Source organism: Hydra vulgaris, chromosome 02 (genome assembly GCF_038396675.1).
Source record: "Hydra vulgaris chromosome 02, alternate assembly HydraT2T_AEP".
NCBI classification, from domain to species: domain Eukaryota; kingdom Metazoa; phylum Cnidaria; class Hydrozoa; order Anthoathecata; family Hydridae; genus Hydra; species Hydra vulgaris.
This window is the reverse complement of record NC_088921.1, coordinates 22,207,907-22,279,995: the sequence shown is the minus strand read 5'-3', so window position 1 is coordinate 22,279,995 and position 72,089 is coordinate 22,207,907. Positions and strand designations below refer to the sequence as shown.

The 72,089-nt window shown below is 27.6% G+C and overlaps 4 protein-coding genes across 4 annotated transcripts in view; 1 reads left to right on the top strand and 3 right to left on the bottom strand.

Moving 5' to 3' along the window:
• The window catches only part of LOC100215564 (uncharacterized), a 16,244-nt gene extending 3,067 nt beyond the window's left edge, over positions 1-13,177 (bottom strand). The window contains exons 1-5 of the mRNA XM_065790305.1: positions 12,165-13,177; positions 7,590-7,740; positions 7,482-7,507; positions 7,182-7,254; positions 5,711-6,036 (exon numbers count right to left, since the gene is read on the bottom strand). Of these exons, the coding sequence (XP_065646377.1) occupies positions 5,711-6,036; positions 7,182-7,254; positions 7,482-7,507; positions 7,590-7,740; positions 12,165-12,427 (839 nt within the window). The 5' untranslated portion in view covers positions 12,428-13,177. The remainder of the gene's footprint in view (positions 1-5,710; positions 6,037-7,181; positions 7,255-7,481; positions 7,508-7,589; positions 7,741-12,164) is intronic.
• A 7,670-nt stretch (positions 13,178-20,847) lies between these two features.
• On the bottom strand, positions 20,848-21,853 carry LOC100210132 (B9 domain-containing protein 1). Its single transcript, XM_065790304.1, has one exon. It carries the CDS (start codon positions 21,763-21,765, stop codon positions 21,124-21,126), a length of 642 nt encoding a protein of 213 aa, XP_065646376.1. The 5' UTR covers positions 21,766-21,853; the 3' UTR covers positions 20,848-21,123.
• A 336-nt stretch (positions 21,854-22,189) lies between these two features.
• Positions 22,190-49,631, bottom strand: LOC100213650 (uncharacterized). The gene is made up of 12 exons (XM_065790303.1): positions 49,531-49,631; positions 42,875-42,916; positions 37,565-37,731; positions 37,072-37,206; positions 31,273-31,398; positions 30,963-31,046; positions 29,984-30,040; positions 26,869-27,033; positions 26,655-26,732; positions 23,207-23,315; positions 22,417-22,472; positions 22,190-22,318 (listed from the first exon to the last, which is right to left on the bottom strand). The coding sequence occupies exons 1-12, from the start codon at positions 49,553-49,555 to the stop codon at positions 22,292-22,294; spliced, it is 1,071 nt and encodes a 356-aa protein (XP_065646375.1). The 5' UTR covers positions 49,556-49,631; the 3' UTR covers positions 22,190-22,291.
• A 5,116-nt stretch (positions 49,632-54,747) lies between these two features.
• LOC136075930 (zinc finger MYM-type protein 5-like) lies at positions 54,748-55,920 on the top strand. The gene has a single exon (XM_065789379.1). The coding sequence runs from the start codon at positions 54,748-54,750 to the stop codon at positions 55,918-55,920; it is 1,173 nt and encodes a 390-aa protein (XP_065645451.1).
• Positions 55,921-72,089: the final 16,169 nt, after the last annotated feature.

Here is a 72,089-nt window from a genome sequence, read left to right as displayed (position 1 = left end):
AAATGCGTCAACTCTACAAACCGTCATTTGTAGAGTCGACGCATTTCATTTTGTCAGACAGCAGACAACACGGCTCTAATTACCCAACGTAGCATCACTAATCGCTCTAACATGTCCAACGTGGAATTCCATCAAGTAGAGCAGTCTATGATGACTTCCAATGTTTTTTCATCATCATTAGATCTCAGTGGTGCTTGTTTGTTACGCAATTTCTGCATTGCTAACGTACTTCGCTTGAAGTGTACCGCCAATCGCCTTGCAGCCCGAATCATATTCACAATTGCTTGAAGGTTCAGACCAGCTCCAATGGCTAACTGTAGCGTGTGAGCAAAACAGTGCTGATCCGGCCATTCATCAAGAAAGTCTTTTGCTCGGTCTATATTTGAGCCGTTTTCATGGGCTGTAGCAGCGATTTTCTGAATAGGAATTCGCCACTCGTAAGCAACATCCTGCAAACGAATACTGATGTTTTCTCCAGTGTGCCGTATTCGCAAAATTGCAAATTCCAGCTCCCATTGCGTGTTAACCCAATGCGCAGATACACACATATATGCAATGTTTTGATTACTAGTCCACATGTCCGTTGTAAAGCTACAAACTGTACCTAATTTCAGTTTCAGTGACTTGACTGTCTCGTTGTATCTTTTCTTTATCAGTTTTGTGGTAGCCGAACGAGTTTTAACAACATAGTCTGGATATGTATATTTCAACAAGCTAAGGAATCCTTCGCCTTCAACTGATCCAAAACTAGTTCTTTTTCTTTCGTCATTTTAGGCCGCTGTAAAGAAAGACAAAATGTTTGGTGTGCCCAAACTGCCAATGCCATCAATATCTATATGATGTGTTCCAGTAAGATGGTGCCGGATAGTGCTTGTGTTGCCACCTTACGCTGTCAAAATCGCCTCACATTGCTTGCACTTCAGCTGTTCTTATCGATTCGGTCTGCATAAGACCACACTTTTGATACTTTACCCATTTCTTTTTCCTATGCTTTTTAAAGTAAAGCATAAAGAAGAAAGAACAACAACTAGCTTTTACAAAACTTTAATTGGTTACAAATTGGTAAAATTTTATTATAACATTTTACTTATTTACAATAAACTTACTACGCGCACTTAAAAAAAAACTTTTTTTTACAAAATTTTTTTTTTCCGAAAAACTGTATACCTTTTTAATAAGAAACTGCAAACATTTTTTATATATAATTTGCTTAACTGAAACTTGGGTTTCTTTGAAAGATCTTCGAGATAATTCTATTCTCCATCGTCTTGGTTTCCATAAAATTATGTTAGAGAGATACTAATAAACCTAGAGACATACTAATAAACAAGTCGGAGGAGTTCTGATTTACGTAAAAGAAAACATTGTACATAATGTTAAGAATAAAAGGAGGTTTTCCCACCTTCCATTCTTAACTTTATGTACTTAACTTAATATAAAATTTCATATTGTTAAATTGTTTGATTTCAAATAATGATTGAAAAATTAAAAAAAAAATCAGAATTACCGTTTGTAACCGTTTTTAAACCGTAACCGTTATCCGTTACAAATTCTCGATTCTAATTTTTTTTTAAGTTTTCAATCATAACCAACGAGCGGGTAACCGGTTGCCCGGGTACCCGTTGACAGTCTTAGTTAAGACAAAGCTCTTAATTGGTTACTTAGTCACGAAAAAATTTTTATTTTACAATAAAAATAAAATAAAACAACCTAAATAGCAATATGTCAAAGATAAACATACATTTACTGCTTTATCAAGTTTATTTAATATTTAATTAAAAGTAAAAGAATGTAACCTTGTTACCAAATGTAGCTGATTGAGACGTAACCTAACTATTAAATGTGAAAGGGGAGGGACACCATGCTGCAACTGTGTATTTAAAATGGGTTTAACGTAGAATGTTAAGAGATTGTTTTTTTTTCATTTAAAGGTATCTTTTGAGGTTAAGATTTTTTTAAAAATACTTACCATCTAGCCTGCTTTGCAACAGCTATGGTAAATTTTTCTTTGGGTTATAAGTTTTTTTAATGTGCTGTAGTTATTTTTTGTGTTAATCTTTTTTATATTTTATTGCAGAAAAAACTACAGTTTTTATATTAAATATAAAAAATATAAATTTCTATAAGTTCTTTAAAATCTATTTTTACAAATAGATTTTAAAGAACTTATTGAAGTTTTAAAGAAAACTTTTTTTTGGATTAATATAAATTTCCCTTCATGAGCACTAAGTTTATTATCTATTTTCAAAGAAATTTTTTTAAAACAATATTGGGAACCCGTTGAATAGTAAATGGACTTGAGCATATACTAAATAATGGACAATTAAACTTAAATTATGCTTGAATTAATCACAAAAGATAACCACTGCACATTAAAAACCCTGAGCTATGATTTTTTATCTAAAGGGGGGTTAAAGTATAATATATATACATATATAAATATATATATATTATACTTTAACTGTATATGTGTATATGTATATGTATATGTATATGTATATATATATATATATATACATATATATATATATATATATATATATATATATATATATATATATATATATATATATATATATATATATATCAAATATTAAATGTAATTAAATATAATAAATGTAAATAAACAATGTTTATTGTGTCAATATATAACATATGTATATATATATATATATATGTATATATATATATATATATATATATATATATATATATATATATATATATATATATATATATATATATATTTATATATTTATTTATTTATATATTTATTTATTTATTTATGTATGTATGTATGTATGTATGTATGTATGTATGTATGTATGTATGTATGTATATATATATATATTTATATATATATAAATAAGCTTTTGAAAAAGTTTGGCATGCTGGTCTTCTCCATAAACTTCATATGGTATATATTAGAAAGTTTTTGAGATTATTAAATTGTTTCTTTCTAACCGCTTTTTTAAAACCATCCTAAAAGGCCAACACTTTTCTTGATTTCCAGTAACTTTTGGGGAACCTCAAGGTTCTTTCCCTGGTCCTGTTTTGTTTCTTGTCTACATTAATGATCTTCCCGACAAACTTACATCTAAAGTAGCTTATTTTGCTGATAACTCATCTTTGTACTCCTATCTTGACGAAAAGTCTTCTTTTTTCGATCGCTTAAAACAGTCAGCCAATCTTGAATCTGATCTCACTTCTATAACAGATTGGGGCTTGCAGTGGCTTGTAAATTTAAACTCCAACAAAACTCATTTATTTACTGCAAACAACTACCACAATAATTTCAACATTCCTATATTAATGAAAGGTAACCCCTTCACTGAGTCCTCTCCTTTACAACTTTACATCTCTAATTACATCAATTAAAACTCATTCTTGCTTGACTAGTCATTTAGTTAAGTCTCATTTATTTCCTGTATCGGTCTCTGCATGCTCTAAACAAATAACCAAGAACCAAAAAAAAGTGTCACATCTTAAGGAAGAATAGAAAAAGGCTTACTATTTTTATTAACAAAAAAAATAATTTTTTGTATTTGTAAATTCAATTATTTTTACTAAAGAAGTCTGGTGCTAGTAATAAATTTCATTATAATAATATAAATATTATCTTTGCAAAAACCCTATTTTAAAGCTTGATAACATAAAATGCGATTTAAATGTGAAAGTTACACAAGCTAACAGAATCAAGCAAACACAGTTATATACTAAGTTTGAGCTAATTCATTATTAATTATTAACAGGTAGAAAATAATTATTGAAAATCAAATTAACAGCAATAAACTAAAAATTATACTATAAATATTTTTAAATCATGTCATTATCGCTGAGTAAGGAATTTCAAATACTTCTTATCAAAATAGAAACAAATAAAATAGATTTTGAAATCAACAAAACATTAGCTCCATTACCATATTTTGACATTTAAAAAAGCACTCCTTCAATATTGGAAAAACAGAAAAATTTGCAAGAAAATGATCAATGCAGACTAATTTTGAAATAGAAAACTGGTATTGTCAACAGTACCTTTAATTGTAAACTTTATGTCAAGTTTTAGCCGACAAAACTAAAAACCGAATAAAGTGAATAAAAAAAGTAGAATAACTGTAATAAAAAACCAGATTAAAAGAAAAAAAACAGATTATCTGAATGCAACAGTAAACCACAACCCGCCAAAGATTGTTGGACTTATAAATGTGTAAAAAACTTGATGACTTTAAGAAAAACTTATTAAAACTTGGTGTCCTGCAATTTTCATTAGACTGCTGTCCAATCAATAAACAACTCTGATTTATTTTAATTATAACTTTATATTAGCTTTTAGAAATACACTTTATAAAGCTTAAAGCTGTCAGTTTATGCAACTATTTATTTGCAAAATTTTTTGACATAAATACTATGATATTATGAGCCATAATAAATACTTTTATTGGTTCTTACTTGCAATTGAAATTTTCAAGCATTTTAAACTCCAATTGGTTAGGTAAAATTGTTATTTTGTTACATTTGGGATGAACACCTGACAGGATGTCATGCTCCCTTTTATTCAGTATACTACATAACTATACACTAAAAGCATGCAAGAATCTTGCTCAAGAGTCAAGAATAAGCACCACTAATCTTTCCATTTGAAAAAGACCAATTATGCAAATCAGATAAGATATAGTCTATAATTTTTAACTTACTTGAAGTAGTTAAAACCAAGACAAGAAAACAAGTCTTGTTAGACTTTACATTGAAAATGAAAACAAGATTAAGGTACCATATTTTTTTATAGAAAAAAAAAAGACATAAAAATAATAAAATCAAAGACAAAAAACGAGCCAGCAAGACATGCCAAGACTAAATTACAACAAATAAGAACAAGACATTTCAAGACAAAGACCAAGCAAGCAATACATACCAAGATAAAAATATGATCACTAGACATTGTAAATAGCATATGCATATTTTTCTGAGATAAAGAAAAGATTTTTGAACTTTAAAAAAATTTTTTTTTTTAAACCTATAAATTTGTAAACTTTTATAGATAACCCTTTTTCAGCACTAAAATGTTTTTGTATAATATTACTTTATCTCTCAAATAGGATTTACATCTCAAGTAGTAAAAAAAAGTAAAAAGTTTTCTTTTACATTTCTTTTTAAACTATACAGCCATTATATAAAATCTTCCTTCAAAAAACATTTTTTTTTACTATTAGTGAAAAAAAAAATTTTTTTTATTGAACAAATTAATAACAAAAAAATTATAACTCTTTAAAATTAATAACATTTTTAAGAATTACTTTCAAGATGGTTTTTGTAACAGATACATTATTTAAAACAAGGACATTTCTAAAAACGCAAAGAAAATTGAGAAGCATTTTTTTTTTAATTATGTATAATTATTATTATTTTTAACCTTTATTTTAGATGTCTCAAAAAGTCTTTACAGTCTTATCACAGAGCACCACAGAAAAGCATTTGAAAGGAAGTTGATGCCTCCTTCCTTGCAGATGTTATAAAACTTACCCAGAGGTGGCGTTGAATCACGGATCTCTAGCTTCTAAGAAAAGCGTGCTAATCACTGCACTACAGCTGCTCAATTATTAGCAAACTCATAATAACAGCAAATGTAACCTTTCCTTCTTTAAATTAACATATTTTGTTTGAAATGTAATAAACTTTTTTGTTAGCAAAATCAACTTTTAAAAATTCTTACCTTGACATTTGACTAGTACAACAATTATCACTTAAATCAGAGATTAAAGGTAATAGATTAGAAGCATGTGTTTCAGAATCTTGTGACTGGGCCATTGTAATACTATTTTTTAATTCCATACTGTTTTGTTTACAATCATCTTTGAATACATTTTCATGTAATTTCTCATTTTCTTTTAAATGCAAATTAAATTCTGGCAGCAAATCGTCAGTAGCTGGCTCTAACTCTGACACTAAAGGTGAAGTTATTTGTAACAAAGGTGATGTTATTGGTAACAAAGGTGATGTTATTTGTGACAAAGGTGACTTTATTTTTAATGGTCTTTTCTGAAATAAAATTAAAAAACTATTAAATGATTGAAATGATTGAACTCTCATAGATTTATCACAAAAAAAGAAAAAAAATGTGTAAAATGAACTTGTAAGTTTATACAGATTGAGTAAGATATATGCATGATATTTATGCAATTGCATACACTAAATATTTAATCAGTTTAAGCAGAAGGATACACAGTCAGTAAAGTGGTAGAACAGGCTACCAAAGCACCACAACAAACCTGAATTACAACTAGATGTCTGAAATTAAAAAAACATGGAATCTATACTATGTAAATAAACAATCTATACTAAGCAAAAAAAAAAAAAAATCATGCAAAATTCATGTAATGTGTATAATCATGTGTGTATGGCCTCTAGCTTCATCATAAATCAAGTTAAAAATAAATATGTATACAGAGACTGACATATTCTCTCAAAAACAGTTTACAAACAATTAAAAAAAAAAAAGAAACTGTAAATAAATTAAACTTTAAGTTAACATAATTGGAAAGACTGCTGTGAGTTTATTTAAATATGAGTCTATGTAAATCAAATCACTTATGAAACTGTTATTCAATGTAAGTGAAAATACTACTTCAACACATTTCTAGTTCACTAGTTTAACATACAAGTGCAAGTCTAGAAAACAATGAAATAATGAGTATGGTATGGAAATAATGAAATAATGAGTATGGTACTCTTATCAAAAAAACTGTCATGGTATATTCCTCTAATCAAAAAAACTGTCATGGTATATTCCTCTAATAAAAAAAAAGTCAAATATCTGAGTTATTTAATCTAATTACAAAAGTTTGCACACAGTGATGAACAAGATCACATATCCATGGATATGTAAGTGAACATGGTCACATGTCCATCCATGAAACTTGCTTATATATGTTTTATTCTTAGTATTTTTCTACTTTTTTTAATATCCGCTATTGATTTACATTTTTTAATGTTAGTCTAGTTAAATCAAATTTAGATTAAAAAAAAAGATTTAAAAAAAAATAAAAAATCAAGTGTAAGAAGGGTATGAATAAATTTTTAAGCATTAGTTTCATAGGTTCCAGCTGAAGGTAGAAGTAGCTGAAAGCCTTCAAATGTAGCCCATACTATATTATTATATTTAAAAAATATTTTCAAAAACTTACTGTTTTGTGTTTCAGTGGGTTGCATTCATCAGGCAAAATCTTCCCATCAATGACCACTGTTGCTAAACCTGAGCTAAAATTGTTTTTAACAAATTCATTACCAGCTAGACCTTTTTTTATCAGTTTTATTTTTATTATCAGTAATCTCTATACATTAATTACTAATAACTAAATCTTTTTTTAATAGGACTTAATTAGAAAAATTTAATTATTAGATGCATATAAAAAAAACTAAAAAATAAAAATTAACTTAGTAACAAAATAAAAATAAATACATACTTTTCGGCTAAATTAATTTACCTGTTGCTAGTACTGTCTATCTTTTCCTTGTAAAAACATAAGTATAAGCAAACATAGTGCACTTATATTGAAAAATAAATTTTAAAAAAAATAAACATAAATAGTTACTTTTTTTCTACCAGGCACCCATTTATAAACTTTGTCATTTAATTCACAAGGATTCTGGTCTAAAGATAAATGCAACTCCTTGAAGTGATAACACAAATGCTTAGTTATATTGTCATCGCCACTATCACCAGAGAGCTTGTTATGATCTTCACTTATAATCAAAAACATAAGGTTAAACATATAATAAACCAAAAACTTAATGAATAAACAGTCATTAAGTTTTTAAGTCAAAGACGAATTTACCATTTTTGCTGTTAAAATAAATTTTTCCTCAGGTAGTTAGTTTTTGTTTCCATTTCTTAATTATTTGAAATAAATTGTATTTATTCTGAATTACTTAAAATATATTTTTTAAACTATATAAAAATTCTAAAAAAGAAAAGGTTTGATTTCTATAAACAAAAATTTAATTAATATGTTTATGAAGGAGACCATAGAAAAATGATGAGATATCTATGTTATATGATCTAATTAGTCTGAACACTGATAAATTTAAACTTGATCCACACCACACAATTCAAACCTCAGAGACACCACATATAGCAATGAGTTGATTTTTGACTATTTCTTTTATTAGAACTCAGTATATTTTTTAAATTGGCTACATGGGATCGCATACTTGGCTACAGTATGCGATCCATGTAGCTAATTTGGGATCGTAAACTACTTTTTTGGTGTGTTTTGTTCTTTCTTTTTGGTATGCCTATGTTTTTCAGGCCTTGTTTAAAATCAACAGACGTAAAATCTTTCCTGTGGTGAATTCCTTCTCGGTCTACCCTACAGTTTTCATATAAATTTTGATTTGAAACAAAGTTGCATTACAAAGTTAAAAACCAATCTGCATTGAATTTTTATTCCTTCATCTTAGTTTTGATACTATTTATGTTTTTTTGAGATCCAGTTAGTGATAAAACTTGAATCAAGCAAGTATTGTTAATATTTTAGGACTTATACCTTTAGACCTTTACTTCATTACTTAATGCTGTGAAAAAGTTTTAAATTATATCTATCAAAGGGGGTAAGTGCATGCGCAGAAAAACACAACACCATACATACTGCGAATAACACACTATCATAATACAACCAACTGAAAAACTATTTAACATTGTAAAATCAATAAAGTTTAAGAAAGTCCAAAACTGCTTAAGAAAAGATTTAAAAAACCATAAAAACAATTTCTAAATTCAAAAACGCTGCCACTTATTAAGTACTGAAATAATGTGTCAGCAAAACATACCTAGATAAAATCAACAAATAAAAAATAAAAATTTAACTTTAAGAAAACCCTGCTAAAACTACCAAATAGTTTACAACAAAAAAAAGCATTAGTGTGTCTTCATCAAATTTTACCCATATATCACAAACAATAACACAAACTTTACCCATATATCACAAGCGATATCATAAACACTCTAATATTTGCAGAACAATATAGAGCAATCAGCATTAAAAAAATTAGGGTCATTATTCAATGAAAAAAATTGGTTACTCTTTAACCCCAAAATCTGGAAAAGTCAGCTAACAATTGTTTACAATGGGCTTTGATGAACACTTTGATGGAACTAATACGTGCAAGCTGATAGATTTATACATTCTGGACCTTTTATCTAGAATCATAAAGTAAAAATGATTTAAATTATTTCAAGATGACTGATTAATATTAATGAGAAACAAAACTCATAGTTTAGATAAAATTGAAAAAAAAAATTGTTGAAACATTTAAAAACACTGAATTCCAAACAGAAAGCTAAATAAACCTAAACAGTGTTAACATTTTCTACATAACTTCTAACCTTCAAAAAACTCTTACCAACCTTATATAAAATCAAATGACTAATTACTCTTCATTCACACTGAATCAAACCACCCACCTCAAGTATGTAAACAGATCCCTCTTTCTAATAATGACAAGCTATATTTGGTTATACATATTGGAAAATAATCCTAAAAATGAATACTTAGTGCTTAATAATTACAAAGATAAAACATATGCCACTAAACTAAAAAATCAATTTGAAAAACATACGCCACTAAACTTAAAAAAAATCTTGGTATATATGTAACAAACGATCAAAAGCAACACCAAAAGACCTTATAAAACACCTTTTTAAATATTTAGATAAAAATAATACAAAACTACTGTTTACATAATTGTTTAAACCTCATCTTTATTATAAACCGCATTATGGAATCCAAATTTACAAAAACACATTAATATGATTGAACAAGTGCAACAAAGAGCATCCACAATTTATAAAAAAAAACAGATTAAATAAAAGCAATCTCTCAACATTGAAAAAAAAAACATTAAGAGGTAATATAGTTCAGCTATATAAGTTTATAAATTATATAGATTTAATTAAATGTTACAAACCTCCTATATTTATAGAAAATTCTGTTACAAGAGACCACAATAAAGGCACATGTAGACAACAAGGCAAAAAACAAAACAAATGGTTGAAATTATTTATTATAAACTGAATAGTGGACAAAAAGGGCATCCATAAAGTACAAACAAAGAAAAACCACTGATTTAGGACTGCCCTCCTCCCCCTTATACACAAATGGGGTTTTCAAAGACTCCACCTCTGCGTACCTATGCATAATTTATTAAAAATCAAATTTTTCCTAAATACATAAATTTTTCAAAACATTAAAAATAAAAAAACTTTTAGTTATTTCTACCTATCTGTGTTACATAAAGTAATATTCATTTATTAACTTGTGAAATGTTTAAAAAAAAAAAAAAAAAGTTTTAGGAGATAGAGAACAAGAGGTAGTCAAACGGCAAATGTATTGCGTATGTAACACCCCCTCGCCTTATATCCCAAATGGAACCAATTACCACAAAATGTTGTGGATGTAAAAAATTGAAAATATTTAAAACCCTCTATAAAAAATATGTTCAAAACTTTTAAATACAAGTCTGACATCTACTGTTGTTAAACTCTATACATGTGTATAACAGCTTGTTATACACATGTATAGAGTTTAACAAGCTTTATTTATATTTATTGGATCTATAAGCAAATAAATCAGCAAATATATATATATATATATATATATATATATATATATATACATACATACATACATACATACATACATACATACATACATACATACATACATACATATATATATATATATACATACACATACATATATACATTGTACACTTTGTTTGATATTAAACAAGCCGCCATGGAACAGTGCTAGTGAATTTTTTGTGAAACGTGGTGCCCATTTACTTAATGTTGTTATTCACAACCAACAATACTCCTCTCTGTTACTGCTGCAGAATAGTGAGAATCTGGTCATAAAAGCTTTTGTTAACTTAGACAGGTTTCTTGCAGTCTCCACTGATGTTTAAATGGAGAGCTGAGTTAAATTTATAACACTTTAATTTCTTATCTTCATTTTTTCTTTTTTATAATTTTTTCTTGGGTTTTGTTTATATTCAAGTGCGTTAGTCTTCGTTTTATTTTAATCCACTTTATTTTACCCATAGTATACTTATAATATTAGGTCTTGAGCCTGTTGATAAACTTGATTGATTGAATGTACTTGCTTGTCTAAAATTTATTTCATAATAATAAAATAACAATAAAATATATTACTTGGATTAATTTTATAAACTTATTTGATAACATATGCCCTCCAAAACAACAATTGAACAAAAACACATCTGTGCACATCAAATTTTTTATGGTAAAAATACCAACATGTTATAATATGTTTATTGGCTTTAATAAATAACAAGTTGAGAGGTTTGTGTCCATGAAATACTCTTCAGCCTTGACTGAAGAGATTTTATAAGAAAAACCAACAAAAATCTCAAAAATTGCTATTTTACTGTGAAATAAAATTTTATGATGGAGCTGTTTTTAACCTTGAATCAATAAATACTGAGCAAAACCTTGGTGTAATCTGTAAACCTATTGGTAAATCTGTTTAAAATCCTTAAACAGATTTACCAATAGGTTTACAAATCCAAAAAAAAAACAGACATGAAGAGACTAGAAAAGAACAACCAAGCGTGTGTAAGTCATTAGATTACAGAGCCTTAATTTCATTTAACTCAAGAACAATGATAGGGAAAAAGTGATTTGCAACAATATTTTAAAGCAATTAAGTAATGAAATTAACTGGTATCATACTAATGCCCTATCACATTCTCTACCATCAATGTAAACAATGTTTAAGACTCTTAAACAAGGTTGTTTAGGGATTTTTCTTACAAAAAGCCAAGCAAGATACAACTTCCTAACAAACAGGATTGTACCTTTATGGAATAAGTTACAATTACAAGTGACTAATACAAAAAGTGTAAACAATTTCAAAAATTGATTTTACAAGTTCACTGTTGTTAAATAGGGACCAGTTGAAGTCTGACTGTCTTCATCTGATATTTAATTTTTTTTAAGTATTTTAAAATTCTTAATTTTAAAGTATTTTAAAATTGCATAGGCAAGGTACTTTGCACAACTATTAAAAAACAAAAATGTAATATGTGCTACTAAAGCTCACTAAACTAATACTGATTACAATCATTTTTGAATAATAAATACTTACCACATAATTTGACTTTTATCTATTGTATTTTTTTCTGATTCAGTTGTGCAGCCATTTTTGTTGTAATAGTCCAATAAATTCAAAAAAGTATAATTACATGCTGCAGGTCTGTCTCTATCAACTTTTATCTTCTTTGAAAACTCAGAAACATTTTCTTTCTCTTTTAATTCCAAACAAAAATTAAGCATTGATGGATTGTGGTTTTCATACTGCAAAGCTCTCCAACATCCTGGATGTTGACATAGTTGACTGCATATACTCATCTAACTAGAATAATTAGATGAGCATATGCTTTTTTGTATTTATTTTTTAAATATATGATTTCTATGAGATAGATATTTGAATATTAATAAAAATCAGACATAACATAAATTGCATTTGACAGAAATTGAAAATTGTTCAGGCTTTTAAATAAAGCAGGTTGAATAAATTAATGGAAAAAGGAGGGGTGGGGGATTAAATGATTTTACATAATATATTTATTTTTTTACCTGTTTATATCAACATACTCTAATAATGTCAACATGAAGAAAATAATAGAATGTGGTCTTATGGAGTGTGCAAAAAAAAAGGTGACAGTATACTCTTTTGTTTCTACTCTTTGTAATGCAATGAATTTATAAGAAAATGCAAATGAATGCAAATAAAAAAAATAAATAATTGAAGTGAACAGTGGAGGAAAGATATAATGGGTATGTTTTTTGATTTTGGGTATTTAATTGGATTACCTGGTAGAGCAGAGGAGGCACCATTGGCAAGAGTAAGATTCGTCTTACTATTGCCTTTATGCCTTTTCTTACAGCAAGAGGTGCACTTTTTAAGATTTAAAAAAGTTATAAACTGTTTGCATCTAGATTTTGTATACCAGTAAAATATAAGCAATGAATGTTAAGGATGTCCAAATCTGGAAAGAACAGATGTGATGGTTAGATAAGTGTGTAGTGAAATTCTAAAAAATTAAAAAAGAAACAATCTTAACATATTATTTTGTTAAAAATAAATTAAACGTAGAAAAGTAGAGTACACCTATAAAACTGAAGATTAAATAATTTTATAATAAATAATCCTCAAACGATGCTTATTTAAAAAAATTACTTAAAAATGCGATATTGCGGAATTGTTAAGACGTTGTTATGGAAATAAAAAAGAAGACAAAACCCGTTGCTGCCATATTATTGTGTTTTTCACTGTGTGTGTGTGTGTGTGTGTGTGTGTGTGTGTGTGTGTGTGTGTGTGTGTTGTGTGTATGTGTTAAAGAAAAATCGTTTCTTTTAAGCAAACAGTATTGATTTTTTTATATAATAATAAAAAACTGCATAAAACATAAAAAAAAAAAAAAAATCAAAGTTTCTAATATTTCAATTTCGGACCTAAGTTTCGTATTGCGAAACCTAAAGAAGTCAAAAGGCGCTGGGATTGAGACAATGGTAGGTAAAACTCAAACTTTTAGTATTTACTTACATTTAGTGTTTTTAAAATTATTAAGTTAGCTTAAAGCACCAAGGAAATACAGCATATACAACTAATCGGTTAAATTTTACCCCCAAAAAAAACCCCTTTAAGAACCTATACCTTTGCTTTAAAAAAAATATCAAAAAAATATACTGCTTCAATGAGTTCATCTAATTATTTTACTTTTACAACACTAAATCAAATTCTGGCAAATATTCATTAAAATGTCAGCATTTTAGAGTTTTATGCAAATGTAGAGTAAATAAGGCATTAATAATAATTTATATTGTATACTCATTTTAGTAAACTATAATAAGTTTAGTAAATAAAGTAGTAAAGGAGGAGCAATTTTTCTTTTTTTTTTATATTTTGCATTATATCAACAAAAATTTGACTTTTTTAATTATCAGACTACAGCTAGAAGTGCAGACTGAAATGCCTTAGTTGATTTCTTAAATAAATGCTTCATGTAAAAAAATTGTTGCTTTTTTTTTTTTTTTTTTTCTTTTAGTTCTTTATTACAATATTTATTACAATTTAAATAAATAAAACTTTGTTACAATAATAAAAGTTAACAAGTCATGATATCGTTAAGAAAATAAATATTAAAAATAAATATAAAGAACGCGGATTACTCAAAGAAGACCATCAGGTCTTGTCACAGAGAAACCGCTAATTGCTTGTGGATAAAAAAACAAACAAAAAAATAAATAAAAAAAAGTATACATTAAATATATACATATACTAATATAGATAAGGGATTTTCAAAAAATTTTAAAATTTAAAAGTAGATTAGTATATTATCAGTTGAAAAATTGAGTTTTTTAAGACTTCGTTTAAAAGAATCAAAATTACATTCTTGAGAAAAATCTTTAGAAGTATTTAAAACTATACTGTTCCATAAAAATGGTCCTCGAAATGAAATAAAAAATTTTCCAAAATTAGTTTGAGAAAATGGTTGTCGAATTAAATTATCGTTCCTTAAAATATATTTATTTCTATTTCTTTGTAAATACAAGTTACGAAAAGAAACGGGTGATAGGTGGGTCTTGCATTTTTTATAAAAAAAAAATATTAAAAACATTTAACTCATATATATTGAGTGCTTTCATATCATATAAAAGAGGCTTGGCGTGAGCAAAACGGTCCTTGAAATTTATAAGGCGTGCTGCATGTTTCTGTTGCCGATAGAGAGGTTTAAGTTTACTTTTATAAGTGCTACCCCAAGCAATGTTTGCATAATTAATATGGCAATGAATTAACGAATGATATAACTGAATTAAGGTATGTTTATCTAGAAAGTTTCTTATTTTGTATAAAATGCCTATACTCTTTGAAATTTTATTGCACAAGTTAGCAATGTGGCTTTTCCAATTAAGATTTTCATCGATATATACACCTAAAATCTTGTCACTAGAACTCTTTTAATAATTATGTTATCGATAAAAAAGGGTAAGTTGCTAGGCAGCTGGTGCTTATTACCATAAGGATGAAAAAGAATCCATTTAGTTTTATCAATATTTAATGATAGTTTGTTTAATCTAAACCATTCGGAAATTTTGGCTAGTTCAATGTTCATGTTGCTAAAAAGTGTAAAAATGTTTTTATGAGAAAGAAATAAGTTAGAATCATCAACAAACACAAATGTCATTAGGTTAGAAGCTTTTGGTAGATCATTAATATAAATTAGAAATAGGAGGGGTCCTAATATGGATCCTTGAGGAACTCCACATGAAATATTTAACAAATTAGATGATACGTTATCATCTGCATAAACAAATTGTTTCCGATTATTTAGGTAACTTTTTGGCCAAATTAATATATTTCCAGTAATTCCGTACCACTCCAACTTTTTAAAAAGAATTTTGTGATCAATAGTATCAAAAGCTTTTGCCAAGTCAATGAAAACACCTAAAGTAAATTGAGAATTTTTAAATGAGTCAGATATATTTCTTGTAAATTGTAAAATGGCATGTTCAGTGGAATCGTTTTTTTGGAATCCATATTGATTGCTGTATAATAAATTGTTTATAGTAAGATGATTATAAATTTTATTGTACAAAATTCTTTCTAAAACTTCAGAGAATACAGAAAGTAGTGAAATTGGACGATAGTTACTTATATACTCAACGTCACCACCTTTTAATATTGGTATGACTTTTGCTAATTTGGAAAAATTCCCTGTTTAATTGATAGCGAAAAAATTTTAAAGAGTATATCTTTTAAAACATCAAATGAACTTATAATAATGTTGCCGTTAATACCATCAGGGCCTACTGCTTTGTTAGATTTTAACATTTTAAATGCAATTTCAAATTCTTCAAAAGATAATTCAAAAGAGTTCAAGTAAGAGTTTAGAGGGAAACATAGATCAATCGTAAAGCTTATCATAGATAAATCGTTAAGCTTTTGAACACAATCAATATCTAAAATACTGTTTATAAATATTATTATTAGACATTATTAAACGTTTAATAAATTAATAAAACGTTAAAAAATGATATTTAAAAAGATAAGCGATTTTAGACAAAATTTATAATAAAAACAACAATAAAATTGACATAGAACTTTATACAACTTTAGCGTTTTGTTAAGTTTGTCAGAAACTTGTTCTTTCTCAAAAGTGAAAAATCATTATTTTAAACACAAAATACACAATAACTTTCTAAAAACGGTATATAAACGTATTATATATCGATCTGAACGACTTTTTTTTTTAAAAAAAAATTGGTAAAAAAGTCGATTTTCAATATTTTTTGGTCTTTTGAAGTTTCAATCGCGTTTTTCTCATAATCATATTTTGGTGACATAAAACAAAATAATACTGGAAGGAAGATATGTATATGAAAAATCTAAACGATAACTATAATTGGAAATAATATTCGTATATAAAATTAGAAAATGCTTTGAAACCAGTTGCTAGTATCAAATATAAGTTTAAAGCATTAGCAAAATTTCTTTCAAAGAGTAACAATTGGAAAACATGTTATACGTGCGCGCGAAATTATTAAATAAAATTTTTTAAAAAGATTCAAAATAGCTCTAAACTTAAAAAAAAAAAATGCTGATTAAAAAAAAAAGTTATAAAAACCAAGTTACTTCTAAATCCTTAGAAAACTTACTGAAATCCTTAAATAACTTTTTATTTTATTTTTCTTTATTTTTAATTTATTTTAGATCCATAGTATATATTTTCGTGATTACATAATAAAGATTCGTTAAGATTGAATATACATATAAATATAAAAAATCATCAACATAAACAAACTTCTGTAATACGAACTGTAAAAAGAACGCGGGAAACTTGCAGAAGACCAAAAGGTCTTATCATCAAGAACAGCTTTACATTGTCATACATATATGTATAATGTTTATAATTTAATTTATATACAGTCTTGGCCATAAGTTTGGAACCGATGAATTTCTTTCTCATAGGAACGTTTCTATGACGCGTACGGCATTTAACTGCTGCGGCGTCGTGTTTATGCAGCATCAGTTGCATAGTTAAATGCCTTCGCGACTTCTTAATCGTTGCAAAACGTGAATCGTGTAACTTTACACCGCAGCAGAGCATCGTGAACAATATGACCCTCATTAAGCTGCATTATACACTGTTCAATGCCTAAACTATCGTTCCCTTGAACTAATGTTTACCTGAACTAATATTCGGTTGAACTAATGTTGAAATATACTTACTTATATTAACAAACTATACATTATATTTTAATCAACTAATTAGCTGATTTACATATATATTAACTGCATATCAGTGCGAAAGGTAAGGCTTAACTTCTTATAAGTATAAAATTAATTAATTTATCCTTTTATTGTTATATAAGAAGTAAAAATATGCAAATAAATCGCTTTATTTGTATAAATGTTTGCAAATTATCATTCAATAATATGTACTATTCATAAAAATAGATCTATTAATTTATAATTATTTATATTATTAGCAGTAAGTATTCTACATTAACATGTACAGTGCGTAAAATGACTAGAAGTATTGAATTGTCGAAGGAGAAAAGGGCACAGATGATGATCCTACACCAGCAGAATTATTCTCACAGTAAAATAGCTGGTATACTGCACATATCTAAGTCTGCTGTCACCAAAGGCATTGCAAGAGCAAAGCAGTTGGGCACTCTGGAATCCAGAAAGAGGTCTGGACGACCTCGCATAACTTCTGCCACAACGGATCGGGTGATACATCGGCTTGCTGCTGCAAATCCAACATGGTCATCTCTCCAGATAGCAGTAAATTCATCACTTCCTGCCAGTACAAGAACAATCAGAAGACGCCTTTTGAAGGAATTCAAGCTGCCATCATGTCGTCCAGCAAAGAAAGCCATGTTAAGTAAAAAGAATATCCGTGACCGCTTGACATTCTGTCGCAAGTACAAAGACTGGACTGCACAAGACTGGAAAAAAACTATGTTTTCAGATGAGTCAACTTTTTCTCAGTTTGCCTCATATATCAGACATGTCAGGAGACCTGCAAAACAAAGATACAACATCAGGTATGTTGTTCCCACTGTGAAGCAGGCGCCTACCGTTATGGTGTGGGCAAGTTTCTCGGCATCAGGTCGAGGTGGCATATGGTTCATGCCAAAGAATACAACCATCAATGCTCAAGTTTACCTTGGGATATTAAAGGAAAAGTTGAACACTCACATGAACATTCTGAAATGTAAGGTATTTCAGCATGATGGTGCACCCTGCCACAGAGCAGCAGTTGTAACCAACTGGCTAAGACAGAAACATATCGAAGTCTTGGGTCCTTGGCCTGGCTCAAGTCCTGACCTAAACCCAATAGAAAACATGTGGACAATGATTAAGCAGAAGGTTGCTGCCACAAATCCAACGTCAGAGAAGTCTCTGATTGATGCCATCAAGCGTGTATGGACAACTGCCATAACCCCAGAATACTGCGCGAAATTGTCCGATTCAATGCCAGCGAGAATAGCAGCAGTACTGGGTGCCAAAGGACATTATTCAAAATACTGATACCATTTTTTACATGACAGAATATTTACTTGTATATAATATTTAAAATAAAAATGATTTCAAAAGTTTTTGTTGATATTTTGGGTATAAAAAGTGTAATTATATCAAAAAACCTAATCGGTTCCAAACTTATGGCCAAGACTGTATATATATATATATATATATATATATATATATATATATATATATATATATATATATATATATATATATATATATACATACACGTATAGAAAAATAAAAATATTTATAAAATTTTTACGTTAAATTGTTACATTATAATTGTATTAAAATGTAAGATAACAATTATACAAACATCGTTATTTTTTCTTAATATTACCACGTTTATTGCTAACGCAATGTTTGAAATATATATTAAAGTATATTAAAAAATAAGAGTTTATATAAGAAGTTAGCAGTGAAAAAATCAGTAAGTAAATTTTTATACTTTAAAATACTCTTTTTAATAGTATAATAAACCAAAATTTTTTTATAATTAACCAAAATATATAATAATTATTATATATTTTGAATATAAATGTATTCAAAAAAAAAAAAAAAAAAAAAAAAAAAAAATATATAAATATATATATATATAAAATCAAAACAAACTAATTCATAAAAAGTAGATTCACAACAATTATAGTAGTACGAAAAAGTTTTGCAAAATAATTTGCGATTTTGATAAAAACAACTAAAAAAATTTAAAAAGTAAATAAAGATCTAATTGGAAAAATAATTATATAACAAACACTTAAACTTTTAATTAACTGTTTATATAATTTGTTAACAAAAAGAAAATTACTCCTTAGCAGTTAAAAAACAAAACGATTGTTAGTATTTAATTTCAAATGTTTTTTTTTCTAAAGCAAAATCAATCAATTATACTTACATTGATTTAATAAAGTAGGTTTAATTATAAAAATGATACTCACAATGTAATTTTGTTTACGTAAGGCGTTATACTCTTGTCACAATGTAATTTTTTTACGGTATTCTCGCATTAGTTTCTTTAGGAATCGTCCATAAAGTTCGAACGCTCGGAGGGGAAGAGGGGGTCTGCAGATGGCGTATATGAGATGGGAGGGTAGTGGGTTGATTATATATGAAAGGAGACTCTAAATTTAAAAAAATCTCAGAAAATGTTAAAATAAATAGGTTAAATGCGTAGGTTTATTAGGGAGGTGGAGGGTACTCAAAAAAGCGTACTGCAAAATGTGAGGGAAAGATTAAGGGTACGTACTTTATGGACGACCCTTTACTCTTAATACTTGTTTTATTCAAGAAATATTTATTAAACTTAGAAAAGATATCTATTAAACATCCTAGCCATCTTAGCAATTCTTAATTATTGTTGAAAAAATTTTAACCAACCTTAACGATTTTTACATACAAACGATATTAAATAATATATTTTATATAATATAAAATGAAAATCAAATATAATCTGTTGTATATTTGATTGAAAATCAAATATACAACAGATTATATTTGATTTTCATTTTAACTGACTAGTCTGTACTTTTAACGTTTTTTAAAATATTTTGCGCCATAGACGCAACGATATGTATATACTTTGACAGATATAAACATAAACGCAGCAAAGTGTACATACAATGACTGTTGAAGCTATGAACACAGCAGAGTGTGCGTACATCGACTAAAGGTTTCGGTTTAAGCGGGCACTTATTTAGTTTAAAAAAAACTTTATTTCAAGTTACATACAGAAAAAGTCGTAGTTATTTATATCGGTTAAAAGTCAGTCAGTCGATCGAGATATAAGTACGTTGAAAAGTTAGTAGTTTAAAGTTATAATTAGATACAAACATGACAATGCAAAAGTTGCCGATTAAAAATCAATATCGATATAGAAAGTTAAAAATTACGATTTTAGAATTAAGTTCGGTTAAAAGCAATTGTTTTGTAACTGTAAATATTACTTACTTCTTTTTCCACTGATCGGTTTTCTTATATATTTGTGCATTGTATACATATTTAAACGGTAAAATAAATTTAATATACAATATAAAAAAAAAGAAGAAAAGAATGCTTAACATGCTTTTTTTTTTTTAATATTTCACGAGTATGCCTAAAACCATTATTTAATTATCGCAATTACATAATGTAATTGGGAAAATACCATTTATAATATTATCATATCAATGTTCTAATAATTTTTTATTATATCACCAATAAGCAACTATGGTAACTATAAAAAATTACCTTGTTACCAGGCTTTTAAAAGCCATTCATCTATTTCTCAAAGATAAATAATTATTTTATACAACATTTTAAACATTAAAAACTTTAACATGACAACTATATAATATGCGAAATGTATATTTATATATATTTACATCATATTCACAATAATCTTCAGGAGAAATATATTATAGACGAAATCTTCAATAATAATACTATATTATTAAACGATTAAATATTCAGTGAACAAATTTGAGTATTTCGACATGCAAAAATGTCCAATTTTAAACCCAAACGTCTACTTTTCGTCGGGATCAGGATCATGATTATACTTAGATGCTCCGGGTGGAACGTAAGGTTCGATCATTGTAGCAGGTTCGCAATCATAACCTAGTTTTTTCATGTCTTTAGTTACCACATTAAACCTAACAGTTATCTTACCATGAGAACGGACACGCGTCACTTCTCTACCTTCACTTTGAGCAACAACTTTAGGGTCAATAAATTCCGGTCTTCTGCCAAATATCCAGGACGTAAACTTTTGAAGCAGGGAAGAGGACTCTGGTACAAATAATCTAATATTTCTAATATGACAACCAGGCGATGTCGGAACATGCACTGAACCATAACCACGAACAATATCAGTACCAAAAAAGTCTGGTCCATAACAACTTATTACTAACTGAGGCCAACCATAAGGATTAGTACTCTTAAACGTCGCATCAAGGGGAAAATTAAAAACAAACAATTGTCTTCCGTCGTTACTTTTTGTGGTTAATTGAGACAGTCCCTCCTCTGAGCCAGACGCAATAACCCAATCTTGACCGTAGACAAAGCTGGATTTACAATATAGTTCACTAGCTCCAGAAAAAGAAGCAGACTCAATTTGACCAGATACCATTACCAAGAACACGGAATTATGTAAACTATTCTTAGCCATGGTTTTTTCAACATTGTTAATATCGAAATTGGTAAAAATATTTTTTTCTTAAAATCAAATAGCGCTAATAAATTATGCATAAACTAAGAAACTCTAAATAATTATAAAAAAATCAAGTCGAAAATTCAAGTTCAGCATTTAAGCACTAAGTAAATCAAAAACTTAATAATGATTTGAAGTTATTGCTGGCACTAAAGTTAAGGGCAAAAAAAAAATCATTAAATGTAATAAATTATATAAATATAAATGCAAAAAATAAATGAGTTATTATTCAACCCCAAAATTCATATAATCCTATTAAAGTTTTATCATTTTAACTAAATACTATATATATATATATATATATATATATATATATATATATATATATATATATATATATATATATATATATATATTTATATATATTCGAACACAAATAAAATGAAGAAAATTTTTTTTTTTTAATTTAAATTTTTAAAAACATGAGGCATTTTTAATCCTCAAGAATTGTTCGGTTGTCGTTTCCAATCCTCTTGCAATGATTTCATTTTTTTTTCATTTTGCTTTTTTTCTAAATAGAAATATTTTGTTAAGCTGAAGCCAAAATAAATAAAAAAATCCAAGAAAAATTGATAATTCTTGATCTATATATAAAAATGTAAGGAATACCTCTTGAATCTTTTTAATATTCTTTTTAAGCGCATTAACATCAACACTAGTTGATTCTAAATTAAATACGAAACCGGTAAAACATACATCAATAGAAAGGGGATACAAACAAATTAAGGCTTAACTTTTTAAGGGAATCTATTGGGTTGGCTAAAAAGTAATGAGAAATTTTTATAAAAATCCTGGAAAGGACTCAATCAATTCAAAAATAAGACCAGAAATAACATCAAAAACAGTGTAGATTTGGTAGGAAAATAAAAAACAAAAAACAAAGAGAAGCGTAATTGAGTGAAGAAGTAGAACACAAAAGAATAGTCAAAGATGTTATGCAAGAATATGTCCAGACCTAGCGAATATTGGAGACCTAGCGAATAGTGGAGTCTTTGAAAATCAAAAGATTGCAGTCATCAACACTAAATTTTAAGTAAAAACAACCTAACTTAAATTAGCTTCACAAGGAGAAAGGAGGTCTGGTAAACTTTGCAAGGGATAAAACACAACAAACTAAAAGTTAATTTAAAGACCATGAATGATTGTTGAAGATAATGAAATAATTTGTTGGCATTTTTTTTCTCTTTATGTTTTATACTTTTAGGTGCTAATGGTCATGTTTTAATAAAAACCAATAAAAAGAGTAAAGAATGCAACATGCTTAAATCTAAACAAACAATAGATGAAAAAGAATCAACAAATTGTTTACTTATCCCTAAAGTTTTCGCCAAAGAGATTTCCTACAAGACAGCAGCCAGATAACAAAATAAATTCATAAAAATTTAAAAACTAAAGTTACTTTTTGAGGATTCTGTATCATTTTTATCATTTGGCTTAATTTCGGAAGGAGGTATAAACGATTGCTGGCGTTTAATTTTACGCTGAACACCTGCTTCTTCTTGCTTTTTCTAAAATGAAAAGTTGCAAAATACTCATAAAAAAAAACAAACACAAAAAAGCTATGATGGAAACTAAAACAATACAACTTACTTTATACAGATTCGTATAAATCAATATAAATAAAAATATACATTAATTTTATTATTATCAATATTTATTAAGCCAATTTTTAGCAACTGGATGCTCTGTCGCTTTCCTGGTTTTCAGATAAGGAGTATTTTCAATATTTATTTTTATTATTTTTACAACTAATAAAAAAATTACTATTTAAAGGTTATAAGCTTCTACTACCCTTACCCTAATTCAATAAAATTATTTCTTTTCCTAAGTAGCCATTCCAGAGGATTTTTTTTTGTCAATATATTTATATATAATTAACATAGTTGTATGGAGCTTAAAAAAACTTGAAAAATGAGGGGTCTTTTAACTTTAGAAGTTAATGGATTTCATTTTTTGAGCTGGAAAAACGGATAATTTTATGACAAAATGCCTAGTCCATAAGTATGGAAAATTTGCATAATGAAAAAAAAAAGCATCAAAAAATCTAGCACAAAAATTAAAACAAACAATAATAATATAAAGGCATATAATGCTTTAAAACTTTTTTTAATGCAGATAATAAATTAATACCATCAACCAAAAAACAAATACTAAAAAAATTTCTTAACTTTATCTAACCTTCAATAAAAGTATTTAATGTCAAAAACAAAACAGTATCCAACCTACTTGTAACAACCTACAAAATCATTTAATTTTTGCTCCTCACACAAAGACAACAATGCAATGCAACTCACTGCTGAACTTTCAGCAAACTTGTCTAATAATTTATTAAAAATTTTTTTGATTAAATTGTTTCATATTTACTTTACCCAACACCCAATTCGAGTATTTCATGCTGACCTTACTCAAAAACTCAATTAAAGTATTTTATTAGATTGCAATAAATATATTATATACATAATTTTTCAACTCAAACAAGTTGATTTAAAAACATAATCCTTATCAATTATTTCATGCTTCTTTCTCTAAACCCATAATATTGACCACTTCAATGTTGAAGAAAAAGGCTAAAATTTGCTAAACTGTATACTCAAGAATAATACAATCTAGTTCTTTGATGCGTATTTACTAATACTATTTTAATTTGTATTTACTAATACTACTTCTACGTTTACTGAGCAGTTATCATAGAAACATTTTTAATTAGATTTTGGTGAAAAAAGGTGAAATAACTTGAACTCCAAGCTGCTATCACAACTTAAGTAATTATTATTCAAATTAAGCAAACAAGTTGTGATATATTTGTGATACATTTACAGTACATAAAGGCAACTTTGTATGCTAAAATTTAACAACTTTTGGGACACTTTATAAAGTTTCTTTATTTTGATTCAAAATTGTTTTTATATTTTTATTGCATTTTTTTTTCGTTTTAATTGGTATTTAAACTTAGTTTACAAGACTAAAAGCAAAGTATTCTCTAGTGGAGTAAACAATTTAATTTATAAACTTGTGATTTAGTTTCATTAATATGCATCATCAATGTTTAGATTGTAGAGATAGAGGTGCTGTGTAAAAAAACAAAAACAAAAAAAAACTACCTCCTTGTTGTTGAATCTTTCATAATATAAGCTGTTGGTTAGTGATCAGAACAAACCTTTCCAATTTTATGCAAGTGGTATTCTATTGTACCATGTTCGCTTGCAAGGAAAACTTATGTAGCAGTTAGTTCATCCTCCATTGTTTTTAACTAACATTAAATGCTGTGAACCCAGTTCCATTAGTCTGCTGGATTTGCCATAGAACCCTGGCCTATCCGATTGTATTCTGTATGGCTTTGGTTGCTGAGTGGTCCAACTAAAACTCAAAAACCAAGCAGTACATGATCTTTCAACAAAAAAATATTTTTTCAGGATTTTATGAACTGTGATCTTTTCTAGTTTAATGTGAAATTTCTAGTTTAATTGCAAATTACAAGGTGCATTGAATTATAAGTAAACTTTCATAAAACTCTCCACAACCAAAATTTCAGCAACTGTCATATAACCTAAAGAAATCCTGGTAATGAACTTTCTCAGTTTACAAACCTGCTTTCATTATAAGATGTCAATTATGAAATAATGATGTATATGCACCAATATGTAAAAAAGATTTTTGATACTATTGAATATCCTGTTGAAAAATATTACTAACCAGCAAGTTTTTTGTATTCAATCTCAAACATGATTTTAGTGTCAATGGAAACAGGCCAACATCTTTATTTCACTTATAATTCTTGCAGAAGCATCTTTATTGATTCGACTTTCCTGCTTTAAATTTTTGGAATTATTATGGATTTTAAAAATATTGTGGATGTTTAGACACTAAAGTATTAAAATGAAAGACTAAATAAAAAATTTATTAGAACTCGATTTTTTTATTTTAAAGTGAAGTCAAATCCAAACTTTTTGTTCTTTTGGTTACATAAAAAACAAAAATAACTTAAATATAACTATTTTGATAGGCAAATTTATTAACACTTTTGTGTTTGTCTGTATAAATATACATCTTATACTCTCTTTATACAAACATATGACACAACACCTTTAGTAAATAATAAATTGATAGAATCAAAAAGAAGCCATAATAATTATACCACATATAATTATAATGTCTTATACAACAGTGAAATAATTGTCCTACTACTACAGTTATCTATACTTGCTACTACTACTACTACTACTACTACTACTACTACTACTACTACTACTACTACTACTACTACTACTACTACTACTACTACTACTACTACTACTACTACTACTTAAGTTATCTATACTTGCTAATTTTTTTTATAAATTGAGTCTTTTCAAATATCATTGACTAAGATATCTTATTAGATATTATCAAAAGTATACCAAAAATGTCTGGTAATATTTTAATAGTAAGAACCACAATCAATACAAAACTAATGTTAAATTGATCACCAATGATTTATGCCAAAAGTATACTGATAGTATTTACTATAAAAGTATACTATAGTAAGTTCATCACATTAGTAAATTCATTACATTACATCACATCACATTACATTACATTACATCACATTAGTAAATTCATCACATTAGTAATGTATGCATAGTATGTAATTTATTCATTAAAAGTCACATTAAGTCACACAGTGACCATTATTAGTAACTGCTTTAAGGTGAATTTACTGTTTTATTTAATTTATTTTAATAAAAAATTAAGCAAATTAATTGACTTTTAAACAAGTGACTAAAATAATAATGACTATAAAAATAAATTTTTAACTCTTTAAGAATAACAATTTTGTTTTTATTTGTAAATAATTATAAAAAAAAAACCTTTTTGTTTTCTCTTTCTTTTAAAACTTTTTCATCTTTGTTTAGAAAGTATTCACCACTTGCTAATTGAATATCAATCTACAATAGTTCACAAACAGTTAGCTACAATATTGCAAAAATACAGTTAGCTACAATAAAAGAGAATTTTTTGACCACTTAATAAGAAAAAAAAGAAACAAAAACCCAGCTCAAACTGTAATAAAAAAAACAAAACCTTGCTCTCTTGTTGAGGTGGTGGAAACGGTGTATATGGTTTCTTTTCTTTAATTTTTGGTTTTTTTCTTTGAACATTTTTATTTTTAAACTTTGGTAAAAATCGACTCCAATTTTCATTTTTTAACGTGGGATCTTTAGCAAGCTCTCGTTTGATCATCATTATCTATTAAAAAAATCATTTATACTTTTTATAAGTTCAAAAAATGTAAGGGTTAAAATTTACAATACAAATAAATTTATAAATAAAAATCAAAATTTATGTATTATATATATATACATATATATATATATATATATATATATATATATATATATATATATATATATATATATATATATATATATATATATATATATATATAACATCAGACTAATATTCTAAAAAAAAAGTTCTTCAAAAGCATAACATGTTGGGTCCAAAAGAAGCAAAGTTTTATAATAATTAAAAATTAAGCATCCAAAACATCCAGCATAAAACATCCAAAAACAATAATTATTGTATAAATAGATTACTAGTTTAATTTTTATGGCTTAAAAATTATCATTTTTTAAGAAAAAATACAAAAGTACAAACTTTCATATTTTTAAAAAAAAAAAATCTAAAGTTTTTTTTAATTATTTTTGAAACTTTTATAAAATTTCACTTCTTTTGAGATCCAACACTTCTTTTGAGATACAACAACCCATTAATAAATTTTTAATTCATAAATTTTTTAAATTTAGTAATAATATATTACACAGAAAACCATTAGGGGGTACCATCAGACATTTTCAAAAAATGTTGTTTTATGAACCACCCTAATAATATATATATAAGTGTATATATATGTGTGTATATAAACAGTTCTGTGAATAAGTTTTAGACCACTTGTATAATTAGACGTATTTACAATTATTTCCTGATTTTTTTTAAAGCGTAATTGAGTTTAATAATATATAAGAAAAGTTAATAATATATAACAAAATTAATGAGTAAACATGAGGGATTTGTTTGCTTATTTATTAAAACGATGTGTCATAACAATTACATCCAAAACAGGATATTCGAAGAATGCTGTTACAGAAATCAGAGAAACTGGCTCCCTTGAAGATAGAAAGAAAAGTGGTAGACCTCCTAAGCTAACAAAAGATGACAATAAATATGTAAAAACCCTATCTTTAAGAAATACAAAAAAAGCATCAACCAAGCTGGCAAAAGACATTAACACAGCAACTGGGAAAAATGTCAGCTCTTCTTTTATTCGACGGCACCTACTTAAATTGGTATTAAAGGGGTGTGTTTCAATTCGAAAACCATTATTATGGTGTTGCAATAAAGAAAAACAACTTAAATATGCAAAATAACACAAAGATTGGGTTCAGGAAATTGTTTAATTGAGTTCTGTACATCGATGAGTCCAAATTCGAAATTTTTGGAACGAAAGGCTACCAATATGTTTGAAGAACCGGGGAATGTTATGTGGATATCCTAAGGCACCACGCTGCATCATCCAGAATGAGACTAATAGGTCATAATTTTATTCTGCAGCAGGTCAATGACCCAAAACATTGTTCCCGAGTGGCAAAAATTTTTTTAAATGAAATGGAAGAGGAAGGAGTACTGGAATTGATGACCTGGCCTCCCCAGAGTCCAGTTTTGAATATAATTGAGCATATTTGGGATTACCTGGACAGAAAGAAGGTCGAACATGCTCCCTAAAATGCTGAAGAATGTTTTGAAGTACTTCAAAGAGAATGGCACAACATATCCCAGGATTTTATAACTAATTTGTACGAATCTAATACCCAGCGAATATCGGCTGGGATTGAGACAAAAGGAGAACATAGTAAATATTAAGAGTTTTTTATGAAGTTTGACATTAAAAAGGTTGTAATTGTTCCATATTTTGTTTGAAATGCATGTGTTTTAATAGGTTTATAATTTAGAACTACAAACTTAAATATTAGAGAAGAATTCTCTGGGATTTGTTGAAAAAATGTAAGTGGTCTAAAACTTATTCACAGTACTGTATATATAACATATAAACATATATACACACACACACACACACACACATATATATATATATATTATATATATATATATATATATATATATATATATATATATATATATATATATATATATATATATATATATATGGTTTGAGTGCTCTTCCATCAGTATCATTACCGTGGATACCTTCACTATCATCAAAGTTAAGGAAAATATTTAGAAAAGTTGGATATAGAGTAGTTTTTTAATCAAATCCTAACTTAAGAACATTACTAACATGTAAAAACAAATTTAGATTGCCCCAAAATAGCCAACCTGAAACATATTTAGTTGAATGCAATTGCTCAAAAAAATATGTAGGAGAAACAAAGTTACAAATTAACAAGAACTCAACAACAGCAAAAAAGTTTAAACAATGGCAAACATTATCAATCAGCAATTTCCACACATAGCAAGTTTTGCTCTAAAAAAATAAATTGGGAGAAAACTAAAACCCTTAAAGTTGAAATAAAAAAATTTGACCGTAAAGAATGCGAAGCACTCGAAATACAGAGGCATTAATGTTTCCCATCAAATGGCGGAATAAATCTTGATAATGGGCAATTTGTCAAAACTAAATTTTGAACTCCATTTTTTTATATTCTTACGTAAAGAAAAAAGAAGCCATTCAAATTTATTAAACTGTTTTTTAATGTTCAAAAAATTTTGCATTATTTTACAAGCTGATGATGCTGGTGTCCATAACCCAGTGAAAATTTCTCAAAATAAATTATTATTTGTATTAAGAGAACTCGTATTGTTTGATGTTTTTTTATTAATATATATATATATATATATATATATATATATATATATATATATATATATATATATATATATATATATATATATATATATATATATATATATATATATATATATATATATATATATATATATATATATATATATATATATATAATCAAAATTGAATACTAAACTTTAGGTATATACCTAAAGTTTAGTATTCAATTTTGATTTTAATACCGATTATTATTTACTATTGATTATTATTTTATTAAATTTTTTATTACCATAATAAAAAATTTACAGAGGTAATAAAAATCTATAAATGTACTTTTATATTGTATATTGGATGGATATTTTTCATAGTCTCTTCAACCACATTTCTAACCTAAAAAAAATACAGTAAATATACAACGCATTAAGATTATATTAAAAAATATATATATAATAAAAAGAGAGGGAGTTATTGGTCTGCGAGGTAAATGAATATAACTTAACTATGTTGTTAGTAAGAATTTCCAAGAATTTAAATAAATTATGTTTTATTTTTTAAATATTTAATTATTCTAAATAAAAACCCATATAATTATCTGGGTTTCTACTGGTTTGAATAAATTGTGTAAAATGTATCAGATATTATGCAGTGATTTTGAACAAAAATTGTAATTGTACTTATGTGGAGATCAATATAATCACATAAAAGAAAACTTAACGTTAATGTTGATGTTAAAATACTCTCATAAAAAACATAAAATTAAATCAAGGACAGGCAAGCCTCTCTTGGGAAGTTGCCACTCACAGAGTAGCTTGCAGAAATTAGGGACTAAAAGAATATAAGATGCAAACTAAATGTAGTAATATGTAAGGCAGCTAATTGGTGTTTAGTGTAGCAGGATTTCTGAAGAACTTGAAATATAAAAAAAAAAAAATATTAAAAATCAAATCAAAATTGTATAGCACATACAGGGTGTTATAAAACATGCTATAAAGGTGACTAAAATGTCAACAAAAAAAAAGTAGATCAAGACTAAGCATTAATGTACTAACCTTAAAAAATGGTGAGCTATAGAATGCTATAGCAGGACAAAGCGTTTCTGATAGAGTATGCCAAGAGAGATCATGTTAATCTCAGAAAAAATTCAGAAAAAAAAAGAAGTTAGGATATTAAAAGAGAGTAGCAAATGATGAAAGCAAGTCAAGAGACAAAAACAGAGAACAAGCACAGGTGCAAGTGAGACAAATTTAAAATGAAATACTGTTTAATCTCCATCCCCTACCCACTTTTAAAAATAAGCATTGAATAAACTTACTTGCTTAAGGCCTTTAAATGACCCTATAGCAGACACCGTACCACCTTGTACCAATATGTAGCATTCTGTCAATAGTTCAAGAGCCTAAAGAACATAAAAATAAATAAATAAAATTCTTAAAGCAACTGAAAATTGTATTAGTAAACTTTTAGCTGTCACTATGTGTTTGATATTGTAAAGATAACTACTTTTAGTTTAGAAAGTTGTAAAAGCTCAAAACTACAGCAGTTTATTATTGGAATCTTCTATAATAAACTTCTTCACAATTATATCAAATCTGAAATTAAAATAAATTTTTTACAAAATTTACTTTTAAAGTTGCACCATTAGGACCAATAAGCCTTTGTCTCCTTTTAATAAAACGTTCTTTATTTCTAACCAGATTGCGTATTTTAATTATGTCACATGCTACATCATCTTCAAGGACTCGACAGGACTAAAAAAAAAAAAAAAAAGATAACTGAAAATAAATATAAACAATGATATAAAACAGCATCATTTAAACATTTATACCAATATATTAAATAATTGCATCATAATATGCTTTAAAGTTAAAACATTGTGAAATTGTCTAATTACAATAAAGTAAATCTTCTAAACTATATAAAAAACTTTATTATCATAATATGACAAACAAAAGGTACTTATTTAAGAGGCATTAGGTCATAAGAAACTGGTTCAACTCCTTTAAAATGTCATATTTTGGAATGTACAAATTAATATCTAACTAGGTTTGACTAACTATAAGTTAAACCTTTGCATAAGTATTGTTGGCACACCTGTTACATTTAATAAGTAAATGGTAAATGCAGAAAAGCTGAATTTTAGCATTTATATGCATGAATCTTTAAAAAGGTTATATGCAAATTTAAATAGAGTATGTATGTATGTATGTATGTATGTATGTATGTATGTATGTATGTATGTATGTATGTATGTATGTATGTATGTATGTCTGTATGTACGTATGTATGTATGTATGTATGTATGTATGTATGTATGTATGTATGTATATATGTATGTATGTATATACACGTAAATGACTAATATATTTTATACTTGAAAAACTATGTCATCTATCATTGTCATCAACAATGAATTACTAATCTATAAATAATTTAGGCAGCAGCTATAACTTAATATTTTATCCAATCCCTACTCTAAAAAACACTCTTAAATAAATTGGTATTATGTTTAATATCAGTTAGAGACCAAAACTATTGGCATTTTACCTTTTCGTAAATAAATTATATTTTATAGGCATTGGAATGTATCATACATATATTGATGGCTAAACTCCAGCACCACGTATCTCAAAATTTGACTGTTTTGAGTTAAGTAGTGAATAAGAAACTATGGCCAATTCTACTCCTGATTCTAACAACACTTGTCAAATAATACCGGAAAAAGTGTATAAATTAGGTGCTTCCATACACCAAATGGAAACATTTACAAGACTTGAAGTATGTTATCCCAGAGGATTACCATCACTTTTATGACTCTCTTCCTTACAATTTTATGAAGACAACAGCAGGTGTTGGAGGACACTTAAAAGTTACTCATTAGAACACCAAAGAAGATATACGGGGTTATGTAACTGTTTAGTGTTATTATTTTTTAAAAGACTGCCTTTTAACAGTTTTATATGCCTTTTATTTAATAAATTGTGTCCTTTTTCATTTTAGACAATGCAGTTTTATTATTGACTTACCCTCTTAAACAACACTTATCTCAGACTAAACTTTAGGTCAATTCCACGTATCTTAGAAAATTGCCCACACTTCAAAGTAAAAACTTATTTTATTCAAATCAACATTTTAAATAAACAAACCAAAGAATTTAATAATTTGGCGTTTTTTTATTTTTGTGGTTGTTTGAAAAATATCATGTTTTTTGGCTCTCCTGAAAAGTTGTGATTTTTTAGATACGCGGTGTTGGAGTTAAGCCATCGATATATACAATACATGGTATAGATTGTCTCTTGTCTTCAAACCAAATTTTTTTTTACTTTTTAACTAACTGTACTGAATATTAGTGAATTTTTAGAAAGATGCAACTCTTTTCACACATAACAGAATAAAAAAGTTGATATGGCTGTGTTTCCATTGAATGGAATCCATTCCGTTCTTTCATCCCTTTAAGCCTTGAAATCATTTAACTTTGATTAAAAAAATAAATAAATGTTTTAACTGTTTAACTCTATTGAAGTTTTTGTTTATAATTTTTCTTGTTTTTTCTTTTTGATACCTTTCATTCAAGGTAATGGGAGTTAAACTTAAGAATCCACTTGAGTATTTTCACAAAAATGTTCAAATGTTATTAAGTATAAAAATAATGCTAAAGGTTAAATGTTAGTACCTATATTATTGTTGTACTTTAATATTGAGGAATGGAAACAGTATTACTATAAATCATCTTGCATTATATTTTTCTTATAAAAACCATACACCCAATTCATTGCTAAATTGAATCTGCATAAATTGCCTCTCTTTACTGTGCTCACCATTTTCTTGCTCCTAACTCCATACTCTACCTGGTTTAAACTTTGAGATTTCATGGGAGTTAAAAAAGTAAAAAATTTGATTTGTTTAGTTTTTTAATACTTTGGAAATCATTCTGATTTTTATGTTTTCCAGACTCATACAAACTACAGTATTTAGTTCTACTGCCAACTGTGTTCTTGTAACTGTGTTTTTAGGTCTACTGCTAACTGTGTTCTTAAACTCTCTTCATTGCGTTTTGTTAACTCCAAACTTAGTAGTAGCTGGCAACCTAGTTGGAAGCAAGTTTCTCCATTTAAAAAAAAAGTACAGTAATGTACTTGTAACTGTGTATAATGTCAGTTTGAAATCCTGTATACCCCTCATTAAACATGTAATGCTGTTCTGTAGATAACTTTTCTTAACAGCAACTGTTAGTTTCTCAAAACAGTTATCAACTGCATTAAAACTACATGCATATGCACGATTAGCAGAAAGAGGTTGTCAAATAGAACATGTCATTTATAAAATAAATGCCAGACTTGCTATCAATAATGTTACATAAATTAATATTATAGTATTGGTTCTAGAATTACTGTTAGTGTAATCTTGAGCAATACTCACAACATTGTAATGATCTTAAAGCTTTAATTGTCAAGTTTCTAGACTTTATGCAAAGTCAAGATTTCTTTTTCTCTCTTGTTAAAATTTTTGGTTACCCAACTTTCTTTTTACCCAAGTTTATAATGCACTCCCTAGAGAAGATTCAGCAGTTTTGTTCTATACTTTACAAAAACATAAAGTTAAAAAAAGTAAAATTTTACTTATGACTTGTTTATGTCATATTTCTTTTTCATGGCTTTGATAATCCTATATATCAATATGAACAAAACATAGAATTTTTATGCTAAACTTGGTTTTTTATGTACTTGTGAGACATGATCATAAAATCTACAGAAAAAAAAAAAAATTATCAAGTTATATATAAAAAAAAGTTTACTTATTTACAACTTCCTAAAAACAAATAATTCTAACAAATGATTCTCATAACTTTTTTAAAAACATCTTTGTTTTTTAGATTTCAAGAAAATAATCAAAAATTTTTATTCTATCTTTTAAAAAAAATTATTTTAAAAACTGTTAAACTTTTTTTGTTAAACATTTTTTAACTTATTTTGTGAACAAAGTTTTTTTTTTTAATAAAAAAAAAAATCTAAAACAGATTTATAAGCAGAATTATATAATTATATAGACATTTATACTGACACTTTTTATTTTAAACGTGTGTTATATTAGTAATATTAAAAACACTGATATATGCAATATGGCTAAATTGTATTAAATTAACACAAACTTTTTATAATGCAATAACATTTTTATATAAATGTTTAAAATGGTTGCAGATATTAAAAAAGAGTATAAGAGTCATTTGTTTTCACAGATTAGAATAGGTCTGCCCTATTTTAAAAATAGGTTGTGTATTAGTAATACTTGGGAAAATTTCTGGGGCAAACCAAACTCAAGTGTTTCCTTGAGCATTTTGATTTGTGAAAGGTGGTGTTGACAAATTGATTTGTGTACATTGGCATCACAAATTGGTTTTAAAAATAAAATCTCTAAAAATTAAATTGCCAAGATCTAAGATCTGGCAATTTAATATTATTTATATTATTATTTAGACCAAGGAGTCATTAAAAACACAAAATAAGTACAAGTTTAACACAATCAGACAAAAAATTTTCACTAATAGAGTTGAAAAATGACTGAAATGTACTAACACAAGAAATCATTGAGCCAACAAACATAAATCAGTTTAAAAACCACATTAATAAATACTTTAAATTTTAACCTCAAATCTCAGATCTTCTATATTCTTTTTAATCTTAGTCAAATTTTTTCTTTAAATAACACACAAATTATTTTTTATGTGTGATTAAAAATATATTTTTTTCTTCTTTGAAAAAAAATTTTCAAAGAAAAAAAAATATATCAATGAAAATACATGCTTCATGGAAGAAAAAAAATATATCAATGAAAATGCATCCTTAAGGCACTCAAGATGTTTTTTCCAGTATTCAGTTTATTAAATATTGAAAAAAAAACCTTATGAGCATTCTTAAACTGTCTACAGTTTTTATTATTAGAGTTTTTAAACTGTCTTTATGCTGGTTTATATTCTGAAATTCATGCAACATAATTCACTGTATGAAATGTTAAATTTTTATACAATTTTTTAATTTCCTTTATTTTCTGCTGGTGTTCCATCCTGTAAATCAGGCAAGGTTGAAACATTTGCTGTTTTAGTGTTCAAAATATAACAAAACAACGCATAATTATTTTCTACACTATAACAAATCCAGTTTCTTCACATTTCTCTGTTTGATAGAATGTTATTTGTTAAATGACAAGGGAATGCATGAATATTGGTATCTTTCAGAATATGAGGTGGAATTTGCCCCCATGATAGTCTTATCTGTTATAAAAACATTGTGTTACGTAGCAAAAGATTCAGGTTGCTGCTGGTCTTCACTGTTTACATTTTGTTGGTCTTCACATTTTGCTGATCTTTATTGTTTACATTTTGTTCATTTCCTCTTGATATTTCAGTAAATTCAGTTTGTTGATAGTTCAGTGAATTCAGACTGTTTAACTTGTCTTAAACTTATTAAAGTTATTTTGCCAAAAGATGCTGCTTTTATTTTACATAAAACTTTTATGTAAATTAAAAACGTATTTTATATTATTTTGAAATTAAACAATAAAACCTTAACTTTTATAACAAAAAAAATTTATATTTTAACATATTTCAATGAATTACCTAACAGAAATATAAGACAATATGTAAGAATAAGGAAACAAAGGTTTTGCGAAAAAATTTTTTTTTTCAAAAATCTAATCACAATGGTGCAAAAGCCAACTGAAAGTCAAGGTTTAATTTATGCATTGACACTTAAGTAATAGTTTTAAATAATTAATAACTGTAACTAATGGTAAAAAAAAAACAAATTATGTAAACAAAATGTAAAAATATCTTTTTGTTATAACAGTCAGAATAGTAATTTATATGTGATACAATGATACAAACACCATGTTTAAACATTAACCTTATAAATTATATAATGATGTTATTCATTGCATAAGATTTAGTCACATAGTGATACCTATCAACATCATAATGGTAATGATCAACATTATAATGGTAATAATAAATACCAACATTATAGTGGTAATGATTAATACCAACATTATAATGGTAATGATCAATAACAACATTTAAAAATTTGAATACAAACTTATTGTGTTGACTCAAAATCATTGTATTTATTTTTATATAATTCTATTCAGGGGGTTTACGGCCAGATAAAAAAGTAAATAAAAAGTTATGCTTTTACAAGATTTTTGAAGTTTCTTATTATGTTTATGCTGAAATATTTTATGAAGAGAATTTCAAAAGATAAAAAACAATGTTTTTTGTGTATGTATTATTTGACAAAGTTTTTATAACTTTAAAAGCTTTTTTTGTATTTTTATAAACTTTTTTATTTTTAAAAATATTTATAAAAATTATTTTTATGTAAAGTAAATAATATTAAATAATTATTTACACCTATTATATTAAAAAAGTTAACCTGTTCATATGAAACACCTCTGGACATCAATTTGATCATATCACGAGCTTTTAATATAATATATGGATCAAATGTCTTGCGAGTAGTGGCAACTGTCATACTTCCTTCAACAACATCCAATGCGCATCTAATATGCTAAAAATATATTTTATGATCTTAAAAAAATGCAAATAATATATATATATATATATATATATATATATATATATATATATATATATATATATATATATATATATATATATATGTATATATATATATATAAATATATATATATATATATATATATATATATATATATATATATATATATATATATGTATATATATATATATATATATATAAATATATATATATATATATATATATATATATATATATATATATATATATATATATATATATATATATATATATATATATAATGACAAATTTAGGAGATAGCAACATTTGTACTTTAAATAAAAAAATTTATAACAAAAAAAAATTATACATGATTGCCTAACTTTTCTTTGACAAGTGGCCACACTTCACGCAAATATGTTTCTCTATACTTAGGAAACAATGTAGCAAATGATGACTCTTCAATGAGACCATGTGGATTATCTGCCTCTGTAAAAGGTTCAATTTTCCAATGATCAATTCCTTCATGATCCCATGCTAAATTGTAAGTAAAATCTCATTGTAAAGATTGTACAATATTATAAAAGATTTAAGATTGTATAATACAAAACAAGAGTAATAAAATATAAGAAAACCATTTGAAAAAATAAATATTTACAATGATAGAAAGTTCTGAAAATCAAAATCTAATAAACCATTGTCATTTTTGTTAAGTCTTAACAACTCTAGAAATGTGTGCTTAATTTGGTTATTAAAAATTTTAATTTAATTCTTTTATTTGTCAATAAAAGAACTTTGTATAACAAATATAAAACTTTTTATGAGCAGTCTTCACCAATTTTTAAATTTCATGATCGCTCTTGCAGACATTATCTTAAGTGGGCATAATCAATAACTTATTACAATTTACTAAGCTCAATAACTTATTACAATTTTATGAGTCCAAAATAACACACTGGGCAATTTTCTTTATTGCAAACCCAGAGATGTTACAGATGGGTATTAAATGGCATATAAGTGACAGATTGCAATAAAAAACGATGGTCATCTTGAAGTGCAGAACTGACGTGTTACGATTTATGAAAATGCATTAATTGTTGCAACAAAAAATTAAACTATTTCGAAGACTGTAATAATACTAACTGATTCTAATACAGATAATTAATCACTGCCAATTTTTTTTATAGTTCAGTGTAATATAATAAAAATAAGTTAAAAAAAAGTAAAATAATACACTTTAAATTGCTTTCATATATATATATATATTTATATATATATATATATATATATATATATATATATATATATATATATATACACATACATATGCTAGAAAATTCATGGGCGCCTGTGGTGCCCATTTTTAGCAACCTTTTAAACTTGTAAATGATAATTATTTTGGGAAGTGAAGTGAAGCCAATGAAGGCAATAAATCTTATATATATTATGCATAACTAATGAGTGTTTATATGTGAAATATAATTAAAATTAAAAATTTAAATGACATAAAACAAATGTTAAAAACAAAAAATTTTAAATTAAAAAATTTAATTAAAGAATTAATAAACTCTTTATAAACTATATTACTCTTGAGTCCCTAATAAAAAGGGAGGAGGGGGAAGAGGGGGGGGGGGAGAGAAGAGGAGGAGGGGGTGGGGTGGGGGGAAGGGCAGGAAGAGAAGTGACATTTATTTATTTTTAGAAAATTTTCCCACCCACCCCAAGCTTATTAAGACCCCCTGCCCCTGTTTATTAATTTTTAAATGTTGTCAGCAAAAACTTTATTTCTCAAAACAAACAAAAAAAATCAGCAAATATCAGCCTTAAAAATTTTAAAATATTTCTTTCAGTCATCAATAAAAACAAAAACATTCAGTGTGAACAAGCTTTAAGAATTGTCAACCTGGTAAATCTTGATTCAGCATATTAAATCATATTGAAATCATGCTAAAACAGCTGTTTGAAAATGCACATTTGACCGCAAGCCACGCTAGAACTAAATAGTTTTAAGCATATTTTGTAAAAAATATTAGTTTGGATTTATAACCTAAACTTTTTTATAAAAAATTCTTATATTGTTTCATAAAAAAATTCTCACTCCCCTTTTATACCCCCCCCCCTGTATTAAGGACTCAAGAGTATGAGCATAAATAATAACGCTTTTTTTTAAAAACAAGACATGTTAAGAGAGATGTTCTTGTAAAAAAGATGAATAATGTTTAATTAAGCAACTGCTTAAGATGGTGAAAAATGTGGAGTAGAATAAGGCTTGACTTAAAATTGAAGAGTAGGATTAAATACTTCTAAACGTTTAGTCCAGAAGGAATAAAAGCTTCTGAGATGCGCTTTATGTATACATATTATGGATATAAACATATGATTGCTATTTATTTAGATGCTGGCATACAATATCCTTTCATTTTTATATCAACTTTAGTATTTATATGGTGTAGTATTTGCTGAATGAGAAGATGATCAAATGATAATGATGATGATAATGATGATTATGATGATCATAATGATGTTTATTTATGCATATATATACAAAATATAACATGAATTTTGAATTAAAAAAGTATATTTTAGGATGTATAAATGTTTATGCAGCCCACAAAGTATAATACAAAAGTATATTTTAGGATGTATAAACGTTATGCAGGTCACAAACCTAGCCCAGCCCAGGTGATTTTTATTAAACCTGATCCCGGCTCAGGTCAAATATTAACTCCAGTCACTTACTATAAGGGGCTACTACTTTACTATGAATTTTAACAAATCAAATATTTAATCTTTCTATTCTTTTTTTAAATAATTAAACATCTAAATTTTAATCAAATAAATCAAAATTTTATTGTAATAGAAAACTTTAGAAAAATTGAACGTTTCAGAAGTTTTTTGAGCAGAAACTGTTGAAGAAGAAGGAACTACATATGTTGTAAAATTTTTCTGTAATATATGTGCACTTCATCAAGACACTGTCTTGGCCAATATTAAAGTAAATACCAGTTAGAACAGCCACATTTTGTTATATAAATGAAACAAGTTTCATTAAAAAAGACAGCATTTCTCAACATATTTTTTTTTTTTTAAAAACATCTTTGCTTCCAACAAGGCTGCAGGCAGCCACTAATTAAAGTTGAGAGTTACTGAAAGAGAAAAGATGAAGATTGTAAAGCAAGATAACGATTGACGGACGACTTAAAGGATTGCAAATTATATGAATCAGGAAAGCAAGATGAAGGAAGCGAATTCCAAAGAACTGATGTTCGAGGAAAAAAACTAGCGTTTTTGGAGCACTGAGGAACAGTCACAGAAAAAGGATGAGACTTAATTGAATGACGAGTAACGTGAGAACGAATTTTAGTAGATGGCACAAGAGACGCTAGTTCTTTAGAGCAGTGCCCATTATAGTATTTGTAGAAAAGAAAGAGAAGCAACATTACGACGATGTGATAATAATTGGAGGTTGGCTGCAAGAGCAGGTCCAACTATGTTTACAATGCGTTTTTGCACCTTGTCTAAAAGTTTAATACAGTTGACAAAAATTTAGTACAGCTTATAGAAATACCATCCTATTTGTAAATGAAGATTAAAACAAAAACAAAGAAGAAAAATAAACAACAAAGACCAACAGTTTAATAGTCAGGATTTTTAACCATTTTATATTTTAAACTCTAACTATTAAGATATTAGTGAAAAGTTTAAGTTCATTGTTTTTAAATAAAAAATGTAAATTATCAAATTTAAATACAAGGTATCAATTTACTACGGAAATGAAGCCTATATAGAATAAGTTTGTGTCTAATTTCCATTGAATTTCTGAAAATCTGTTCATTTTATTTTATAAAATATTTAAACAAAATGTCTACTAAATTGTATCTGGGTCAAATCATTATATTTCAACCAATCGCTTGTGGGGCACCATCTCTGATTTTCCGTATGTAATCTGGACCCCCTCCCCCACTCGCTAAGGTGAGGAGGAGGGGGGGAGGGGTTTGGGGTGGCATCAATCCCCTCACCTTAGTGAGTGGGGGGGGGGGGGAGAAGGGGTCCAGACCATATACAGACCACTGATTACCTATAATAAAATAGAATTTAAAGAAATAATGGTTTTATCTTGAAACTAATTTAGATATTTAGATATCAAGTATCTAAATATCAAAATTAATTTAGAGACCTTTATTTGAACCATTATGAAAGTCTCTAAAAAGTTACTGCCCCCTTTATTTGTGCCCCTATCTACTATAAAGACCAGATCAAGAAGAGGACAACCAACCATACCTTTCATTTTATTAAGAAATGACTCATAATTAGTTGCACCCTTCACATAGGCCAGTTGGCAGATTAGAGGGGCACTGGTTTCTAGTAATGCATTCAACTGTTGATGATTGAAAAATAGGGTTATTTAAAAATGCTGGCATTTTTAATGTCGATTCGACAAGTTTATAATGTTTGCATTTTCAGATAGTTGGGTCTAATGATCTTATATGCTGTTAATCTTAGATCAAAACAAAGTGTTAGAAAAATTTTCGAGCATCTCAAAATGGCTGAAAAATGGACTTTTTAGGCAAGTGGAGATTTTGCTTTTAGATATATTTAAGTTCTAAACTGGAACAAGCTGCCTATATTTTGCCCATTTATTGCAGACAGTAGTAGCGAATCAGAAAACCTATCTGTAAAGACTTTTGGATGAATAGAATAATGCTACAGTTAGTTTCATTTCGGCATATTTTAGCAATTTTAGGATTTTTTCCAAAGTTGAGATAATATATAATTTTTTCTGATATTTCTTGAAAACTGCAGTAGAAAAACTTAGGAACTTTTCAAATTCTGAATCAGTCTACCTTAAAATGCAAATTTGGAAAAAATTAAGTAGTTCTGAGAGGGAGGTCATAAAAGCTATTATTTGATGACAATTTTATATCACAATCTTTATAATACTATTTTGAGCAGGCCTTAGCGGGAAGCAAAAACTTTAGCTCTCGTCCACATTCCCATTAAATGATACACTCTCTCATTTAAATGGTTTATGAGAGCAATTTCCTGCTCTTGCTAAAATATAATTTTTTTGTACAAAAAAAAATAAAAATAACAATTTCAATAAAAAAAGACATGGTTGTTGCAAAAAAATAAAAAAGAGCAAATATTGAAATGTGAATGTTTTTGGTTAGATAGGACTAACTGATAAATGTTAAATAATTACACTCTAAATTATATTGATAAAAGTTAATTTACTAATAAAACTATTAAAACTCTAAATTATTGTATATAAGACTTTTTTGTTAAATTTATTGAATTATATTTTTTATATATTAATTACTTTTATAAATTGATCACTTTTATTGTGGAGTTATTAATTGTCATCATCCTATTACAATAAGAAAATATAAAATACTTTTTATAAGTATTAAATACTTTTATAGCTCTTTGTCAAATTATTATATCAAATGTAATTTTGTTAGTAAATAAATGGATTGTGCAAAAACCAAAACTAAAACCAAAAAAAAGAAGCTCTTGTAAGAAGCTGTTTAGAGAAGCAGCCTGCATGGATTGCCAAGTTTGTTTTAGGAGAGCTTTTCTCCGCTCTTGCACTCATTTACTCCCGCCAAGGCCTGCATTTTAAGTATAAAATAAATACAAAAAATTATAAACAACCATAAAAAATTTTTATAGTTCTTACGTTTATCTTTTCTATATTTGTCTTTCTTTCTTGGCTGCATATCTAAAAAAAAAATATAAAAAAATAAAAATAAATAAATAAACACATATATAACTATTTTGAAGGCTCAAGATTGCATAAAACTTTATTGATGAGATTTTATTGAAATAGGGATAGCCTCACCTATCTCTATTAAAATTGACTGAGGGTTAGGGCAGACAAAAAAGATAAAAGCAGAAGTTTAAAATTCTAAATAATTATAATATAAATACATATAACAAAGTGCACATTAAAAAAAATAAAGAACAAAAAAATTAATAGGATACTTCAACTTAAAAAAAGTTGTTATATATATATATATATATATATATATATATATACACACACACAGTATTCGAAATTAACCTTGGCACTCGGCATATGCTGAGGTCAAGTTGGTCAACACCTATTATTTACTTGGTGTTTGTCGCACAAATTAGAAACTACTTTGAAAGAAGGGTTTAGTGGTATGAAACTTGAAAAAAAATGCACACAATCAGTTAGTGTCAGAATATATACTGTTTAAAAAAGCCACTTTTAAGTGGAGACTGTTTAAACGCTACGCAGACTTTATTGAATACAAATCATTTACATACAAACACCCAGATGCAACAAGATAGATTAGTCAACAGTCAACTATTGACACTCTTTTACGGAACTTCCTGTTTTATTGTTGTTTGCTAACGAACAAGTAGAAAATGCAACTATAAAGAAAGATCAATTAAGAATTGAAGGCATTCGAAGGGATGCATCAGATATGAAATTACTAGTTTATCAAGCCTTACGACGGGATTGACGATCTTGATTTATACCGTTCCGTTATCTCTTATATTTGAGAAAACCTCTTTGCTAGCACCGGAAGCAGTTACAGCTATTGAGACATGTCTAAGATGTGTTCAAAAAACATGTGATAATTGAAGATAATGGCGTTTTAGCATTCAAACAATGAGATCTTTTTCCTACACTAAATAACGAAATCCTTTCTTAAATCTTTAAAATTTCCAAACGAAAAAAATGCTTCAAAACAAAAATTTTAAAAATAAAGATGTTAGTAATAAACTGACAACTTTTCACGAATATGCAATGTGCGAAAGTAGTTTGGAATTGTGTTTAAATGGAGTCCTAACCACCTTTTCTCAAATATGTAAAAATATAAATTTATGCTTGAAACAGCGTCTCAATGAATTTCTTTATAATAAAGTGTATTCGGCAAGCATGATACTTCTTGATAACCAATCTTATAGTTGCAGAACTTAAGTGGCTGTTAGATTAAAACAACTTCAAAGAAGATTGACTAGGTATATGAATTTTGTTCAGGCTCTGATCTTTTTTATTTATTGCTTTTTTTTTTAATTGCATGATTAGCCAAATATTTTTACTATTTTTTTATTTAACCTCGGAAATTGAAACTGCTTATTCACATATATGTTGGTATCTAAACTCACGCATACCCAACAAGTGTTGGGTATGCGTGTTCCAACTAGTGGAAAAGCTAAATATAAAGAATTTTCTGCATATTATAGAGATATGCGTCATAATACCTATTTCAAACGTGGAGGTTAACTTTAGTCTTATGTATTACTTTCAGCCAGTAAACTAATACATGGAAAAAAAGCACATTGAAATTTATATATTGTTTATAGGCTGAAGGCATTTTTTCTTCATTCACTGGAATTTTAAGTAAAGACATAAAAAAGTTATGCAATGAAACTATCAAAGCATTGCTGCAATTAAGAAATTATGATAAGGTGCTCTCAAATAAAAAACATGAACACATAATGGAGTCATTAATCATTTTTGGCGGAACACCCTGATGGCAAAATAAGAACAAGAAAACGCCATGTTAGTGGATATGCTTCTAACAACAATGTTAAGAAAAGGAAAAACGCAAGGAAAGGGTTACCCTTAAACCTTGAGTCTTTTTTATCGACAAAAACAATAAAACAAATTATAATAAAAACAATGAAACAAATGATAATAATTTGATTTTATCTCCTGGAGAAAACTTAGGATCAGATGATCTAGTTGTAAAAAATACTATAACCTTTATTTAGGGGAAATCTCCACACGCTAACAAGACAAAAAAAAATTGTTGCACAAAACTGAGTTATTTTATTAAACCCATTACCTCAGAAATACAATACTAGCTATTGAAAACAAAAAAAAATTAAAATAAAGGAAATCATATGAGGAACCCTTCAAATTCCATTTGCTAATATTGACTATCTATTTAAATATTAGACCTAACAAAAATCTCTAAGACTTGATAATTTTAATTTTAAATTTTAATTTTTGATGAGCCAAGAAGTCCTTATCAGCAGAGTACATAGAATAGGATTTAATAGAAAGTTCACGCTGCCTGCCTAACCGATATCGCAAACTTGCCCTGAGGTGGGTTTGAACAAAGGTTATAGTGCAAAACTTTATGCCCCAATAAGTCCACAAACCTCCAAGCACCTAAAAAAATTTTTAAAAATGTTGCCAAAGTAATGACAAGGTAAATGGTACTTTTCAAGTCAAGCCCTCTGCATTTGTTTGCGGAGGCCAAAAAAACTGATTTCGAATGCTGTATATATATATATATATATATATATATATATATATATATATATATATATATATATATATATATATATATATATATATATATATATATATATATATATATATACATATATATATATATATATATATATACATATATATATTTATTTATATTTATATATACCTGTGCATTAGAGTGTTTATTATTTGGTCCAGTTAAAAGTAAAAGTGTTAATACTACTTTTACTTTTAACTGGACCAAATAATAAATTTACAGTACATACAATGTTAAACTGATCAAAACCAATTCAAAACAGTATTTTTAGTGAATAAATAATGTTCTGCAGACTGTGACAAGTCATGTTCACCGAATGTCACCACCAAGACCTTTTCCTAATCTCAAAAAGTTCAATCCTTGATGATAGTATTTTACTTATATTTTAATAAATAATAAATAATCAAAAATAAATCAAAATTAGAGTTGACATAATATTTTCCTCAAGGCCTATTTTTGAAGTAACTTTTATACGATTGAAGCTCATGTCACTAACTCAAGTGTCACATTTGTATATAAAGCAACAGGGATGACACACATGGAACAGTTGAGAGATCAAATGACAATTTGACCTCTATATGGATTTTTTAACGTCTATTTATAGCATTTTTAACATTTTAGAACGATAAAAATACTAAGAGGTTATGCGGTCTTAAAAAGATAAATACTCTCAAAAGATGGTTAAAAAAATGACCAGTGGTACAAAATGCTCAAAGGAAGTAAGAAAAAACTTGCTTTTTAGCGAAGTGTTGATGACAAAAATACAATCAATTTTTTTTACTGAGAGATATGTAAACAAAAAATAGGATTTTGCCAGGGTATTTAGCATAAAGATAATAAAGAAGTACAGACTTCAAAGAAGCCTCAACAATCTTACTTCTAGATATATGTTAATACAAAATTTGAATCAGCCCTTAAATGTATTGCAACAACAAAAACTTAAGGTGGAAGTAGAGAACATTTTTTGTGAAAGATAGTTCTAGTAGGCTTACTGCTGAGAAAAAAGAAACAATAAAAAGAAACAAACTGAAAAAACAGAAAAGAATATTGAATGATACAATGTTAAACTTGTACAATAAGTTCAAACAAACAACTGAGTTTAAGTCAAAATTCAGTTCAAGTCTTATAGTACATTTTGGAAATTGAGACCCTTTTAAGTCATTCAACCAGACTTCCATAAACAAGATATTTGTTTTTGTATTGATCATGAGAATTTTGCTTTGGTTCTTAAAAAGTTGTATACTTCAAAGGTAAAATGAAGATATGTTGTAACATTAACTAAAAAACAGCTGTTTATGCATTTTATTAATAACATGCTGGAAAAGTTTATGAAGCATGTATGCAATATAAAACACCAGTACAAAGCTATATTAGAAATAGAAAATAACTTGGGGTCTAGGGATATTTTCATTCATTGTGATTTTAAAGAAAATTACAATTGCAAAACTCAAAAGAAATTCAATCTACTTTGGTGGATTAAGAAACCAAGTGTCAATCCATACAGTTGTGGTGTACTATTACAGTACTTTTGAAAACAAGATAAAGGCAAAATCTTAGTGTAAAAATCAGATAACAGGTGACACATCTTTGTTGGGATCTATGCACATTTAAAACCTGTTATTTATCACGGAAAGAAAAGCTGCCAATCATTAAAACAGCTTATTTCCTTAGCGATAGTACTGTTCAACAGTACTGAAACTATTACAAGTTTTATGTGGTAGGTACTTATTTTCAAAAAAGGTTTGGAGCTAAAACAATGAGATGGCATTTTATAGAAAAAGGGCATGGAAAAGGTACCTCTTATGGAATAGCAGACTGTATCAGAAGAACCACAAACAGATTAATAGGACAAGGGAAAGATATTCCTGATATTAATTGTTACATAGAAAAATTAAAACAAAAGTGTCCAAGAATAATTATCTATACTATTAACAACACAGACTTCAATCTCTATGAGAAATGTGTGCCAGAAAAGCTACCAACTTTAATGGGGGCATTACAGGTTCATGAGATGTTTTCGAGTTCCACTAAAAAAGAAACGCTGCATATGAGAAGACTGACATACACTGAATGTGACAATGGTACAAAATGCAATCACTATAGATTTGGAGGAGTGCTAATCCCTCTGGAATTTTGACCTATCTTCATCCTTGTATCCTTTTAATGTATAGCACTTAAAAATTTGCTTATATAAAATTATTATTCAAATTTTATAAAAATAACTATTGCAAATGCTACAATGACCCATACACAGATATGATAAATAAATAATTAATAAAACTAAACAGGATATGATATTAAATTTTTCTATTAAAAATAATATTAGTTCAGTTGCTAGAGTTTAATTAGTGAAAATCTACCTGATTCAAAACTGAAGTTATCATTAATGAGAACCATCAATTTTAGTATTGAGCTTCCAAAAAAGTTTAACATTGAGTAAATGAATGGTAAAACTAAAAAGATGTTTATATCATCTCTATAACGATAAACCAAAACTCATATGCTTGGCTATTTATTCATTAAGTTGTATCCTTTTACTGTATCCGTCCTTTCATGGTATAAAAACTTTTATTAATCCAGTTTTTTTCCTTGAACATCAAAAAAACCTTATAAATTTTACCCATCTTCATGTTTTCCTTTTTTATACAACTTACAACTTTTCACATGTATTATAAAATAACTGTATATTACAGGGTTCATGGCAGTTTTAGATTCCATTTTCCCTGAGTTTCCCCTGAATATTCCCTGATTTTCACCTGATTTCAAGTAATTTTTCCTTGAGTTCATAATTTAAGAATATAATAATTTTTAAGAGAAAATGTGGGTAATATAGGGTATTTTGATTTCTGAGCCCAATGCATAATTTATACTAAAAAATTGTTGTATTTTATCGTTTTGCTATTTAAAAGATGATATTGTTGTATTTTATTGTTTTTCTATTTATCAGAAACTAGCTATTTATTAGAAATTGAAAAGGGGTTTGATAGAAACATTATTATATTGTAATAATGATTTATTAAACTCAATCTTATTATGTTTTAAAATCGATGTTATTGTTATCTTAATATAAAATATCATATTGTTGATCTTATTATACTGTATTAAGTATTCTATATTGTATAAAGTATTTGCGAGATTAGGGTAGAGGCTAGAGTTGAAAAAATCATTCATTAAATAAATTTAAGGTTAAGTTTAGGGTATGCCATTATCAGATAAGTAAAACAGATAATAATGTTTAAGATAATAAAATGCCGTTAATTAGTATAACTTTATGTCAATTAAAAAAAAAACTTATATAAATACTACAACTTTATAGGAATTCAAGTCTCTCATAATTAGGGACATATGATCCCCCTAAGCAAATCATTCATAAGGTCGAAATCATGTTTTCCATACATATTGGAGACTTGATACAACTTTATCTCTCTATTTTTTGAGCTAATCATGAATCTACAGACTATTTTATATCATCTCTTTACCAGGAACAAACACTTTAAATTTCAAGAGTATTGGAAGTTTTTTTTTGTAATTTAATTTTCTAAATGTAGATTAGAGGTTAAAAAAAAAAAAAGGAATCAAGTTTCCTCTAAATATATATTATTATTATATAGGTATAAACAATAATAATTATAATAAAAATGATTTTTCAAATGGTTTAGACCATGGTTTAAACTATTTAAAAAAAAATTGATTTAAACCAAATTAATATTTGTTAAACAACTTTAAATTTACAGCAGGAAAGTAAAACAGGGATATATTTACTAATAGAACTAGATCTTTCTTGTAAATACTTAATGTGAATGCACATATCTAAAATCATAAAGATACTTTTGAAAACTAATTTCTTGTATACATTAAATTTACAGTATGTTATTTATTTGAAATTGTCTATTTGAAATTGTATATTTATAAAATCCATGTTTTTTTTTAAAAAAAAAAAGATTTGTTTCAGCCTGAATGATAATAATAATATTAATAATAATAATAATAGCAAAAATTATAACAACAGTTATAAAATGTAATAAATGATTATATTCACCTTTTTGATTTTCTTTTTCAGCCATATTTATAACAATGCATAAATTTTAATTTCTTATTAAATATTATAGGCTGTTAAAAACTTTAAAAAAATTTTAAAAATATAATATAATATAATATAATATATATATATATATATATATATATATATATATATATATATATATATATATATATATATATATATATATATATATATATATATATATATATATATATATATATATATATATACAGCAAAAGTATATACTACTTAAACATTAATTTAAGTCAATTATATGCGTATCATTATTGTCTTTTGGGTTTTTATAGAGACAAAACTTTAGAGAAATAATAAGCAGTATTAATTCAAACATATATATATATAAAAACTGATTATAATTTCTCAACAAACCTTATTAAATAAAAATATAAAAAAATAATAAATTTTAGTTTTTTTCTATAATTCTTTTATTTTTTATAATGTATTTATTAAAGCCTTGATTATTATTAGAGAACTAAAACAATTTTAGAGATTTAAAACAAATCTTTTTCCTTTTTCATTTAGGTTTTGATTAAATGAGAGAAATTTAAACTTTTGGACACAATTTGATTTAACGGAAGCCGAATAAACGGGGGTGACTATAAACTACGAACATCAGTACCAAGTTTAATAAACAGTGAAGTAACACACAATAACGCTTAATATTTTACTGTACGGTGTAACATTGGCCCAAAGTTGAAAATATTTGTAATTACTTTTGACAATAAGGTTGAGATATTGACTTAGTTTATGCATTACTTTTTAGGCAGAAGAACTAGTATGACTTGATGAACGTGTAATATCGTTGTTCATCACCTCTGCAGTAGTGCCTAATCTTGGTTTTGAAGAACTTATAGCATTTTGTTGTTATGTGAAAGGCGACTTAGGGGTCGTTTAAAAACTACGTCACGCAATTTTCGACACAATTTTGACCACATATTTTGGGTTAATTGGGTTTGGTTGAGAGTTTTTAAAATCTATTTCATTGATTAAAAAACTAGTTTGTAAAAAAAATGTATAAAACCTTTAAAACTTAAATTATTGTCAAGTAGTTTGTTTTGTTTTTGAAGAGATTTGTTATTGTTTTCTTTAAGGTATCAAGGAGCTCCAAGAAGACCTTTCGGTCTTATCACAGAGCACCGCATAATTTATCTAAAGTTTAAATATTACTTTGCTTTATGTGATTACTTAATTCATATTATTTGAAAATTTAATTTTAGTACATATTAGAAAGTTATTTGAATTCACGGCTATAAGAAACATTGTAAAACTACGGTATATATTGAAAAAGATCACGAAAAAACCGAGCAACCAAATATAACAATTTGCAATTAGAAACTATGCCTAGTGTTCATTAGTACAACAGAGTGTTTAAATTATATTAGGTCTGGTGTACTAACCCAAAAAGATTCAGAAAAAATGTTTTTTATACCAGCATCTATAAAAAAAAAATAAACCGTAACGCTATTATCTGAAAAATGTTAGGCATACTTAAATTTTCAGTAACGAGGAACTTTGCTTTTTAGGAGCATTAGTAAATATGACAGGCTTCGGGTTTTCAGTGGTAGAGCTTGATTTTCAATATGCAGTAACAGGTTATCCAGATGAGCAAAATTTTTGTATGAAACAGTTTAAAATAAATCTCCATGGCTAAAAGTGGACAAAGTCGTTTCTAAAAATGCATTAAAAATTTGACTAGTAGTAAGGTATATACGCCATTTGCCGACCATAAAGCGTTTACTGGCCACTTTTAAAAGCTTTTTTCCCAAAAGTGTATGGCACAAATTGTCCTAAACTATAATTTAAACTCAATGACTTCATTAAAACTATCTAAATATCTCAATTTCAGGAAAATTCTAGAAGGTTTTAGTCGCCAGAACTGTCAAAATTCTGGCATTATATTAAATGTAAAATTTACGCTTTGTTTTCAAAAATTTATACTTTGTCATTTTTTATGCGTTGCAAGTATTTGTGGCAGTCCGTTCAGGAAGGAAAAAAAGTATATATCTAAAAAAGTATATATGTAGGGTAGGGCGGGGCTAGTTGAGCATTTTTTTACTAAATCTAACAGATCTCTTGAATTAAATCTAACAGATCTCATCGAATTAATATAATTTTTTTACTATTAGAAAGATAATTTGATTTGCTAAAAAATGGTTGAGACAAAAAAACTTTTTTCGATTTGTTTTAGAAAATATAGTCTAAAGTTTATTAGGCTGCTTAACCAACCCCAGCTGGGTAAGTTGAGCAATTGTGTGGGGTAAGTTGAGCAATAAAAAAATGAATGCATTTCTTTGACAACTATTAACTCTGTTAAAAAACCAAAACATAGCTTTCTTATAAATTAAATATATACTTTCAACTTTAACAAATTATTCAAGATATTAATATAAAAACTTATAATTTTGAGACTAAAATAGAAACAAAACAAAACTTTTCAATCTTAAAAATAAGCACAACTTTTTAAACACATTTTTAAGCAAAACTTGTTAATATTATGATAAAAATATAAATAAACACTTAAGGTTAGTCTTCAATTTCCATTTTGCAGTTAATACAAATACAATTTTGACTAGAATGTGAATCATATTTTGAATGAGACCATTGATTCAACCTTGACACTGGATCCAATTTTCTTTTGATAGACTTTCAGAATAAGCTTTCCAACATACAAGCCAAGCATAACCGTGTTCTGCACTTGTTTTTAATTTTTTTGTCATCTTAGTTTTTTTGATTGATTGTTTTTTAACTTTTTTTAAAATACTAAGCAGCAGAGTTTCCTTATTACCAAGATCTGCAAAGGATTGATAGGCAGAAAGTTTTTTTGGTTTCTTCAAAATTTCTTTCTTCTCATTTTTTTTGTTTGTTTATTTATTAACTTTTTTAATACACTATGTATATAATATACTGAGTCTCTTTATTGCCACCCTCTTTATTATTATTTGAAAGAGATTGAGAGGTAGATAATTTTTTTCGTTTCTCAACTTTTTTAAGTTTCTTAGTTTGCTGCTGTTTTAGAATAATTCTTTCTGGAGTATCTGTTAGAATAGCAGCTTTCCTTTTTTTTCATCTCGTCAAATGTATCTTTCTTGGTGCTGCTTTTGGGTAAGGTCGCACAGTTTCTGGAGAAAATGCTTTAGGAGTTTCAGGAATAAGTAACATTGTCTCTTAATAAATACTACTTTTGACAGATTGACCTGAACATGATGTTAAACGTACTTCAGAATGAGCTCCCTGCGATAGCTTATATACAAGATTTGTTGGTTCTATACGATCTGTGACAAATGATGGGAAAAATCATCAGCAGCAAAAATGTTTGCATTGTACAGGTATACACCAGTTTTTTGAAAACCCTTTGTAATGTTAGCACACGTTATAGCTAATGGCAATGAATCTGATACAATTTTTGGTATATCATAAATTGTTATGGCTTTTCCAGGATTGTTTCTCAGCCATGCATCTTGTGCAACTGATAGGTACTTTTTAAAATGTCCAAACACTGATACATCTAGTGGCTGCAGCTTATGGCTGCAGTGTGGTGGGAAAGACAACATGACTATTTCATTATCCTTTGCTAAATTTAGTGTTTCAAAATGTAAGTGAGAAGAGTGATTGTCCAAAATCAACAGGTTTTATATTCATTTAAAGGCTTCACATGCTTAATGAAATGATGCTTAAGTTTTTTGAATTCAATATCTGTAACCTAGCCACTTCCATTACCTACCCCAATACAGTCCAGTGGACTATTGTTAACAAAATAATCTTTGTAAATTTTGAGAGGGAACACAAACATTGGAGGCACTGATTTCCTGAAGCAGATGAAGTGGTTATCATTGTAACATTAGTGCCTCTTTCCCCATATGTCGTAGCACCAACATTTACAACTGTATATACACCAGTTTTGTCAACGTTCCATATTTGTGAAGCACTTTGTATATATCCATAACTTCACCTAGCTTATCAAAAAACACTTTTACATTTGCAGCGTTAAATGATGTTACCCTACCAAGGCTAGTTATTTCAGGTTTCTTTATAGATAATTGAGGATTTCTTTTTAAAAAACTAGTCTTCTACTCTTTGCCAGCCATCTTATTTATTGTCCAAGAATCTGGTGTTTTGATTTTGTATTGATGAGCACACTCATAGGTAAGAGAACGAACATCTTTAGGAATTAGCCGAAAAATATAGATGCCATCTGCAATAAATAATTTAAGGCGCTTTCTTGCTCTTGGGAAAAAATTAATCTAGGTTTTGAATAATCCAAGGATGGGTAACCACCAGAGTTTAGTTTTAAAATGTATCTTGTTAATGTCATTATCTTTATTTCGAACTTCTTAGCAGCACTTTTTTTTCCCTTTAAAACAGAACTTGTTTCATCACTAAGCTGCTGGATTGTGAAAGCACCGTTTGAGGTTTTTCTTTTATAATTACGCATCCTATAATATATATATATATATATATATATATATATATATATATATATATATATATATATATATATATATATATATATATATATATATATATATATATATACATATATATAAATATATACATACATATATATATATATATATATATATATATATATATATATATATATATATATATATATATATATATATATATATATAAATTATGTTAGTGTATTTTACAAATAGAGTGCTCAATGTTCTTAAAGAACAGAGCAATAATAAATTAGTAAAAAACACTTATCTAATTTTCATCTTCTACTTTAAGTTTCACGATTGCTGGATCATCAGGAAGAGTTACTAAATCTCAAAAAAAATTCAATTTATAGAAAAAAATATTTTACAGGAAGTTATAAATTCTAAAACAAATTCCAATTTCAATTAACAATAGGCTAAACCAAAACTCTTCTAATGAAAATATTTTTAACTCCTCTAAACGCGTTTATGAAGATGCCCTTAAAAAAAGTGGCTTTCAAATGTTCGAGCTAAAGTTTGAAAAGAAAATTGCAAAAAAGCGTAATAGAAATAGAAACATAATTTGGTTCAACCCCCCGTACAGCAAAAATGTTTTAACAAATATAGGTTAAATTTCTATAAGATTTTTTAAGTATAGTAGAATTCAATAAATTAATGTAAGAATTTAATTAGTGCATTATTTCATTCATTTCAGCAAAGAAATATAAGAATATTTGACTTTTTCCTTTATTTTAGAAAAAACTAAAAAATGAAGAGAACATATGAAAGCGGAGCTCAAAAACGTAAGAAAAAAGCTGAAAAAGATGAGGAAGTCAAAAAATTACCAAAGCTTGATCAGTTTTTCATTAAAGTAAATGAAAATACTACTGGATTGGAAACAAAAAATTTGTCAGCAATCACTGAAACATCAACTATAGCTTGTTGTGAATCATTTCCTATAAGTGCAATAACTTTAAATGATCTGAGTGCTCAAATTAATAGACAGAGTGATGCCGAACTATGGGCTGATTTTTCTAAGGAGGATGTTGAATTATGGATTCAAAAGGGGCCTGAAGTCTGTCAGAATATAAATGACACATTTTTGGTTTCAAAATTGTCGTATGCTGAAAACGATCGCTATTGTCCAAAAAACCTTTTCATTAGCAAAAAAGCCAATGGTGAAGATTTTAAACGAGAATGGTTAATATACTCACCATCGCCAGGTAATGTGTTTTGCTTTGTGTGCGAGCTGTTTAGAGTTTCTCAGTTCGCGCTAGCAACACATGGATTTAGAGACTGGAAGAATTCGTTTTCATCGTTAAAAAGTCATGAGAATTCACCCGAACTTAGAGAGGCTTTGATGAAGTATTTAGAGCGTAAAAATAATTATAGTGTAAAAGTTCAGCTGGACTCTGAAATCAGAAAGGAAAGAAATTTCTGGCGACAAGTTTTGAAACGAGTAGTAGCAGTGATTTGTACTTTAATAGAAAAAAACTTGGCTTTCAGTGGATCCAACAAAAGTTTCGGCAAAGAATCCAATGACAATTTTATAGGATTACTGGAGCATATTTCAAAGTTTGACCCTTTTCTATCTGAACATATAGAAAATTATGGAAATGTTGGATCTGGAAAAAATAATTATTTTTCAAAGACTGTTTGTGACGAACTCGTAGTTTTAGAAGTAAAATATTCAAAATATTTTGGTTTATCCGTCGATTCTACACCAGACATTAGTCACAAAGATCAGCTTTGTATTATCTTGAGATATGTTGATGAACCAATTAAAAGATTTATCAATTTTGTGCAAGTTGAAGATCACTCGGGTGAGAAATTAGCTGAAGTGACCATCAATTTTTTGGATTCAACTCTCAGCTTGGACATATCCAACTGTAGATCACAATCATATGACAACGCATTAATTAATTTTTTCGGAATAGTTTAACAAATATATAACTTTTTTTCGTCATCAACCAAACGATGGGCTGTTCTAGAGAAATTTTCGGATAGGTCTGTTAAACCTTTGTCTAAAACCCGATGGAGTGCTCGTGCAGACTCTGTTAATACAATATATCGCAACTACGAAGACATAGAAGATTCTTTGAATGAAATTGCGGAAGATTCAAGTTTTGACTCGAATTCGAGAGCGGAGGCACATAATCTGATTGGAAAGATGGACGAATTTGAATTTACATTACAAATAGTTTTTTGGAACACCGTCCTGAGTCGAATAAACTTAGTTTCAAAAATGTCTACAAGATTCAAAAATTACCCTAGACACTTGTTCGAATTTATACTCATCTCTTGGTGATTTTTTTGATAAATTAGTTGGCAATTATAATGTCATTGAAGCAGAAGCAAAAAAGTTGCTTCCAGACACCGACTAAACAATCAAAAGGCAACGAACAAACAAAAGATTTCCAGATGAATCTCAAACACCACAAACCAAATTGACTCCTAAAGAAGCATTTTAAACAAATATATTTGAGAAAAGTTTGAAAATACTCAGTGTAAACCTAAAAGAACGGGCTAAAGCTTATAAGGATATTTTCGCACTATTTGGATTTTTGACAAATTTAAACATGAGGATTTAAAAACTAACGTCCAAAAAATTATGGAGCAATACAGTGAGACATCGATGAAGCTTTGTATAATGAACTAATTCATTTACATAATTACATTAAGTTAACGTGCAAAAGTGAAGATTTACCTATAAGTCATTTATCATTATATAAAATTACTAAAGAAAAAAAAAAGGAAATTGTGTTTCCAAATTCCGAAACAATTTTAAGAATCTATTTATGTTTGATGCTCACTAACTGTTCTAACTGTGAAAACACTAACGAAGTTTTTCAAAGTTAAGACTTACGAAAAACTATTTAAGGTCAACTATGATACAAAATACATTAAATAGTTTTTCATTGCTATAAAGTAATGCAGATTTAATGGAAAAAATTGATTTCGACGGATTAATTGAAGAATTTGCTAAGGAAAAGTGTAGAAAAAGGTTAATGTAAAATTTGAAAATAAACATATTTTCACATACCGAAGTCCGTTTTTTAAATTTGATTGAGTGTCAATACTTGAAGTCGCTTTTAAAAGTACATTCTTGATTCTTGAATAAAGCATTCATAAATCATTTTAGGGGCCCCAAAATTTGAATCTGCCTAGGGCCCCAAATGGGGTAAATCCGGGCCTATATATATATATATATATATATATATATATATATATATATATATATATATATATATATATATATATATATATATATATATATATATATATATATATATATATATATATGTATATATATATATATATATATATATATACATATACTACTGTGATCAAAATCTAAGGTGAATTTTTTTATAAAATGAAAAATCTTTATTTATTCTTCCAAATCTGTATCGTCCCCCGCAAAATAATCCCCCCGGCCCCAATGCACTTTTGCCAACGTTTTTTCCAGTCTTCGAAGCATGCCGAAAAGTCCTCGGTAGGGATAGCCTTCAATGCGCGTGCCGATTCACGTTGGATCTCTTCAATGGACTCAAAACGATTTCCCCGGAGTAATCTCTTGAGCTTTGGGAACAGCCAGAAGTCACACGGTGCTAAGTCGGGCGAATACGGTGGTTGTGGAGCAACATGGGTGTTTTAGGCGAAAAACTCACGAAGAACCAGTGCTGTGTGCGAAGGCGCATTATCGTGGTGCAAAATCCAAGAGTTATTGGCCCATAATTCCGGTCTCTTTTTGCGAATAGCTTCACGCAAACGTCGCATAACGCTTAAATAATATTCCTTGTTGACAGTTTGGCCAGTTGGAAGGAATTCGTAGTGCACGACACCACAATAATAAAAAAAAACAGTCAACATGACCTTGATTTTTGAGCGACTTTGACGTGGTTGCTTCGGTCTCGGCTCGCCTTTTTCACGGTATTCACTCGATTGGTCGGTTGTTTCAGGGTCGTATGCGTAGACCTAAGTCTCATCGCCAGTAATAATTTGTTTGTAGACGTCTTGATAGTCAGAAAGCATTGCTTCACACGTTTTAACGCGACGCTCTTTTTCAAAGAAATTGAGAAATTTCGGCACCAAACGTGATTTGAGTCTTCTGAGGCCCAAATGATCCTTCAAAATCGCTTGCACCGACCCAAATGATATTCCAACCATGTCAACAAGGTCTCGAATGGTTAACCGACGATTTGCAAGCACCAATTCTTTGATTTTGTTGATGTGGCGATCATCAATCGAATTTGATCGTCTGGAGCGTTCCAAGTCATCAACACGTTCTCGGCCTTCTTTGAAGTCTTTGTACCACTTGTAAACATTTTTTTGAGACATAGTCTCTTCACCGAAGGCCTTTTGCAACATTCGATACGTTTCAGCAGCAGAAATATCATTCCGCAAACAAAATTTAATCTTTGCTCAACAAAATTAGACATCGTGAAAATTGCCAAATGCACTTTTGGTACTTCAGAAACAAGCGTAAACAAAAAAAAATAATTATGAGTTTGACATGTAATTTGGCGCAAATGTTAATGACATTTCTACCAACTTAAAAAAAAAAAAAGATTGGACGATTTGAATAAGGCCGGAAGTTTAAAATAAAAATTCACCTTACTTTTTGATCACAGTAGTATATATATATAAATATATACTGTTATATAGGCTATATTATGCTATATGCTATATTACAGCAGTATTTAAAGTGTTCTATTTAAATATAGTAATATTAAATAATATATATAAATTAATTATATATAGTATAAATAATCAAAATATAAATGATTTATCATATTTTATCTATGTTTTGATTATATATACTTTAAATTGGTTATATACTTTTTATTTGCCCAACTTGCCCCCAACTTGCCCCCAACTTGCCCCTAAGCTCAACTAGCTCATTTTGAAACAAAATTATTCAGTTGATGCCTCACATATAATGTTTTAACTAGATTAAACCTTTCCCAATACACCATTTGCTGGATGGTTATTTAATCCATTTACTATTTATTGCCTTAAATGGTATCAAGTATAAAAGTATTTAGTTTAAAATTTTTATATGGAATTTTCTCACACTAAGTTATTTTTCATGAGTGAGAAAAGTTAAGATATCAAACCGGTGGGTAATTTTTAAACAACATCTACATTTTAAATTAATTTCTGATTTTCTGAGTTCATTCTACTTGAAAAGTAGATTGAGCTCAGAAAGTTATAGTTAATTATAATTACAGTTAATTATGTTCTGATAACATTAATTTAATAAAAATATTTTTTCATTAATGAATGTAAATATATGATTTTTCTAAAAATACCCTATAAATATAGGTTTTTTTATTTTTATTTTTTGATATATAATACTATTAGATTTAAAAAAAATGAAAATCTTTTGGAAAACAAATCAAATGTTACCATGAAACCAATTTTTTCAACAAGGATAATAAAAAAACGCATGCTGGGGACTGAGAATAACATGAAACTAGCAGTACATGCAGTTATAACAGGTATGTCTCAACGGAAAGCAAATGTATTATATAAAGTTCCACAATCGACTATGCAAACCATGATCTCTGGAAAGTCCAAAATAGGAGCAAAACCAGAAAAAAACCAATACAAGGTGATCTTGAAGAAACACTAATTGATTATGCTGGCAATAGGCCACTGCCTACTAGATGTTTTTTTAAAAATCACAAAGAGTCGCCCTGGCATTTGTTTATTGCAATGTTAATAACACAAAACAATAACATTTACTTATTTTAAAGTTATTTTCACTTCGGGAAATTGGATTTAATAATCACACTTTTTAGCCATTTTGATATGTTTATAGCCTATTTTTTAGTGGTCTAAAAGCCCGATTTTCTACTTCTGGTGCCCGGGTACTATAATAATTTTTATACAGATATAAATGTAATTTTATAGTAACAGACTTCTTGAATTTTTGCAGTTGGTTGAAAAAAAAAATTCCAAAGATAAAAAATAGAAAAACTATTGAAACTAAGGTTAAACCAAATTTTTAAGAATTACAATAATTTTATGCGTATTTTTAGTCATTTTGAATAGTTGTTAAACTAATTACAAAAAAAAAAAGTATAATTAGGAAGTTCATTAGCGTTTGGGGCCCCTAAATCGTGGAACCTGTGTCCATTTCACCAACTGCCCCCTCCCTAGAAAACCGGCCATGGAAGTATATGTAATTAGGAATTTAATATCAATAGAACTATACTTAGATTATTGACTACAGTAAATATTTCATTCAGCAGTTATAGAAAAAAACAAATAAACAAAAAGTATAACTAATATACTAGATATTCATTTTATAAAATAGTCACACTTTTTTTATGTTTTTTTTATTCTCTCTTCGACTTTGAGTTTTATTCAAAATGAATTTGTGTCTCTTTTCGTAACCATAAACTTGTTTAGATGCCTCTGAGGTTAATTGATTGAGAATTGTTAGGCATATCTATTACCTAAAGATTTAGGTTTGATTTAATAGCCTCTTTCAGATTTTCTGACGTTATGCAAAGAGTTGTTGGGAACTCAACCTGAATATCATCAGCAGAAACAAGATAATCCCAAGACTCAGCATCAAAATTTATTTTTATTATGGATTTCTGCTTAAGCTTTGGTTTAAAAGTAATGTCTTCTGTCAATGCTCTTATTTTAAGGATTTGGTTGAGGACTTGATTTCTTATATTTAGATTTTCATCCAGCAGCATGCAGTACAGGAAATTTTCTTGCAAATAACAATATAATGTCCTTGTAAGTTGTTAAAAACAATGCTCTGAATCTTGCTGTCTTGAAGTTTGACTAATTGAATGGTTTTGTACAGAAGTTGACATGCATCTTTATATTTTCCGAAGAGCCTAATAGCGAACCACATTACACAATAGACTTGAACAATATATTTAGTTATTACTAATAACTCAGGAGATGGTTTATCATTCCTAACATAAACCATCGATATTCTTAAGGCTAGAGTTAGCCATCTATCATGATGAGATATCATTTTGAGATACCCACACAGTACTCATAAAGCTTTTGCTGGTCTGTACTAAGATTGCTTATAACCTCACTGCTAATAAACAACTCTATTTCCGAATATATGGGAACAAACTCAACTAATAACTGTTTATGAAGAGTTTGATGAGATGCAGCATCTCCAAAAGTCCCTTATAAGACTTAGGACCATTTGTGTTTCCATCTAACTCAGATATGTGTTGCAGTGGAAGTTCAACTTGATAAAGCATACATCCTAAAAGGTCAAACTTCTTTTAAGAATTTTTTCGAGTTTTATAACCAAACCGTTATCTGCACCTGTATTAGAAGTTGTGTTATCTACAATAACAGCGACTAAGCTCTGAACACTATTATATTATGTTAAAACATTTGCAGTAGCGTTTGCCATGGTAGCGCCAGCTCCATTAGGTATAACTACACGAGTCAAATAATTTTGTGCTGTTGGCCCATATTTTGCTGTAAATGTAAGATGATGTTCTTCTTTGGTTGAAGCAACAATAATAGGATCTTTATCAGTGTTATAACTGACAGAATGTACTAATGTAGACTTGTCAATTTTTCTATCAATTCCAATAACCTTTAATTATTTAACATCAGTTAAGTGTTTAGAACTTAACATAGTGCTGATTCGATTTTTTCAGTTATTATTTGTGATTTATTAGATTTTTTTCTGTCTGGAACAGATTCATACTTATTATTGTTATCAAATTACTCAGTATCCAGATTGAAATCACATTGAATTTCGGCAGCTTAATACATCTATTTATCTTCTTGTTAGTTTCTCTCTCTTGCTTTCTTTTTGCTCTGGCAGCTGTTTTTTTATCTACTGTACCAATTTAAAATTTTCCTGTTATTCCAACTTTCGATGTTTGATCTTTTTTAAATATTCTCTATACAATGGTGGTACCTAAAACAATTTTAAACTTTTTTAAAAAGGTGTTTACTCAGTTCAATATTAAACTTGTTAAAGTAACTCTAGAATAGAATGAATACAATAAAATAGTCTCAAATATATTATACAATATCCTAAACACTTAAGAAAATTACAGTTCAAACCATCTCTTAGGCCTTTTTATTATTAATAATAAAACAAAATAAAGTATTTTGCTGACAAAATGGAAGAAATTTTTATTTTTTCACTCTGACGTGTATTTGATTGTTACTAACTTTTAAAAATAAAATTATTTACCTTTTTGCCGCTTTCACAGAGACAAGCAAAGTGTGTTGTTTTGCAATCCAAAGGATTCTTACACTTAACAGATCTATGCATAAAAAAATTCCATGCATTATAAAAATATTTAAAATCTATTAGAATAATTTTAATATCATTTTTATAAAAAAGCATTACAGAAAAACTAAAAACAAAAACATATCATTAAAATTATAAAATTATTTAAAATTATCCAATACAATCTTTTTAATTTAGCATTTAACTTAAAAAAAAATATCATATCAAGTTATAAACAATTACTTGTATAAAGTTTAGCACAAGTTAAAAATAAGTATTGCATATAAAAATGAAATTTACAATTTTCCTTACCTATTATTGAAAGCTACTACTAAAAGTTCACAACCACAAGAAGACGAATCAAGCAAATGCTCAAAGTTGTAATCAAGATAACTCCTTGTTTTTGTTTGCATTTTCGCACTTTCCTTCAGCAGATAAAACTCTCTTAAGAAGTCTAGAAATTTTTTTGGCTACTGACTTCTTGCGGATCAGAGGAAGTTTAGGATTTACACTATTCCAGAGACTGATTAACTCATTTGTTACTTTTGAAATTATCTCTGAAAAACTAATACTTGTTACTTCATACATATTTTTACAAATAAGATATGAATATTGAATCACTTGTCTGTAGGTTGGAAGTTCGCTTATTGGAAGCTCTGATGGCAAACCAGTATACCTCTTGCTTTCATTACAAGTTCTTAGTTTTTTATTATTTTAGGCATTTCCCTTCAAGTGTGTGTGTATATATATTTTATATACACACACATTATATATATATATATATATATATATATATATATATATATATATATATATATACATATATATATATATATATATATATATATATATATATATATATATATATATATAATATATATATATATATATATATATATATATATATATATATATATATATATATATATATATATATATATATATATATATATATATATACACATATTTATCTAATATTACATTCGAAATAGTGTAAAATGAAAACATAAATACTGTAAAAACAAAAATTCCAGTTTAAAGTATTTTAGTTATGACTTCGGAATTCTAATTATGAAACTTTTTGTTTACCAAAATTCCTAACGCCCTTCATCCCTAAAACAGATGAGTCAATATTTATTTGAACTCAAATCCCTAAATAATCATTAATTTTTTTAAATTTATATTTATTGGAATTTTTTTATTTATAACATAAAAACATTTTCTAGAGTGACTCTTATTAAATTTTAATCCTGGCAGTGGCCTATGCTGGCAATCCTGCCCAAATGGGAATCGGTTTCAAAAAAAAACATTTATCATTTATGCTGCTAAGCTTGCTAAAAAACATAATATAAGTTTTAAAAATGGTCAATCTAGTAAAAAGTCGTGGCAGCTACTTAAAAAGAGTCATGGTTGTGCGAGTCTTCGTCGTCTAGAAGCTACAGTTTTTATACGACACATATATATGTATTGGGTTAAAGTTTCAAAAGATTTTACTTCTTTAGAAGTTCTAATACAAATCAAGAATTTACTGGGTAAGCCATAATGTATGTGGAACATGGACAAAACAGGGATGTAACTAGAGCCTAAAACAAGACGTGTTGTTTCCAGGAAAGGCTAAAAAAACATTCAGAGTCAAACAAGTGGCAACAAAGAGACAATTACTGTTGCATAAATGCAGTTAGTCAAGTTATGCCAAGAAAAATAAACTGTACGTACCCTTTATGGTTTTGATACCGAAAATGCTCCCGGAGTATGTCTAAAAAGTACTGGACAAAACGAGGTATTGCGGATTTATGGTTTGAGAAAACATTTCTTCTAAATATTGGCTCAGCAAGACCACATACTTTAATCCTAGATGAGCATGACTCGCACAATTTTGTTAAAATGATTGAGCTGGCGATTGAGCTGGCTATTGCAAACCAAATTGAAATTGTCGAGCTTCTAGCTCAAACCAACAACTGATTGCAGCCTTGTTGGTTTGAGCTAGAAGCTCGAACCAACAAGGCTGAATTTGTTTCAGAACAATTTTTAAGTTACTAAAAACTGCCTATTCTGAGGTCTGTCAAACAATGATGAACGACTATCCAGGTGTAGTAGTGTCGCATTCTAACTTTCGTGGTTTATTTTCAAAAGCGTGGAAATATGCTATGACTGATGCAAATATACGCTCAGGATTTCAAGCTTGTGGAATTTATCCGTTTAATCCAGATGCTATTACTAATGAGACATAGGGTAGGGTGGGGCAAGATGACCCGTGGGGCAAGAAGTCTTTTTGCTTATGTGAGAGTATCTTAGAACGGTAATGTTTTATCCCTCTATAATACTATTCATAAAGTTAAAACAAAATCGTGGAATAAAAAATATTTTTGGTAGGTGAGGTTTAAATGGTTTTATAACTTTTTGGAGTACTTTGTTAGTAAGTTGCTTCTAATTTTGAATGTTTATTGGATTGACAATACTTATGCGATTAAGGTAAGAAATGTGTTGTTTTATAGAGAATTTATACCACAATAATATTTAGTCAAGAAATTTTATAACTGAGCAATAAAATTAATTTTATTTATATTAAACTTGCACTCACTACAGATGAGGCAAGATGTCCTTGGTTACGTGGGGTAAGATGCCCTCAAAGGGCTTCTTGCGTCGTGGTTTTACGGAGTTTCTACTATTTTTAAAGTGTGTTTAGAACATAAAAACGTTTACTAATTTAGTTATTGACAATGTTTATATGTTGGTTTATATGTTGATAACTATTATACATATTTATAAATAGCTTTTTAGAATAATTTTATATATTAAGTAAATGTTATAATGCATATGCTAAGTAAAATGAAGCTGTATCACATGCTATTGCTGCAGTTCAATGCATATTTGTAAAACTTTTACAAATGTGCATCGCACTCAGCTGAATGAAGTTGTATTAATACAACTTCATATATTATTACATGCGCATAATACAATTTTTACTAAAAGGAGCTATGTTTAGCATGCAACATCATAATAATTGCAATATCGTGTTTTTGTTAATAGTCTTGAGTAATTTTGTAGTACATGTAACTTTAGTAAGTTCTTATGTTATGAAATGTATAAAATAATAATGTATTAAATAATTATATAATACTGTGTATGTGTTTGTATGTTTATATAATTAAAATTTCAAGGTTTTATTATTTCTTTAGATACATATTTAAATATTACAAATAATGGTGAGAAATTATGTGCGAAAAACACAGAGAGGTGCAACAAATGATAGAATAAAGTCAGCATTAGATATAATAAAATGGGCTGCAGTCTAAAGAATGTTGCATCAGAATTTAGTATTAATAAAAAAACATTACAACGTCATCGAGATGGAAAAGTAAAAGTCTCTGGGTGGAAAATTTCCTGTTTTTAGTAAAGAATTTGAATTAAAGATTGTTACACAAGTTCAGAATATGGAAGTAGCATTATTTGGCTTGACAACAATAGATGTACGTCGCCTAGCATATAATTTGCTAAACAAATAGGAATCAACAATCCTTTTAATAAAGAGTCAAAAATGGCAGGAGTGGATTGGCTGCGAGGATTCATGTCTCGCAATCCACAACTTTCTATTCGAACTCCACAAGCCACCAGTATAAGCAGAGCCATTGGCTTCAATAAATTAAAAGTAAATCAGTTTTTTTCTGTATACAAGTCATTATTTGAGGAACATAAGTTTTCAACCAAACAGCTCTGGAATATGGATGAAACTGGAATCCCAAATGTTCATAAGCCAGGAAAAATAATTGCAACGAAAGGCAAACGACAAGTTTCAAAAATAACTAGTGGAGAAAGAGGTGCTACTGTGACAGTTGTGTGTGCAATGAGTGCAAGTGGCACTTATGTCCTATCCTTATTTATATTTCCCCGTAAGCAAATGACTGATACGCTGGCTGTTGGTGCACCTTCAGACTCAATTATTAGAGTTAGCTCCAGTGGATGGACTGATTCATCTTTATTCATTGAATGGTTAACACATTTTGTTGCTGTGACTCATGCATCTAAAACTAATGAGCAATTAATTGTACTTGATAGCCAACACAGTCACAAAACACTTGAGGCCATTAACTTTTGTCGTGACAATGGGATCCATCTCATAACTCTTCCATCTCATTGTACACACAAGATACAACCTTTAGATCGCACATTTTTTAAACCATTGAAAGTTGGCTACAATACAGCAGCAAGCAAGTGGATGTTATCACATCAGGGACGAAGAATTTCATTTTTATTTTTTCAACTGCCTACAACTTTACTGCAAACATTGACAAAGCAATCAATGGTTTTAGATGCTCTGGTTTATACCCAATAAATGACCTTATTTTTAATGATGAAGCCTTTGAAGCAGCTTTGCTCACTAATGAAGCTGAGCCATTGAAAATCTGTCAGCAATCTAGTGAATTGCCTAATTTGCCTCTTGTTGCACCTATACAGTTGGCAAATGTCATGAACACAACAACTACTGCTGCAAAATTGAAGGCTGTTGATGATGCAGTTTGCCAATTGTTGATGAGTATCTTGGCCTTAAGTCTCCCTTAAATATTTTGGAAAAGATTTCTCCGCGTCTTAAAATTCCTGTTTTAAGACTACGGAAGAGAAAGACAGAGTCAGCTGAAAACTTTACTTCTTCACCTTTTAAGAAGCGACTAGAAGAGCATGAAAACAATGTAAAAAAAAAGCAACAAGCAGTCATATTGCGTAAAGAAAAAGCTGCACTTAATATGGTGATCAAACAAATAATGAAACCAATAAATTTGAAGACAAAAAAGATGAAGAAGCCTGAAAAGCAGAAAGTAGAAAGACCTAATGGCATAAAGAAACAAATGAAAAGGAAGAAAGATATGGTTTCTGCCTCTGAAAGTTTTATCACTGATACAACTCTATGCACAATATGCTCTTGTCCATACAATGTGCCACCATTTGATGATTGGACACAATGTACTAAATGTACATCTTGATACCACTTTTCATGTGGTCCAGATGATTCAGACTTATGCTACTACTGTGAATCATAATCATGTATATGTTATTTGAACATTTATGTTTGTGATATAAATTAAAAAAAGTTATTTATCTTCAAGACAATTGCATAAAATAATTGCAGTGTTTATATTTTAGTTATTTTATTAAAATGTAAAGAGTTTTATAAAGAAATAATATAGCTTTTATTTTAACTGATAGTTATTTTTAACAACTGTATTAAAGGTTTGGGGCAAGATGCACTCCTTGGAGCATCTTGCCCCACGGCTTGGGCAAGATGTCTCCTTGCACAACTATTAGTTTTTTTTATTTTAAAATTTATCACCACTAATAAAGTAGTTATTTTATCTTACCAATGTCTTCTCTTTTAAGTAAACTTTGATATTAAAAAGAAAAATTACTAGAAAATTAAAAAGTATTTGTTATATACGCTAAAGTTTGTTAAGGGGGGCATCTTGCCCCACCCTACCCTACGTTCCAAATATTTTATATAGTCATATTTCAGATACTGTTTTAGTTCAAAATATATATGATATGTCAATTGTAAACAACCTGCCATTATTGCCTGATTTATCAAAGAACAGCTATACAATCAACTCACTATCTTTAACCAAACCAGTAGAAGAAAATGAGTTAATTGAGTTTTTCTTTCAAGACAATTCTGTGCAATATTCAAATATTGTTACAGAACACAACTATGCCAAAATTAAACCAGTACGAGACAATCAGTTTATTGATTTTTCTGTTTAAGACAATATTGGTTTAAATATTGATACAGAAATAAGAAGTAGAAGTAACTGAATCAACATTTAATTCAAATGATGAAAAAATAGTTTTTGCAAACATTAACAGATTTTCCATTTCCATTTATTAATTCATCTTGTCCGTCTGATAAAAATTCAGATGCTCTTGCATATCCTTCACCACAAATTAAAAAAAAAAAAAAAAGATCAAAAAACTCAAATATAAATTGTTTTGTTCTGACCTCAGAGGAAGCTTATAATGCAAAGCTTGAAGATAGGGCTGCAAAGGTAGCTAGTGAAAAGAGAAAAATTGAAAAACAAAAGATTATGAAAGAAAAAAAAGAAATTTCTGCTAGAATGAAGCTAGATCGTGTATCGAACTTTAAGAAATTGACCAAGATGAATGGAAAAAACTAATACTTTTAGCAATAGTTTTTTTATAGTTTTTTGTTGAGGTTTTTGATTAATCTATTTAACTAAATTAAAAAATTACAAATTTAACTGTATTTTTACAAATCAGGTTTGATGTCACTCATATAGTTAAACACTAGTCAAAGGAGTGACACCTAAATAAAATAAACAAAAAATAAAATCAACGACAACAATATTAATAAATAATACAAAACATAAATGAACATATACATAATTAAAAAAAAAATTGAAATTATAAAATACACCTAATAATCTTAATAATACAGTTAAAATAATATGTGAGGATGATATGTAGTAATACAATATAACGGGTGGAGCATAAAGAGTAAGACAAACTTTGCCAATTAATTTTGTAATGTTGCAAACAAATTATTCCAAGATATATATATATTTTTTTTTGTTCTCTATTACAGTTTTTAAGTAATTCATTTTACAGTTTTTAAAAATAAAAAAATATAAAAATCTACATAAAAGAAAGAAAATACAATAAAAAGATTTTGTAATAAAAAATAATAAAGAACGAGGAAACTCGAAGAAGACCGGCAGGTCTTGTCACCGAGAACCGCTGAAGTAAAACACTTATTTTAAATTTAAAATAATATAAAAAGTATATACACAAATAACGTTTTTTTAGATTAAACATTAGTCTACAGAATAAAATAATTAAATAAACTTGAAAATATTTTAAAAGTAAATCAATATATTTGTAATTAAAAAAACTAGTTTTTTAAGATTAAATTTAATAGAATTTAAAGTACAATCTTGAGAAATATCATTTGGAGCATTTAAAATTACATTGTTCCATAAAAATGGTCCGCGAAAAGAAATACAAAATTTTCCAAAATTAGTTTGATAAAACCTAATATATATTTATTTCTGTCTTTTTGTAGATATAAATTATGAAAAGAAATAGGCGATATGTTTGTTTTACATTGAAACATGAAACATAACATATTAAAAACATTTAGTTCGTATATATTAAGAACTTTCATTTCATATAAAAGAGGTTTGGCATGAGTAAAACGGCCTTTAAAATTTATAAGCCGTGCAACATGCTTCAGTTGCCGATAAAGAGGTTCGAGTTTTCTTTTATTTGTACTGCCCCAAGCAATATTAGCATAGCTTAAATGGCAATGAATTAGTGAGTAATATAATTGAATTAATGTATGTTTGTTTAATACGTTTCTTGCTTTGTATAAAATCCCTATACTCTTAGAAATTTTATTACATAAATTTGCAATGTGGTTCGTCCAAGTAAGACTTTCATCAATATACACACCTAAAAATTGTGTCACTATAACCCGTTTAATAAGAATATCATCAATAAGATTTGGCATATTAATTGGAAGTTGGTGTTTTTTACCAGCTGGATGGAAAAGAATCCATTTAGTTTTTTCAATATTTAATGATAATTTGTTTAATTTAAACCAATTAGAAACTTTAGCCAGTTTAATGTTCATGTTGTTAAATAATGTTATTATGTTATTATGAGAGAGAAATAAGTTGGTATCATCAGCAAACGTAATTGTAATTAGATTTGATGCTTTAAATAGGTCATTAATGTAAATTAAAAATAAAAGAGGTCCTAATATGGATCCTTGTGGAACTCCGCAAGTTACATTTAACAAACTAGATGATGTACTTTCATCTGCATAAACAAATTGCTTTCTATTATAAAGGTAACTTTTCAGCAAAACTAATACATAACCAGTTATTCCGTACCACTCTAACATTTTAAAAAGAATTTTGTGATCAATAGTATCAAAAGCTTTCGCTAGGTCTATGAAAACGGCCAAAGTAAATTGAGAATTTTCGAATGAGTAAGAAATATTTCTAGTAACTTCAAGAATTGCATGTTCAGTGGATTTGTGAAATGATTATATATTATGGTGTACAAAATTCTTTCTAAAACTTTAAAGAGCGCAGGAAGAACTGAAATAGGACGATAATTACTTATATTGGTAAAGTCACCGTTTTTTAATATTGGTATGACTTTTGCTATCTTAAGGCTTTGTGGAAAAATTCCTTGTTTTATTGAAATTGAAAAAATTTTAAATAGTACATCTTTTAAAACATCAAATGAACTACTGATTTGTTTAACTTTAACATTTTAAAAGCATTTTCGAATTTTTCGAAAGATAATTCAAAGTAGTTTAGGTAAGAATTTAAAGGGAAATGTTAGTAAGTTAGTAATTGGATTGTTAGGTTTATTGATTAATTTGGCAAGATTAGGCCCTACAGACACAAAGTATTTATTAAATTCTTCCGCAATCTCCCTTTTATCATAAATAAAATCATTATTATGTCTAATTGTATCTGGTAAAGTGTCAGATAAAGATTTCTTGCTGCCAGTAGCTTCCCTTATAATTGACCATGTGCGCTTCAAATTTAATTTAAATTTTTCAAGTAAATTTATGTAATAATTTTTTTTTTGCTTTTTTTTTAGGTTTTCAAAAAGTTTAGCATAATTTTTATAAATAATTTTGTTTTCATTTGTTTTAGTTTTTAGGCATTCAATGTATAGTTTTTGTTTAATTTTAGAAGACTTACGCAAACCCTTTGTAATCCATGGTGATTTAATACTTTTAGCATGGAGATTGTAAGTAATTACCGGAAAATTAGCGTTATAGATATCGTAAAATGTTTTGAAAAATGAGTTATAAATTAAATTTGCATTAGCGGAAACATTAAAAAAATTCCAATGAATTAAAGATAATTGTTCTTTAAAAGACTTAAGGTTATCGTTCGTAAAAATACGTTTTTTGGAATTTAGTTTTTCATTAAATATTAATTTTTTATCTATATTTATAGAAAAGAAAATAGGAAAATGATCAGATAAGTCGTTTTTTATTACTCCTTTTTTTAAAGAATCGTTAAAAATATCAGTAGTCAAAATATTATCAATTAGAGAAACAGAGTGTGTAATTCTGGTTGGTTTGTTAATCAATGGAACCGCTCCATTTTCAAAAATATCATTATAAAAAATTCTAATGTGTTTATTTACGTGGTATTGAAGACAATCCAAGTTTAGATCTCCTAATACATATATAAATTTATTTTCGTGGTGACTTTTTTAATGACGTCATTACATAAAAATGACCTGAAATTTTTATTTTTCCTGAAGGTGGGCGATAACAACAACTTATGAAATTATTTTTAGCTTTATTGGTTAAAATTTCAATCGTTAAAACCTCTTTATTGGCATCGGAAATGCTCATGTCATGTCTGGTAAAATATCTCAAACATTTTTAAACATAAATAAGTACGCCTCCGCCGCGTTTGTTTGTTTTTCTTGCCAATGAAATTAAATTAAATCCCGGCAGTTCAAAGTTCATAAAAGAATTTACGTCATCGGAACTGCACCAAGTTTCTGTTAAGCAAATTATGTTAAAAAGATAACAAGTTTCCTCAATAAAATTTTGAAAAGTTTCAAAGTTTCTTTTTAAACTACGTATATTAATATGAATCGCATTTACTTTATTATGATCAAGAAATCTTTTAATTTCACGGGTATAAAAATAATTACATTCACTTTGCAAAGATTCAGCTCCTTTAAAATAATTAAGGTCAGGATCTAATTCATCATCTAGAAGAAAATCATTTGTTTGAAAAAATTTAAAAAAATTTGATTCTAAATTTTTGTTCTGAATTGAATCCATTTTTGCTGGTAAAAAATCCGTAAAATCAAAA

Coding starts and splice junctions, on each gene's coding strand:
- LOC100210132 (XM_065790304.1), bottom strand. CDS start 21,765: ATGGCTAAGAATAGTTTACATAATTCCGTGTTCTTGGTAATGGTATCT.
- LOC100213650 (XM_065790303.1), bottom strand. CDS start 49,555: ATGGCTGAAAAAGAAAATCAAAAAG. Junction 31,399..37,071: donor GAGGTGTTTCATATGAACAG/GTTAACTTTTTT, acceptor TTTTTTTTTTAG/TCCTGTCGAGTCCTTGAAGA. Junction 22,473..23,206: donor TGATACAGAATCCTCAAAAA/GTAACTTTAGTT, acceptor TATTTAATTTAG/AATCAACTAGTGTTGATGTT.
- LOC136075930 (XM_065789379.1), top strand. CDS start 54,748: ATGAAGAGAACATATGAAAGCGGAGCTCAAAAACGTAAGAAAAAAGCT.